The following is a 65,197-nucleotide window of genomic DNA, read 5'->3' on the forward strand; positions in this document are numbered from 1 at the left end:
TTGGGATTACAGGCAAGAACTGCCATTCCTGACCCAGTTCTCAGTTTTTGGGGTTTTTTTTTTGTTTTTTTGAGACGTCGTCTTGTTCTGTCGCCCAGGCTGGAGTGCAGTGGCGCTATCTCAGCTCACTGCAAGCTCCGCCTCCTGGGTTCACACCATTCTGCCTCAGCTTCCCGACTAGCTGGGACTACAGGTGCCCGCCACCACGCCTGGCTAGTTTTTTGTATTTTAGTAGAGACGGTGTTTCACCATGTTAGCCAGGATAGTCTCGATCTCATGACCTTGTGACCCGCCCGCCTCGGCTTCCCAAAATGCTGGGATTACCGGCGTGAGCTAGGATGCCTGGCCCAGTTCTCAGTTTTGAACCTGAGGCCGTGACATCACTCTCGGTCTGCAGTCAGTGCTGTGCCTCTTAAGAAGGGCAAGCCTTGGTGTTTTCCCCTTAAGGTCACCCAGGGTGGAGTGCAGTGGTGTGGTCATGGCTCCCTGTACCCCGGAACTCAGGCTCGGGTGATCCTCTCTCTTTTGCCTCCCAAGTAGCCAGGACTACAGGTGTGCACACCACCACATTCAGATAATTTGGTGTTTTTAAACTTTGTAATGATTAGTAGGCTGAAGCGGGCAAATCATAAGGTCAGGAGTTTCTTAGATGTGTTGGGGTGAGCAAAGACTTAATTCCTGTTGTATTATTTACTGATGTAAAATTTTGAGACAGTCTCACTGTCACCCAGGTTGGGGTGCAGTGGTACGATCATAGCTTGCTGCAGCCTTGATCTTCCAGGATCTTGCCTCAGCCTCCTGAGTAGCTGGGACTACATGCTTGTGCCACCACACTCGGTTAATATTTTGTAGAGATGGGGTCTTGCTATGTTGCCCAGGCTGGCTTCAAACTCCTCAACTTAAAAGCCTCTTATTTAGTTTTGTTTTTTTATCACCTTTTTTTTTTTTTTTTTTAAGATGCAGCCTTGTGCCCATTGTGCAGGCTGGAATGTGGTGGCACAATCTTGGCTCACTGCAGCTTCCACCTCGGATTCAAGCGATTCTCCTTTCTCAGCCTCTTGAGTAGCTGGAATTTATCGTGTACGCCACCATGCCTGGCTAATTTGTTTTCGTTTTTTTTTGAGATGGAGTCTCACTCTGTCGCCCAGGCTGGAGTGCAGTGACCAGATCTCAGCTCACTGCAAGCTCCGCCTCCCGGGTTCACGCCATTCTCCTGCCTCAGCCTCCCGAGTAGCTGGGATTACAGGCGCCCGCCACCTCGTCCAGCTAATTTTTTTTTTTTGTATTTTTAGCAGAGACGGGGTTTCACCACATTAGCCAGGATGGTCTTGATCTCCTGGCCTCGTGATCTGCCCGTCTTGGCCTCCCAAAGTGCTGGGATTACAGGCTGGAGCCACTGCGCCTGGCCTAATTTTTGTAGTTTTAGTAGAGATGGGGTTTTGCCATGTTGGCCAGACTGGTCTTGAACTCCTGACCTCTTGTGATTCACCTGCCTCGGCCTCCCAAAATGCTAGGATTACAAGCGTGAGCCACGGCACCTGGCCTTACTACGTTTTTTTTTTTTTTTTTTTTACAGACATGGTCTTGCTATGTTGCCCAGGATGGTTTTGCACTGATTCAAGCAGTTCTGCCTCAGCCTTCCAAAGTGCTGGGAATACAGGGGTGAGGCACCTTGCTGGCCCCTGTTTTCAGTGTCAGTGAAGCCAGTGCATGGGCAATGATGCATGCTAGTGAGGGGTGGAGTTGGTGGGACTTCCTGGGCCACTTTGGGGACTTTCACAAAAGACCCCGGTGACTCAGGGTTTTGAGTTTTTTGTTTTTTGTTTTTTTGAGACGGAGTCTCGCTCTGTCGCCCAGGCTGGAGTGCAGTGGCGCAATCTCAGCTCACTGCAAGCTCCGCCTCTTGGGTTCACGCCATTCTCCTACCTTAGCCTCCTGAGTAGCTGGGACTACAGGCGCCCGCCACTACGCCTGGCTAATTTCTCGATCTCCAGACCTTGTGATCCGCCCACCTCAGCCTCCCAGAGTGCTGGGATTACAGGCGTGAGCCACCGCGGCCGGCCCTGAGTTCTTTTTTTTTTTTTTTTTTTTTTTTGAGACGGAGTCTTGCTCTGTCGCCCAGGCTGGGGTGCAGTGGCCGGATCTCAGCTCACTGCAAGCTCCGCCTCCCAGGTTTACGCCATTCTCCTACCTCAGCCTCCCGAGCAGCTGGGACTACAGGCGCCCGCCAACCCGCCCGGCTAGTTTTTTTGCATTTTTTAGTAGAGACGGGGTTTCACCGTGTTAGCGAGGATGGTCTCGATCTCCTGACCTTGTGATCCGCCCGTCTCGGCCTCCCAAAGTGCTGGGATTACAGGCTTGAGCCACCGCGCCCAGCCGGCCCTGAGTTCTTTTTTTTTTTTTTTTGAGACGGAGTCTCGCTCTGTCGCCCAGGCTGGAGTGCAGTGGCGCGATCTCGGCTCACTGCAAGCTCCGCCTCCCGGGTTCACGCCATTCTCCTGCCTCAGCCTCCCGAGTAGCTGGGACTACAGGCGCCCACAACCGCGCCCGGCTAATTTTTTGTATTTTTAGTAGAGACGGGGTTTCACCGTGGTCTCGATCTCCTGACCGTGTGATCCGCCCGTCTCGGCCTCCCAAAGTGCTGGGATTACAGGCGTGAGCCACCGCGCCCGGCAGGCCCTGAGTTCTTAACCAATGGGGTGAAGGATTCAAAATTAACCACTCCAAGGGGGCACTGAAAGAAGAACCACTCTTGATGGACAGAAAGGGGAGGGAGTAACAGTGCCAATGAGCCCTAGCCACCCAAGCCAGCAATGGCAACCCTTCTGGGTCCCCTTCCAGCACGTGGAAGCTTTCGTTTTGTTCAATAAACTGAGCTGCTGCTCACTCTCCTGGTCCGTGGACTCTTTTTGAACTGTTAACACTCACTACGAAGGTCCTCTGCTTCGTTCTTCGAAGTTAGCGAGACCAGGAATCCATTGGCAGGAAAAACTGACTCATCGTGGGGGCTCACCTGGGATTTCCAAAGCAGTAACATTGGAACTCTTCCGCTTGCTACTCTGCTCTATTTTACTTTAGAATTGAGAACAAACGGCCGGGCGCGGTGGCTCAAGCCTGTAATCCCAGCACTTTGGGAGGCCGAGACGGGCGGATCACGAGGTCAGGAGATCGAGACCATCCTGGCTAATATGGTGAAACCGCGTCTCTACTAAAAATACAAAAAACTAGCCGGGCGAGGTGGTGGGCGCCTGTAGTCCCAGCTACTCGGGAGGCTGAGGCAGGAGAATGGCGTAAACCCGGGAGGTGGAGCTTGCAGTGAGCTGAGATCCTGCCACTGCACTCCAGCCTGGGCGACAAAGCGAGACTCCGTCTCAAAAAAAAAAAAAAAAAAAAAGAATTGAGAACAAACACCAGGCACCTGTCGGCCATTTAAAAACAAGCAGCACGGCCGCCGGACTAACGACACAGGTGTAAGGGTTTCTGAGAAAGGGCTAACAACTCCCGTTTTGCCTAGAAACCAGTTTCCACTTTCTCTGCATTTCCTGGGTTGAACCAAGGGCTGGCCAAGGGTGGAAAACCGTATCCCTGAGCTCCCAGTACCGCCCGGTCAAGATGATGGTGCTGTGTGAAACCTTTGTTAAACAGCCGCCCACACGTGCTTCACCCACCCTTCTAGAGGCATGCCTCCTGGATCCAAAAGTCTGTAGGGAAGACTCTTGAGACCCTGTCTCCAGGATTCTCTCTAGCCCTGGGATGAAAACCCTCTAGATTAGGAATCTAAAACAATTAGGATGGCAACCCTCAGATCCATGTTCCTGATGTCCCATGGCTTATTGATTTATTTTGAGATGGAGTCTCGTTCTGACGCCCAGGCTGGAGTGCAGTGGTGCAATCTCGGCTCACTGCAACCTCCACCTCCAGGATTCAAGCAATTCTCCTGCCTCAGCCTCCTAAGTAGCTGAGATTACAGGCACGTGCCACCACGCCCGGCCAATTTTTGTATTTTTTGTAGAGACGGGGTTTCACATGTTGGTCAGACTGGTCTCTGTCTCCTGACCTCATGATCCACCCACCTCGATCTCTCAAAGTGCTGGGATTACAAGCATGAGCCACCGCGCCCGGCCCCCATGGCTTATTCTAATGTAGATGGGCAACAATACAAATATACAGGACCTGTTCCCCATATTGGATACCCAAGGCAACACCCAGGACAATATAGTGTGTGCCAATGGCTACTGGAAGGCTTAGGCCATTTTCTGTCGTCCCCACCTCACTGGGAACCATATCACCTATCATCTCTCTTGTTTGGGATCAGCAATTCGAACTGTGGAGCTCTTCCATTTGGGGTACCACTCGCATTTGTGGGAGTTAAGTAATATAATAGACCATCGACAGGGAGATCAAAAGTCGTATTCTTATGATGGAAGGTTGGGACAAAAGGCCTTAGTACATGAGATGCCATTTCAGCCTTGGCCCAATGCCCCATTGCCCTCCCCACCTTAAAATTGCTATGTCTATGTACAATCTTTAAGGAGTTCATCTTACTGGGAAGATGAGGGAAGTATAAACTATAATACCATCCTGCAACTACATCTGTTTTGTAAACGAGAAGGCAAGTGGAGCGAGGTACCGTATGTTCAGACCTTCTTCTCATTAAGGGATGATAACCCACGATTGTGTAAGACATGTAACCTGCACCCCACAGGGAGTCCTGGGGCAGTTTCAAGCTCAGAAATATGCTAATTGGAGCCTTGTTAACCACCTAAGAATACACCCTGAACTTAGAACCCACAAACTGGAACAAAAACTTTTCCGTTGTACTGGTAAGAGGCCACTAAACCCAGCAGCCTGGCCTCGTTTGTGGCTAAGAAGGGAGGGAAAAGAGTGTGGTTGAAACTGCTACGTCGCGGCCGGGCGCGGTGCCTCAAGCCTGTAATCCCAGCACTTTGGGAGGCTGAGACGGCTGGATCACGAGGTCAGGAGATCGAGACCATCCTGGCTAACACGGTGAAACCCCATCTCTACTAAAAAATACAAAAATCTAGCCGGGCGAGGTGGCGGACGCCTGTAGTTCCAGCTACTCGGGAGGCTGAGGCAGGAGAATGGCGTGAACCCGGGAGGCGGAGCTTGCAGTGAGCCGAGATCCGGCCACTGCACTCCAGCCTGGGCAACAGAGCCAGACTCCGTCTCAAAAAAAAAAAAAAAAGAAACTGCTATGTCGGTAGGCACAATTAAATCCGATAAGCAGGGTTCCATGGGTGGTTGTGCACCCTGGAAAAAGGACACTAAAACAATAGGGGACGCCCTAGAACCAGTGTCCACTGGGAATGACTAGGGGTGCGGGCATCCCTATGCTTTCCTTTCAGATGGGAGAGGTTCCCTCCAAAGCGAAGTCGCCCCTGAGGTGTATTCTGAATAACTGGGACCAATTTGATTCCCAGACATTGAAGAAGCAGCAGCTTATATTTTTCTGCAGCACTGCCTGGCCACAATATCCTCTTCCAGGAGGAGAAGAGTGGCCACCTGAGGGAAGCATAAACTATAATACCATCCTGCAACTAGATCTGTTTTGTAAACGAGAAGGCAAATGGAGCGAGGTACCATGTGTTCAGACCTTCTTCTCATTAAAGGATAACCCACGATTGTGTAAGACATGTAACCTGCACCCCACAGGGAGTCCTCAAAGTCTACCCCATACCCAGGCCTCCCCACAGCTCCTCCTACTAGTGCTGAACCTCTCTGGCTTCTACAGCCCAAAAGGGAACAAAGAGCCTTCAAAGAGCCAAGAGACCCCATTGGCCCCTGGCTATGTCCTCTTCAGGCTGTAAGAGGGGAATTTGGCCCAACCCGAGTACATGTTCCCTTTTCCCTCTCTGATCTAAAGCAAATTAAGACAGACTTAAGAAAGTTCTCAGATGACCCCGACAGATACATAGATGTCCTACAGGGTCTGGGACAATCTTTTGACCTTTCCTGGAGAGAGGTCATGTTACTGCTTGATCAGACCCTAACCTCTGATGAGAAGAATGCTGCTTTAACAGCAGCCTGAGAGTTTGGGGATACCTGGTACCTCAGTCAAATAAGTGATAGAATGACATCAGAAGAGAGCGGTTTCCTACTGGCCAGCAAGCAGTTTCCAGTATGGATCCCCACTGAGACCCTGACTCAGATCATGGGGACTGGAATCGCAAACATTTACTGACCTGTTCCCTAGAAGGGTTAAGGAGAACTAGGAAAAAGCCCATGAACTATTCAATAATGTCTACCGTAACCCAAGGGAAGGAAGAAAACCCTATTGCCTTCCTTGAAAGGCTGAGGGAGGCCTTGAGAAAGTATACTCCCCTGTCACCAGATTCCCTCAAAGGCCAGTTAATTTTAAAGGACAAATTTATTACTCAGTCAGCTGCAGACATTAGGAAAAAGCTCCAAAAGTTAGCCTTGGGCCCCGAGCAAAATTTGGAGGCATCATTAAACCTGGCAACCTCGGTGTTCTATAACAGGGACCAAGAGGAACAGGCCAAAAAGGAAAAGCGGGATAAAAGAAAGGCTGCAGCTTTAGTCGTGGCCCTCAGACAGACAAACCTTGGCAGTTCAGAGAGGAGAAAAAAATGGAGCAGGCCGATCGCCCAGCAGGGCTTGTTATCAGTGCAGTTTACAAGGACACTTTAAAAAAGATTGTCCAGGCCGGGCGCGGTGGCTCAAGCCTGTAATCCCAGCACTTTGGGAAGCCGAGACGGGTGGATCACAAGGTCAGGAGATCGAGACCATCCTGGCTAACCCGGTGAAACCCCGTCTCTACTAAAAAATACAAAAAACTAGCCGGGTGAGGTGGTGGACGCCTGTAATCCCAGCTACTTGGAGGCTGAGGCAGGAGAATGGCGTAAACCCGGGAGGCGGAGCTTGCAGTGAGCTGAGATCCGGCCATTGCACTCCAGCCTGGGCAACAGAGCGAGACTACCTCTCAAAAAAAAGAAAAAAAAAAAAAAAAGATTGTCCAGTGAGAAATAAGCTGCCACCTCACCCATGTCCACTATGCCAAGGTGATCACTGGAAGGCACACTGTCTCAGAGGACGAAGGTTCTCTGGGCCAGAAGTCCCCAACCAGATGATCCAGCAACAGGACAGAGGGTGACCGCGGCAAGCACCAGCTTGTGTCATCACACTCACAGAGCCCTGGGTAAGTTTAACCATTGAGGGCCAGGAAATCGACTTTCTCCTGGACACTGGTGTGGCCTTCTCAGTTCTACTGTCCTGCCCTGGATGGCTGTCCTCAAGGTCTGTTACCATCCGAGGGATCCTGGAACAACCTGTAACCAGGTGTTTCTCCCACCCCCTTAGCTGTAACTGGGAAACCTTAATTTTCTTGCATGCCTTTCTCGTTATGCCCGAGAATCTCACACCTTTACTGTGAGGAACATACTAGCCAAAGCAGGAACTATCATCTGTATGAATACAGGGAACAAAACATCTATCTGTTGTCCCCTACTTGAGGAAGGAATCAACCCTGAGGTTTGGGCATTAGAAGGACAATTTGGAAGGGCAAAGAACGCCTGTCCAGTCCAAATCAAACTAAAAGACCCCACCTCTTTCCCTTACCAAAGACAATACCCCCTAAGACCTGAAGCTCAAAAGGGATTACAAGGTATTGTTAAAAATTTAAAAGCCAGGCCGGGCGCGGTGGCTCAAGCCTGTAATCCCAGCACTTTGGGAGGCCGAGGCGGGCGGATCACGAGGTCAGAAGATCGAGACCATCCTGGCTGACACGGTGAAACCCCGTCTCTACTAAAAAATACAAAAAACTAGCCGGGCGAGGTGGCGGGCGCCTGTAGTCCCAGCTACTGGGGAGGCTGAGGCAGGAGAATTGCGTGAACCCGGGAGGCGGAGCCTGCAGTGAGCTGAGATCCGGCCACTGCACTCCAGCCTGGGCGGCAGAGCGAGACTCCGTCTCAAAAAAAAAAAAAAAAAAAAAATTTAAAAGCCCAAGGCCCAGTAAGATGTTGTAACAGCCCCTGTAACAACCCCAATTCTAGGGTTACAAAAACCAAACAGTCAATGGAGGTTGGTGCAGGACCTCAGGCTCATGAATGAGGCCGTAATTCCTTTATACCCAGCTGTACTCAACCCTTAGACATAACTCTCTCAAATACCAGAAGCAGCAGAGTGGTTTACAGTCCTGAATCTTAAAGATGCCTTTTTCTGTATCCCTCTACACCCTGACTCTCAATTCCTATTTGCCTTTGAGGATCCCTCAGATCAAACATCTCAGCTCATCTGGACCGTCTTGCACCAGAGATTGAGAGATAGCCCTCACCTCTTTGGCCAAGCAGTCGCCCAAGATTTAAGTCACTTCTCGCACCCAGGGACCCTAATTCTTCAATATATGGATGACTTATGTCTAGCTACCTGTTCGGAGACCCTGTGCCATCAGGCTACCCAAGATCTTTTAAACCTTCTAGCTGATCGAGGTTACAAAGTATCTAAATCAAAGGCCCAGCTTTGTTTACAGCAGGTCAAATACCTAGGGCTGGTTTGGGCTAAAAGAACCAGGGCTCTCAGCAAAGAACGTATCCAGTCTATACTGGCTTATCCTCACGCTAAGACATTAAAACAGTCGTGAGAGTTTCTTGGAATAACCGGCTTTTGCTGACTGTGGATCCCCAGATGTGGCGAAATGGCCAGGCCACTTTACGCTCTAATTAAGGAGACCCAAAAAGCTAACACTCATTTGATAGAATGGGGACCAGAGGCAGAGGCAGCCTTCAGAACCCTAAGACAGGCCCTAACACAAGCCCCAGTTTTTTTTTGTTTTTTTTGTTTGTTTGTTTGTTTGTTTTTTTTTTGAGACGGAGTCTTGCTCTGTCGCCCAGGCTGGAGTGCAGTGGCCGGATCTCAGCTCACTGCAAGCTCCACCTCCCGGGTTTACACCATTCTCCTGCCTCAGCCTCCCAAGTAGCTGGGATTACAGGCGCCCGCCATGTCGCCCGGCTAGTTTTTTGTATTTTTTTTTAGTAGAGACGGGGTTTCACTGTGTTAGCCAGGATGGTCTCGATCTCCTGACCTTGTGATCCGCCCATCTCGGCCTCCCAAAGTGCTGGGATTACAGGCTTGAGCCACCGCGCCCGGCCAAGCCCCAGTTTTGAGTCCAGCTATTTCTCTTTATATGTCACAGAAAGAATCGGAATAACTCTTGGAGTCCTTACCTAGACTCGAGGGACTACCATACAGCCAGCAGCATATTTGAGAAAAGAAATTGATGTGGTAGCAAAGGGTTGGTCTCATTGTCTACGGGTGGTAGCTGCAGTGGCCATTTTAGTATCAGAGGCCGTCAAAATAATACAAGGGAGAGACCTCACTGTATGGACTACTCACGATGTAAACGGCACGCTAACTGCTAAAGGAGATTTGTGGCTGTCAGACAATCGCCTACTTAGGTACCAGGCCTTATTACTTGAGGGACCAGTGCTTCAGATGCGCACTTGTGCAGCTCTTAACCTGGCTTTCTCCCAGAAAAAGAAGGACCAATAGAACATGACTGTCAACAGGTCATAGCCCAAACTTAGGCTGCCCGGGAGGATCTTTTAGAGGTCCCCTTAACCAACCCTGACCTCAACCTATATACTGATGGAAGTTCATTTGTAGAAAAGGGATTACGAAGGGCAGGATATGCCATAGTTAGTGATAAAGCAGTAGTTGAAAGTGGGCCCCTTCCCCCAGGGACCAGCGCCCAGTTAGCAGAACTGGTGGCGCTTACCCAAGCTTTAGAGCTGGGAAAGGGAAAAAGAATAAATGTATATATGGACGGCAAATGTGCTTATCTAGTTCTACATGCCCATGCTGCCATATGGAAAGAAAGGGAGTTCCTAACCTCCAGAGGAACACCCATTAAATACCATGAAGAAATTATGAAATTATTACAAAAACCCGGCTGGGCGCAGTGGCTCATGCCTGTAATCCCAGCACTTTGGGAGGCTGAGATGGACAGATCACAAGGTCAGGAGATCGAGACCATACTGGCTCACATGGTGAAACCCCGTCTCTACTAAAAATATAAAAAATTAGCCAGGTGTGGTGGCGGGCACCTATAGTCCCAGCTAGTTGGGAGGCTGAGGCAGGAGAATGGCGTGAACCCAGGAGGTGGAGCTTGCAGTGAGCTGAGATCGCACCACTGCATTCCAGCCTGGACGACAGAGCGAGACTCCGTATCAAAAAAAAGAAAAAAGAAAAAGAAATTATTACAAAAACCCAAGGAAGTGGCAGTCTTGCACTGCCGAGGCCATCGGAAAGGCGAAGGAATGGAGGCAGAAGGAAATTGCTGGGCAGACGCCAAGGCCAAAGTTGCCACAAGACGGGATCGCCCATTAGAAACACCTATGGAGGGACCCTTGGTATGGGATAACCCCCTTCAGGAGACCAGGCCCCAGTATTCCCCTGCGGAAACAGAATGGGGACTTTCACGGGGACATAGTTTTCTCCCCTAAGGATGGCTAGCTACTGAGGAGGAAAAGGTGCTCACACCCGCAGCTAATCAATGGAAAATACTTAAAACCCTTCACCAAACATTCCATATGGGTATTGAGTATGCCCATCAAATGGCCAAATCTCTGTTCACTGGATGAGACCTCCTTAAAACTATCCGGCAGATAGTCAAGGCCTGCGAAGTGTGCCAAAGGAATGACCCCCTTGGTCCATCACCAACCCCCTCAGGGAGAACAAAGGACAGGCCGCTACCCTGGAGAGGAATGGAGGTTAGATTTCACTCATATGCCTAAGTCACGAGGACTTCAATACTTACTAGTTTGTGTTGATACCTTCACGAATTGGGTTGAAGCCTTCCCCTGTAAGACAGAAAAGGCCCAGGAGGTAATCAAAGCCTGGTCCGTGAAATAATTCCTAGGTTTAGACTTCCCAGTAGTTTACAAAATGATAATGGCCTGGCTTTCAGAACTACGGTGACTCAGGGAATTTCCAAGGCGCTAGGAATACAATATCACCTTCATTGTGCCTGGGGACAACAATCCTCAGGGAAAGTCAAGAAGATGAATGAAATACTCAAAAGGCACTTAAGGAAATTAACACATGAGGGGGCAGGGGGGAGGGACTGCATTGGGAGTTATACCTGATGTAAATGACGAGTTGATGGATGCTGACTAGTTGATGAGTTGATGGGTGCAGCACATCAACATGGCACAAGTATACATATGTAACAAACCTGCACGTTATGCACATGTACCCTAGAACTTAAAGTATAATAATAATAAAAAAGAAAAAGAAAAAGAAAAAAGAAATTAACACATGAAACTCACCTCCCATGGCCTGCCTACCTTCTTGCCCATAGCATTATTAAGGATCCGAAATTCTCCCTACAAGATAGGACTCAGTCCTTATGAAATGCTATATGGACGGCCTTTTCTCACAAACGACCTCTTACTTGATTGAGAAACTGCCAACTTAGTCAAGGACATAACTTCTTTGGCTAGGTACCAACAAATCCTTAAGACATTACCCGAGAGGCCGGGCGCGGTGGCTCAAGCCTGTAATCCCAGCACTTTGGGAGGCCGAGACGGGCGGATCAGGAGGTCGGGAGATCGAGACCATCCTGGCTAACACGGTGAAACCCCGTCTCTACTAAAAAGTACAAAAAACTAGCCGGGCGAGGTGGCGGGCGCCTGTAGTCCCAGCTACTCGGGAGGCTGAGGCAGGAGAATGGCGTGAACCCGGGAGGCGGAGCTTGCAGTGAGCTGAGATCCGGCCACTGCACTCCAGCCTGGGCGACAGAGTGAGACTCCGTCTCAAAAAAAAAAAAAAAAAAAAAAAAAAAAAAAGACATTACCCGAGGGATGCCACTGAGAAAAGGGAAAAGCATTGTTCCATCCCGGGCATCTAGTATTAGTCAAGTCCCTCTCCTCTACCTCCCCATCCCTAAATCTATCCTGGGAAGGAAGATATTCAGTTACCCTCTCCACTCCAACTGCAGTCAAGTCAAGTGGAGTCTTGGATCCATCACACCCAAATCAAACCTTGGACGCAGCCTGAAAAACCCACAGAATCATTAGTTTGAGAATCTAAGAGTCAGCCAGACAAACCTTCTTATACCTGCGAGTCATTGGAAGACCTACGTATCCTCTTTCAGAAGGAAAAACCACAGGAAATTAATCAGTGCTCCTAAGTTCTACCTCAGTTCTTGTTTTAAAATCAGAATGTACTCTAACATTCTATTTTTCTTTGCCTTTGCCCAAGTCTTAACCTTTTCCCGTTCAACCTCTTCCCCTGATCTTGAGGGAATTATAAACATGTCCTCCAGGTTTTTTTTGTTTTTGTTTTTGTTTTGAGAGGGAGTCTCGCTCTGTCGCGCAGGCTGGAGTGCAATGGCCGGATCTCAGCTCACTGCAAGCTCCGCTTCCTGGGTTTACGCCATTCTCCTGCTTCAGCCTCCGAAGTATCTGGGACTACAGGCGCCCGCCACCTCGCCCGGCTAGTGTTTTGTATTTTTTAGTAGAGACGGGGTTTCACCGGGTTAGGCAGGATGGTCTCAATCTCCTGACCGCGTGATCCGCCCGTCTCGGCCTCCCAAAGTGCTGGGATTACAGGCTTGAGCCACCGTGCCCAGCCGTCCTCCAGGTTTTTATTTGAAGCACATCCCAGCCAGAGTAACTCATCCTGTTGGGTTTTCATGAACGCTCATTCCCCCTTATATATAGCAGTTCCGGCCCCCCTCAACATATGGGTGGAAAGCTCTACAGCCTTATACATAGCTAACACTTCTAAGGGCCCAGGATTTTTTCATCCTAGTGATAGGTCCAATTTCCCTGACAGGGCTCAAGCAGCCTTAAAAGCAGCTGCTGCCATTCTCTGACAATTCACTATATCAGTCATCCCAATCATAGGTTCTGTGGGCACAATAACCTCCTTCTCTTCGCCTCCACTCCTTTGTATCTCCCGTCAAGTGTTCCCAGGATCACAAGATGTGGGACACATGGCTGGCTGCAACTATACGCTTCCCTTGGATCTAGAGTTCAAATATTCTAATTCCTACAGTATCACTACTGGCACCCCTACGTTTTGTGGAAATAAACATGAGCTCCTTGGAAACCCTATTTCAGTCACCTGTCCCTTAAGATTTACCAACCCAAGCCAAATAATTTCCCCACCAGAGACCAAAACAAGCAATTACTGCTGGGGCAGACTTCCCTTTGCCCAGGATATTCCCCTCCTGGGACTTTGTTCCTCTCTCACAGGCGAAGGGTTAAAAAAACCCATTGCCCCCTGCTTCCTGTCTGTGGAGCATGAGTTTTTCTTATTGCTGCTAGCCACTGGTTTGCCTTAGAGGAACCCCGTAATACGTCCTCGGCAAATTATACTCACCTCCGACCGCTAGGAGTCGTCCATTTGTCCCAAACTCTCAAATCATGGGAACGAGAAATGAATTTAGACCAACCCCAGCCCTTATGAGATTTTCAGCTACAGGGGTGTATAGAACCCCGACAAGGAGTTTTCTTTGTGTGTGGAAGATCCTTCTATATTTGCCTCCCACCAACTGGACAGGAACTTGTACTTTAGCCTACATAGTACCTCCTGTGACTTATTCCTTTTCAGAAGAGGCAGTAGCTGTGCCCATTCATGGTAAGCTTCAGCGGAGAGCAATCTCACTACTTCCTCTATTGGCTGGTTTAGGATTTACTACCACCCTAGAAACTGGAACCGCTGGGCTCACAGTATCCTTAACTCTCTCTAAAGAACTAAGAGAAAGCCTAGATGAAATCTCTCTCCAACTTACTCAAATCCAGGACCAAACAGACTCATTAGCAGCCGTGGTTCTCCAGAACGGGCGAGCACTAGATGTCCTCACTGCTGAAAGGGGAGGAACGTGCCTTTTTCTGAGCCAGGAATGTTGTTTTTTTGTCAGTAAATCAGGCATAGTCAGAGATGGAATTAAATGACTTCAGAATAGAGCCAGCAGACTACACAGTGGGACAACCGAAGCTACCTCAGGGTTCTCACAGCGTGTTCTCTCCTGGCTTCTTCCATTTTTAGGTCCCCTCCTTATTCTGGGAGTAACCTTTGGCCCATGTCTTTTCAATTCCCTCATCTGCTTCGTTTCTTCCTGAATAGAATCAATGAAACTAGAAATGGTACTGTAGATGGAACCTTGGATAACTTCAACCAGCACCTATTATCAGCACCCTAGACGGCCAGCCCATACCTGGACGTTGACACCCAAACCACCGCTCACGAGGAAACCTCAGCTACAGGACCCGTTCTATGCCCCTATTTAGCAGGAAGCAATTAGAGCCGTCATTGTCCCACACCCCAACAGCAGTTGGGGTCTTCTGTTGAGAGAGGGGACTGAGGGGTGGAGTTGGTGGGACTTTCTGGGCCAGTTCAGGGATTTTCACAGAAGACCCCTGTGACTCAGGGTTTTGAGTTCTTAACCAATGGAGTGAAGGATTCAAAATTAACGGCTCCAGGCCGGGTGCGGTGGCTCACGCCTGTAATCCCAGCACTTGGGAGCCCAAGGCGGGTGGATCACGAGGTCAGGAGATTGAGACGATCCTGGTCAACACAGTGAAACCCCGTCTCTACTAAAAATACAAAAAATTAGCTGGGCGTGGTGGCGCCCTGTAGTCCCAGCTACTCGGGAGGCTGAGGCAGGAGAATGGCGTGAACCCCGGAGGCAGAGCTTGCAGTGAGCCGAGATGGCGCCACTGCACTCCAGCCTGGGTGACAGAGCGAGACTCTGTCTCAAAAAAAATAAAAAATAATAATAATAATAAAAACCACTCCAAGGCAGGATTGAAAAAAGAACCACTCTCAATGGATAAAAAGAAAGGGAAGGGGGTAACACCGGGATATAAGCCCTAGCGAGCCAGTAACTGCAACCCTTCTGGGTCCCCTTCCAGCTTGTGGAAGCTTTCCTTTCGCTTTGTTCAATAAACTGCGCTGCTGCTCACTCTCCCGGTCTGTGGACTCTTTTTGAGCTGTAACACACACCGCGAAGGTCCACAGCTTCATTCTTCAAAGTTAGTGAGACCACGAACCCATCGGCAGGAAAAACTCCCGACTCACTAACAGCCTAGTCCCTTCCCCCTTGAAGGCTGGTGTCTGTCACCCCATACCTGAGCTGGTCCCTCTTCACTAGGTTAGGCTACCAGCATCTTCCTACTCCTCCGGCTGGGTCCCTGGAGGAGGAAGCTTTCCAAAGCTCAATCTAGCCCGTGGATCCCTCCAGCAGGAAGCTCCAAGGCCTCCTCTGTACTTTGAGGTCGTACTGGCCCCTGCTATGCCCCAGGCTCAGGGCTATTACATAAGACACCCAATTCAATTCGGAGGGCCGTTGACACTGTCCCTGTCACTGAATCTTGTCTTCACCCCTGTGATTCTCTGGACAGCCAGCGAATCTCTGTTAATGTCGGTGGAGTTCCAGCCACTGCACTTTTTTTTTTTTGAGACGGAGTCTTGCTCTGTCACCCAGGCTGGAGTGCAGTGGCCGGGTCTCAGCTCACTGCAAGCTCCGCCTCCCGGGTTTACGCCATTCTCCTGCCTCAGCCTCCCGAGTAGCTGGGACTACAGGCGCCCGCCACCGCGCCCGGCTAGTTTTTTGTATTTTTAGTAGAGACGGGGTTTCACCGTGTTAGCCAGGATGGTCTTGATCTCCTGACCTCGTGATCCGCCCGCCTCGGCCTCCCAAAGTGCTGGGATTACAGGCTTGAGCCACCGCGCCCGGCCCAAGCCACTGCACTTTTATTGAGGCAGTCTCACTGTGGCTCCGGCTGGAGTGCAGTGGCACGGTCATAGCTCATGGCAGCCCCCAACTCCCAGGCTCAAGCAATCCTCCCACCTCAGCCTCCCGAGTAACTGGGACTATAGGCGGGAGCCACCATGTCGGGCTGTTTTTTTCTGTAGAGAGCGGGCCTCCCTAGGTTGCCCAGGCTTACTTAACGCTCTTGAATGTCAAAATCCACGCTCAATACCCGCTTCATGTGGAAGTCGGTGTTGAGATACAAGCATAGAAACGAACTCAAGGCTAACAGCTGTTCTGTATTCAGAGCCGCACATTCAAGGAAAAACGCGGTCGCTGGACCGGAACAAGAAGAGTGGGTGGATGGCCGGGCGCGGTGGCTCAAGCCTGTAATCCCAGCACTTTGGGAGGCCGAGACGGGCGGATCACGAGGTCAGGAGATCGAGACCATCCTGGCTAACACGGTGAAACCCCGTCTCTACTAAAAAATACAAAAAACTAGCCGGGCGCGGTGGCAGGCGCCTGTAGTCCCAACTGCTCGGGAGGCTGAGGCAGGAGAATGGCGTAAACCCGGGAGGCGGAGCTTGCAGTGAGCTGAGATCCGGCCACTGCACTCCAGTCTGGGCGGTAGAGCGAGACTCCCTCTCAAAAAAAAAAAAAAAAAAAAAAAAAAAAGAAGAGTGGGTGGAGGATGGAGGGCTTGCTTGGGCGGCCCGCGGTCTTGGCTCGCCTTTCTTCCCCGAGGTCTCGTGGCTGGCCAGCAGCAGGGTGGGGGTCCGTGGACCTCCCGGCCTGTAGGGGGCGTCGGACGCAGTGGAAGGACCTGCTCCGGAGCCTGGCCAGGCTGCGCAGTCATGATCACCCAGACCGCGGCGGAGCCCACGGTCCCCGCAGTGCCCGCTCCTGGGGAGACCACCGAAGCTCCGGGACGCAAGGAGCTGGCGTGGCCCTGGGTGAGTCCAGGCCCGAGCGGGAACGGGCGCGGGGCGGGCGGCGCAGACCCAGGGGCGCCGGTTACATACCCCAGCCGTGCCCCCCGCCCCACAGAAAGACGCCCCGATCCGGACGCTGGTGCAGCGCATCCACCAGCTGCAGGCTGAGCGCGCGCAGGGCTTCCGCCGACTGGAGGAGTGAGTGGGGGTGCGCAGGGGTTCAGGGTTCAGTTTCCCGCCCGCTCTGGGCGTGGGCGTGCTTTCGGCGGGCGTGCCTGGAGGAGGAGCTGGGTCCTCACGCGGCTGCAGAGTCAGATGCGGCGGGGATTTCGGGGCACCGAGTCCTCACCTTCACGAGAAAGGCCCCACAGCACGTCCTCACTACCCGACGACCCACTCCTGGTGGCTTCTCTCTCCTCCCCAAGAGCAGGGGTGGGCCTGTCTCGGGTTCCCCTGCAGGAGTCAGGAAGTGTCCTTCCTACCTACCAGTCCTCCCCTCTGGGGGCCGGGGACACTTCCTGGGGGCCTTTTAGGTGGTCGGCGCGGGTGCAGAGCCTGAGAACCTAGGGGCGCGGCCTCAGGGTCCCCACCTGCCGCAGAGGCCACCGCCAGTACCTGCGCAGCGGCCCGGACTACGACTTCGCGCGCTACCGGAGCACAGTGCACGAGGTGACTCAGGCCTTCGCCGCCGCCTCGCGGGAGGTGCTGGCGGTGGAAGCAGAGCTGGCCGGGCCTCGCAGGCAGCCGCTGCTCGCCAGCCACGTGCGCAGCCTGCAGGAGCTGGAGCAGACGCGGCTGGGCACGGTGAGGCCACCACCCATTCCCCGCCGCGTCCCTAGGACCCTGGCCGGTTCCTCTCGTGGCGCACCCCTGGTTGATGGACTGGGGGGTGGTCCCAGTATCCCATACACAGACCTCACCCCTTACAGTCCCACATCAATCCTCTATTAAGTCTTCACTTGAGGATTCTTGGACCTTGCCCTTGCTGTTTATACCCAATTTTTTTTCCAAGTTTTGTCCTTATTCCTAGAGCATTCCCACTTTCTCCCAGCCCCGCCTAAATGCTATTCCAGCACGCCCAGGTCCCGCCCCAACAATGCTCCACCCACACTCTTCCACTTCTCCTGTCCCACCCCCAACCTCCCGTAGATACAGGCGAGGGGGTTCCCAGGCTACGCCTCCTCCGTATTCCTCCATCACAGCTTTAGTTTTTTTGCCTATTTCTCTCCTGGGATCCGCCTACTAGGCCCTGCAACCATGCGTGTGTGTGTGTGTGTGTGTGTGTGTGTGTGGCCGGTCACATCTACGTGAGGCCACGCCCACACCGAGATCTGCTCTGGAATTCCTAGGACACGCCCCCCATGAGCTACCCGTCTCAGCCTCTTTTTGGCCTTTTTTCTTTTCCTTTTTTAAAGACAGGGTCTCGCTCTTGTCACCCAGGTTAGAGTGCAATGGCGTGATCTCCGCTAACTGCAACCTCTGCCTCCCGGGTTCAAGCAATTCTCCTGCCTCAGCCCCCTGCGTAGCTGGGATTAGAGGCGTGCCCCCCCACGCCCGGCTAATTTTTGTATTTTTTTTTTTTTAGTAGAGACGGGGTTTTGCCATATGGGCAAGGCTGGTCTCGAACTCTTGGTTTCAAGCGATCCGCCCTCCTCGGCTTTCCAGAGTGCTGGGATTTCAGGCGTGAGCCACCGCCTCCAGCCTTTAGCCTACTTTTATCCTGGGACCATGAGGCGCAGTCTAACCCACCGCTAGGGCCACTGCCTGGCTAAGACAAGAGGTCACTTTTCTTCCCAGGCCACGCCCACATCGCGCTCTGCACTGCCTCTGGCATGCTCGCTGTCTGCCTTCTGAGAGCCCCTCTAAACTGAATTTCGGACTCTTCCTACACAAAGCACTGCCCCTTGTGGTTCTACCCGGGCACTGCCTTTCTGGGTGCCTCTGTCTTTTCCTGAACATCCTGGGAGGGCAGGGGGTGGCTTCTGCCGGTGGAGACATCCTTTGCGTTGCTCATTCCCCCACCAGGTGGCCCTGCTGCAGCTGATGGAGACGCCAGAGTTGGCGGGGCAGGAGGACGCTGTACAGATGCACCAGCTGAAAATGAAGTGAGCGCTGCTGCCCAAGCCGCCTGGCTATGCTTAATTTGCACCAGGGTTGGCACGGTCAGACCCAGCAGAGGAACCCTCTGCCTCTGTACAATGGTGTTCTCATCTGGTGGCCCTCAGATATACACTTCCCCAGAGGGCATAGTCGTGAAACTTCACATCAATTTCGCTGTGCATTGCTGGGACACTGCTGTGTACCTCGACTCATGCCAATCCTGCACACGTGGCTGTCCGTGGAGCTTGGATATTGTCACCCATGCCCCACTGAGCACAAATCTTCAGATGCCTGTTCTCAGCCCCCAAGCATACACACTCATGTACATACACATTTGACAGTCATGCTTCATAACCTCCTGATGCTACACATCCCACCAAGATGGCCTTTTTTTTTTTTTTTTTTTTTTTGCTGAGATGGAGTCACTCTGTCGCTAGGCTGAAGTGCAGTGGCGCGATCTCAGCTCCCTGCAACCTTCACCTCCTGGGTTCAAATGAATCCCCTGCTTCAGCCTCCCAAGTAGCTGGGACTACAGGCATGTGCCCCACGCCCAGCTAATGTTTTGTATTTTAGTAGAGACGAGGTTTCTCCATGTTGGCCAGGATGGTCTCCATCTCCTGACCTCGTGATCTGTCTGCCTCAGCCTCCCAAAGTGCTGGGATTACAGGCATAAGCCAGCACTCCCGGTCCTTTTTTTTTTTTTTTTTTTTTTTCCGTTTTTTTCTATTTTTTGAGACAGAGTCTTGCTCTGTCACCCAGGCTGGAGTGCAGTGGCGCGATCTTGGCTCACCTCAACCTCTGCCTCCCAGGTTCAAGCGATTCTTCTGCCTCAGCCTCCCAAGTAGCTTGAATTACAGATGCCTCCCCCCACGCTTGGCTAGTTCTTGTATTTTTAGTAGAGACGGGGTTTCGCCATATTGGCCAGACTGGTTTTGAACTCCTGACCTCAGGTGATCCGCCTGCCTCTTCCCAAAATGCTGGATTACACGCGTAAGCCACTGTGCCCAGAGCCCAGATGGCCTTTTCTCTCAGCCCACTGTGACCTATGGGGCCACCCCTTCTCCCAGGCACCTAATTGGTCCCTCCTGCTGCTAGTGCTGCCTGGAGGTTTGGCGGCGGGCAGGAGGGCCCGGGGCTCACCACAGCCACAGCCCTCTTGCAGCTTCGCGGCAGCAGCTAATTCACCCCATCTGGGTTTTATTTATAGTTCCCATCCGCTCTTGTAGGGTAATTAAAACCATGGAGGCGATCAGCGAGGTTCTCCAGGACCTCAGGTTTGATGCGGAATCTGCCGAGTGATGGCGGCTCCCCAGGGATGCGCCGAGGGAGATGGGAAAAGGGGCGGATGGCGTCCAGCCCAGCCCTAACCGCCAGCTGGCTGGGGTCTCGCCCCACTGCGCTGCTGACCTTCGTGCAGTTCGAGACACCTCCCACAATAAAAAGCCCTTCCTCTGTAGCCGCTCTGCCATCTCTGTGTCCTAGGGTACTGCAGCCAGTGTGCCTGGGGAGGGGGGGACCCCCACAGGGCCAGGGATTATGGGTAGAAGACTCCCACCCTCCCTAGAAACTCTGAGGTTTATTTGCTTGAGACAGGGCTTTGCTCTGTCACCAAGACTGGAGTGCAGTGGTGAGATCATGGCTCACTGCAGCCTCGGCTTCACCCCGCTCAAACGATCCTCCTGCCTCAGCCTCCCAAGTAGCTGGGACTATAGGCACATGCCACCATGAGCCCAATTTTTTTTTTTTTTTTTTGAGATAGAGTTTTGCTCTTGTTGCCCAGGCTGGAGTACAGTGGTACCATCTCGGCTCACTGCAACCTGCACCTCCTGGGTTCAAGTGATTCTCCTGCCTCAGCCTCCTGAGTAGTTGGAATTACAGGCATGCACCACCATGCCCAGTTATTTTGTATTTTTAGTAGAGATGGGGTTTCTCCATGTTGGTCAGGGTGGTCTCCAACTCCTGACCTCATTTGGTCCACCTGCCTTAGCCTCCCAAAGTGCTGGGATTAGAGGTGTGAGCCACCGCGCCCAGCCGATTTTTTACTTTTAGTAAAGATGAGGTCCCCCTTTGTTGCCCAGGCTGGTCTCCAACTCCTGGCCTCGAGCAATGCTCCCAGCTTGGCCTCCCAAAGTTCTGGGATTATACGAATGAGCCTTAGGGACCAGCCGACTCAGGTATTTTGAATCACATTCTCCAAGGAGTTCAGAATCAGACCTTGCAAATACTGGAGAGACAGTCTGAAGTCCTGGGAGGTGAAAATTCTCATCTCAAAGGGTCATTAAGATGCCTCACATTCCCCTAAAATCTTACAGCCCCCACCCCAGGCCAGGTAGGCCCCAAACTCACCTTCACAATCACAGCACCTAAATAGCTCATTTATTTAAAAGGACTCTTGGAGGGGCCCTAGGTAGCGGGGAGTAATGACTCCCCTTCTCAACCCCAGCCCTGGCAGGGGTTCTAGGCAACTCAACCAACCCTCACACACACACACCCCCCCACTGGGGTGCACCCAAAGGTGGCCTCACGTGGGAGTCAGAGCTGTTATGGCCGTTGGAGCTCAGTGGCCACCCCAGCTCCTGCTGAGGGTGGCTCAGGTGCCCTGAAGTGAGGGTACAGAGGTGGCCCCAGTTTGGGTTCGGCCTCTGCGTCTCCATGTGGCAGGGAGGGTGGCCTGCGCCCCTAGAGCTTATCTGGCAGGACCTGCAGGCAGAGGGGAAGCCGAGCTAAGCAGGGAGCCCGGGAGAGGGCTGCACCACAGAGCCACTGAAGGAGCCCTCATTCGGGTCCTGTTCCCACCGCTTCTGGCTGGCTGACTTTGGGCAGGATCCTGCCCCTCTCTGGGCCTTGGCGAGGCTATCTGAGCTGCAGGTAAAGCACTTGGTGCGGGGCCAGTATGCAGTAGGTGCCCATACATGCTAACTAGGGTGAGTATGTTCATTCATTTCGGAGGAGATTCCACTTCGGACATTTTCAGGGCATTGAATGTTCTTAGGCTAAAGCAGACAATACCAGTTATACAGTAAGTGCTAAATAAATGCTGATAAATAACAAAGGAAGAGGACGGATTCCATCTCGGCGACTCTAAGGCTGGGGTTGGGAGGCGTGGGGGTGTGAACAAGACCTGCAGCCACCGGAAGGGGCCCTCCCCTTGCTCCCTCCCGCGCACCCATTCAGGCCCACCTTACCTCTCGCCGTGCCCCGTCTGCCCGAGGGCAGGATCCCCTCGTCCTGTGCTTGGAAGGAAGGCAGAGGTGTCGTGGGGGCTGCAGACCTGCGTCCACAGCCTGCTTTCTTCCCCCTCCCCTGTTTCCTGGGCCCCCCAGCTCCCTGTCCCCACCCACGCCCGCGGGTCTCTCCTTCCTACCTGGTTGCGGGTTTTGTGCGACTTCTGCATCCAGGCACGCCACTGGTCGTAGAGGCGGAAGCTGAGGTTGGAGCAGTACGCGTGCTTCTTGAGCCAGCCCAGGAACTGCTTGAGCTCGCGCCGCACCGGCCCCGAGCTCGGCTCTCCGCCCCGCGGCTCGCACGCCCCGCCGCCCGGGCCCGAGCGCTCTGGTGGTGGGCGGAGCGGCAGTGTCAGGGCGCGCCCGGCAGGGGGTGCGCGCGAGCAGGAGAGGGAAGACCCCGGCGCGGCAGGACGATGTTCCCCTCGGGGAACCTCCCTCCCGGTTTCTCAGGGACCGAGTCCTCCCCGAGGCCCTGCACAGCAGCCCAGCTGCGCCCCTGGCCCGGTTGCGCCCCTGGGGAGGTGGGGTGGGGGGCGGGGGAAGGAAGGGGCTCCTCCTCCACATCTCCTCCAGGAACCCGATTCCTGTGGCCTGAGCCAGGTGCGAGTGGAGTGGGGGGAGGGGAGAATGAGAGAGGCCAGAGCTGGGGGGGATGAGACACAGAGACAGACAGAGCAGGGGGCTGAAAAAGAAAGGAAGAAAGACGCACGGATGAGAGAGCCGAGGCCAGGGATGGAGAGATGGAGACGCAGGGTAGGTGAAAGCGAAGGGGGTCAGCCCAGGAGGAAAGGGCCTGATCAGGGTAGGACAGAAACCCTGGGGACATAGGGACAAAGAGATCGAGACAGAGACACAGAGGAAGAGTGACAGATGAAGGGAGACCGAGTGCAAGATGACCCCATGGGACAGTCCCCAGCATGGGCCCATGGGACAGGGAGTGGGCCGGGAGGACCAGGTGGGAGGCCTGCCTGTCGGTCCAGCTGCCGGCTGCAGCCAGCCCCCCAGCAGGCCGGCGGATAAGGACATCGGCCTCACGTCATAAATAAAGCCGGGGACCCGCTGACAGCCCCTGGCACGGCCCCGGCCCCCGCCGCCCCTGCTGGCCTTCCCCGGCCTCCCTAGCCTCCCCTGCGGACGCAGCGGCCTGCTGGCTCCTGTGCAAGAATCGCAGGTGCCGGGCACGAGCAGGGGCCAAGGCTCAGGCCCCTCCCGGCTGCGCTTGCTCCCGCCCACCCCCGAACCTGGAGGGGCCCGGGATAGGGGCTGGGGAGCTGACTGGAGCCTGACTCTAACCCTCCCTAGCTCTGGGACCCTCTCAGGGCCTCAGTTTCCCTATCATCTCTCATGCCAGAGTGAGCTTGGACTTCCTTGTGAACTAAGTTCAGACCCATGTGACCTCCTAGAGCCTCAGTGTCCTCACCTGAGAAAAAGCGGTCTCCCTTGCAGTGAAACCCTGGAGGGACGGGACAATAAGTACCTCCATGCCAACTGCCTGCAAGCACTTAGGTGGCACCCACCATGTGGGCATTTGCCACAAATTATGTCATCCAACCCTCACGACAGCCCAAGGCAAGTGGGATTCTTGACCCTACCTTCCAGATGGGGAAACGGAGGCCAGACATTCCAAGTAACAGCTTTTGTTTCATTTCACAAAAGAGAGAGTAGAGGCCTGTGGACCCGGAGAAACCCCAGACAGCAAGAGGAGGCAGATCTAGGCACCTAATCATTCCCATCCCCTTGCCTTAATCAGAAGGGGAAACTGAGGCCCATCAAAGTGGGAGTTGGCAGCCCATTGGCCTTAGAAGCAAGGGTCTCAAACTCGCTGGCCCTCTTTTTTTTTTTTTTTTTCTTTTTTGAGACGGAGTCTCTCGCTCTGTTGGCCAGGTTGGAGTGTAGAGGCGTGATCTCGGCTTACTGCAAGCTCTGCCTCCCAGGTTCCTGCCTTTCTCCTGCCTCAGCCTCCCAAGTAGCTGGGACTACAGGCGCCCGCCACCATACCCGGCTAATTTTTTGTATTTTTAATAGAGACGGGGTTTCACTGTGTTAGCCAGGATGGTCTCTATCTCCTGACCTCATGATCCGCTAGCCTCAGTCTCCCAAAGTGCTGGGATTACAGGCATGAGCCACCGTGCCTGGCCTCGCTGGCCCTCTTAGGAGGGAGTCTGAGTGTCCAAAACAGGCCAGGTGGGGATGGGCAAATGGAGAGTGAGGGTCCTGGGAAGGGGTGACCACTGCTGATGGGGGCTGTGGGCCATGCTGTTACATTTTCTGGAGAATTTATTTTTCTAAGGAATCTAGGATATTTGTGTAAAAACTTCCTGGTTTTAAATTTCTACTAGTTGGTCAAACTTTTTTTTTTTTTTTTCCCAAACAACAGGCCAAAGAAAATAGATCCAAGGGCCACATTCAGCTCTGGGGGGGCCACCAGTTTGAGACCTCTACTCTCTTGGAGACAACCAGGAAACAGGCTGGGCACGGTGGCTCACACATGTCATCCCAGCACTTTGGGAGGCCGAAATGGGCAGATCACCCGAGGTCTGGAGTTCGAGGCCAGCCTGCACAACATGGTGAAACCCCGTCTTTACTAAAAAATACAGAAATTAGCTGTGTATGTTGGTGCGTGCCTGTAGTCCCAGCTACTCGGGAGGCTGAGGTAGGAGAATCCCTTGAAACCGGGAGGCAGAGGTTGCAGTGAGTGCAGATTACGCCACTGCGCAACAGAATGAGACTGCATCTCAAAAGAACAAAAAAAGAAAAGAAAAGAAAAGAAAACAAGGAAACAGAGGCTCTAGCTGGTTTTGGACTGGCCGCTGGATCACCCGGCCCTAGGGGGGTGCTCACCACTGCGGGGGGTGGAGGCGGCTGTGGGGTGGCTCCACTCACTCCAGATCCCGGCTTTCTTGGAGCCGTAGATGCCAAAGGGGTTGCAGCGCACTTGCACGAAGTACACGGTGCCGGGTTTCAGGCCGGCCAGGCGGCAGGAGGTCTGGTTGCTCACATCGTCCACCACCTGGACAGCCAGGACAGGGTCAGAGTAGAGGGCGGGGCCTAGCAGGAGCGGGAGCGGGGCCTGGCAGGAACCGGGGCGGAGTCAGGGAATGGGCGGGTCACCTTCCAGTCCACACTGTCCTCCACTCGGTAGCGGATCTGGTATTTGGCTTGAAAGAGGAAATCCTTGAGGGCGGGTGGCGACACCCAGCGCACGCTCAGCTGGTCCTCCAGGCCCCCAACGCGGCTCACGTGCACATCGGGCGGGGGGTCCGTGGTCACTGCGGGGCGGAGGAGGGCCCCTTTCAGCCTGGAACTGTTTGCGTTTAACTCCCCCCAGCAGTGTGGCCCAGGGCACTTGGCCCAGATGGCACCTGCCTCTGTTTTCCTCCTCCTCCCTCTGCCCCCACCCCCAGGATTAGTGGATTACACCATATATAATATTGGAGAAACACTCAGCACCTAATTAATGTTAGCTGTTATCACCATTATTATCTGTGACGGGCGAAACATAATCCTATCTTCAACTGACTATGGGAAAGCAGACATTGCCGGGTTGATGATATTATTATCATGCTTAGGAGGTCAGGGGGCTGTCAGGCCGTCAGCCTTCTGGGAACTCCCCTGCCACCCCCTCCCCACTCTCACCTCCCTTCCACTCTTACTGAAATCTTTGATGTGACATTTTGCTGGGTGCAGAGAAGCAACTGAGGCTTAGAACTTTCCCACTGTAGCTTTAGGATGTGGGGAAGAGTGAGGCTGCGGGGGTAGGGATGGGGGCTACAACCCCGGAGTATGTGTGTGTTGGGGGGGCTGAGGATCCTTCTGGGGGCCCCTGAGGGCAGCAGGGTGAGCTGGCCTCTCCCCCTGAGGCCTTGGTGAGGGGCCTAAAGGGTTAAGGCACAGGCCTGCTTGGGGCTGAGAAACACCCTAATTAGATTAGGCTCAATTCTGCTCACAGATCATCCATTTCCTGCCTCCCGCCCTGCGCCCCCCAGCTCCAGGCCTCGGCTTCCTGGGGCGCCTGCCGACCTGGGCGTCCCCTCCCCTCTCCCCAGGGCCCCCTCCTGCACACCTGGGCTGCCGAGGGGGAGGTGGCCAGGCCAGGTGTTCTCCGTGGAGTGGGGGTATCCTGGCTGTTTCTGGGGGCTGCGGACTGATGAGCGGATGCTCAGCTACTTACCTACCTTCCCTCTAACCAGTAGGGACAGTCCAGGAGTTACCGGGCTGGGGAGGGGCAGGCGGGATCCCAGGAAAAATGAGAAGGCGCAGGGACCTCTCGGGATGCCCGGTGGGCTGGGCTGGTGCCAAGGGAGGGGCCTAGCGGACACTGGGGGCTCACCCACATCCAGGATATCCAGCGTGAGCACATCCGAACGGGCAGAGCCCAGGCGGTTGGTGGCCTCCACCCAGATCTCATAGGGCGTAAAGAGAGCCAGGTCCTTGGGGATGTGGCAGGAGTGGGGCCCCACTGTGTGGTACTCCTCACACGTGTTGTCCTGCCCATACCACCTGCAGGGATGGGAGGGGGACAGGACGTATGAGGGTTCCTTCTGGCCCCCAGACCTCACCATGGCAGTCTCAGGGTGCAGACAGCGCATGGGGGCTCAGAGAGGGTCCACATTGGTCAAGGTCACACAGCCAGTCTGGGACACACACATCGCCCTTGGGCCACCACTAACCTAAGCTTGTACTTGAGGGAGTAGTTGGTGTGGAGGAACGTCTCCCCGTGGGCCCCTGGTGTCCAGCGGCAGGTCAAGTCCTTCATGTTCTTGGACCAGCAGCTGATGTTGACGGGTTTCTCTGGGGGCACTGGGAGAGGGGGAGGGTGCAGGAAGCAGGCTGAGGGTCTGGACCAGCTGAGCCTGGGCCAAGGGGTTGCTGCCCACCCGCCAGGCCCCCACCTTGGAGTGGAAGGAGGGCAGATACGACAGTCTCAGCCCTGTGCTGAGAAGTGCCAGCACGGTTGGTGTGACACCTGCACGGGCTCTTAACAGGCTGGTGACCCGATCTCCAGGTTCTTTTCTTTTTTCAAGGCAAAGTCTCGCTCTGTCCCCCAGGCTGGAGTGCAATGGTGCCATCTCAGCTCACTGCAACCTCCGCCCCCCGGGTTAAAGCGATTCTCCTGTCTCAGCCTCCCAAGTAGCTGGGATTACAGGTGCCTGTCAGCATGCCCGGCTAACTTTTGTATTTTCAGTAGAGACGGGGTTTCGCCATGTTGGCCAGGCTGGCCTTGAACTCCTGGCTTCAAGTGATCTGCCCACCTCAGCCTCCCAAAGTGCTGGGCTTACAGGCATGAGCCACCTCGCCTGACTGGGTCTCCAGGTTCTCATTCCCACCTCAAAGACCTGCATAGCCGTGCCAGTGTGCCCACCACTCATCCCCTGGCCAGAAGGCCCACGATTCATGCCTCTCTCCAGAGGGAGATGCTGCTCCCAAGGGCTACCCCTGGGGTATTCTGGGTGCCAACTTACGGCCAACATAGAGGCAGGAGCCAGCCAGGATGCTGCCGTCGCGGGCGTGGCACACAAGGTTGTCCCCCGACTGCTGCCTGGACCCGTTGAGGTTGGCCAGGGCCAGAGCCAAGGTGGAGGCGTTGAGCACACGGGAGAGCTCGGGGGGCAGGCGGCGTCCGTTGAGGGTCCAGTAGAGGCCCTCGGCAGTGGCTCCTGGCGGGTCTCCGTGCACTGAGCAGGTGGCCAGCAGGGAGGAGCCGATGAGAAGCGTGGGATCCTGGGGGCTGATTACAGCTGTGTCTGGGGTCAAAGAGGAGCACGTGTCAGGCCAGGGCGGGGACCCTCTGAGCCCTCGACCATGCCAGGACCTCCAGGGTTCATGGCGGTCCCGAGAAGGCACTGTTAATGATTGTCCCCCATTTTACAGATAGGGGAGGTAAAGATCAGTTGGGTTAAATGCCCAGGGCAACAATGGTGGACAAACTGACAGACCTAGAGTTGTCCAAGTCTGTCTGACTCCAACACTGGAGCCTTCCAAAACTCTTCATCACTGATGTGCTTAAGGTTCTCTGAGGGGTCACACAACTCGGGCATACAGGCTCATTCGGGTCCAAGTGACTCTTGCTTAGCACATCGTTATGATAAACACCATGCTTTGCTTTTTTTTTTTTTGAGATGGAGTCTCGCTCTGTCACCCAGGCTGGAGTGCAGTGGCGCGATCTCGGCTCACTGCAACCTCTGCCTCCCGGGTTCAAGCAATTCTTCTGCCTCAGCCTCCAGAGTAGCTGGGACTAGAGGTGTGCACCATCACGCCTGACTAACTTTTGTATTTTTAGTAGAGATGGGGTTTTACCATACTGGCCAGGCTGATCTCAAACTCCTGACCTCATGATCCACCTCCCTCGGCCTCTCAAAGTGCTGGGATTAGAGAAGTGAGCCAACACACCCAGGCATGCTTTGCTTTTTATTTTTATTTTATTTTATTTTTTTATTTTTTTTTTTTTTGAGACGGAGTCTCGCTCTGTCGCCCAGGCTGGAGTGCAGTGGCCGGATCTCAGCTCACTGCAAGCTCCGCCTCCCGGGTTCCCGCCATTCTCCTGTCTCAGCCTCCTGAGTAGCTGGGACTACAGGCGCCCGCCACCTCGCCCGGCTAGTTTTTTGTATTTTTTAGTAGACAGGGTCTCACTCTGTCGGCCAGGCTGGAGTGCAGTGGCATGATCACAGCTCACTGCAGCCTCGATCTCCTGGGTTCAAGCGATTCTCCCTCATCTCAGCTCCCGAGTAGCTAGGACTACAGGTGTGCACCACCACACCTGGCTGATTTTTAAATATTTTTTTAGACATGAGGTCTTGCTAGTTTGCTCAGGCTGGTCTTGAACTCCAGGCCTCAAGCGATCCTCCCACTTTGGCCTCCCAAAGTCCTGGGATCACAGGCATGAGCTACTGTGCCTAACCTTCTTTTTTTTTTTTTTTTTTTTTTTGAGACGGAGTCTCGCTCTGTCGCCCAGGCTGGAGTGCAGTGGCCGGATCTCAGCTCACTGCAAGCTCCGCCTCCCGGGTTTACGCCATTCTCCTGCCTCAGCCTCCCGAGTAGCTGGGACTACAGGCGCCCGCCGCCTCGCCCAGCTAGTTTTTTATATTTTTTAGTAGAGACGGGGTTTCACCGTGTTCGCCAGGATGGTCTCGATCTCTTGACCTTGTGATCCGCCCGTCTCGGCCTCCCAAAGTGCTGGGATTACAGGCTTGAGCCACCGCGCCCGGCCTCCTAACCTTCTTTATTTTTCGTTCTCATTTCATTTTTCTTTTTTGGCAACTAGAAACAAAAGATTGTGCGTTCTTCCTGTGATACTCCCAGAGCCTCACACACAGTAGGTGTTTCTGTGGGGGAAGGGCACTGCTTAAAATGAAAGCCTTACTTGAATCATTAAGAGCACCATTTATTATTATTATTATTTTTTTTTTTTTTGAGACAGAGTCTCCCTCTGTCATCCAGGCTGGAGTGCAATGGCACTATCTTGGCTCACTGCAACCTCCACCTCCCAGTTTCAAGTGATTCTCCTGCCTCAGCCTCCCAAGTAGCTGGGATTACAGGCGCATGCCACCATGACTGGTTAATTTTTGTATTTTTAGTAGAGATGTGGTTTCACCGTGCTGGTCAGGCTGGTCTCGAACTCCTGACCTCGTGATCTGCCTGCCTCAGCCTCCCAAAGTGCTGGGATTACAGGGGTGAACCACCGCACCCAGCCTGTATTTTTAGTAGAGTCGGGGTTTCGCCGTGTTGGCCAGGCTGGTCTCGAACGCCTGACCTCAAGTGATCTACCCGCCTCAGCCTCCCAAAGTGCTGAGATGACAGGCGTGAGTCATCGCACCCGGCCTAAGAGCACCATTTATTGGGCACTTGTGTTCTGAATACAGGGCTAAGACTTTACCTACATTTTCTCGGCCAATCCTGCTCATGTTAAGGATGAAAAAACTCTGGCTCTAAAAGATTCAATTTCCTCCCTGGAATGAGGGAAGGCCATACTAGTTAGGCCCAGATTTTCTGGTCTCCAAAGTTCTGCTCCACACTGCCTACCTCTGGGACTAAAGGCAGCCCTGGCAAACTGCACGTCCCCAACTTCCATCCAAAGGGACTTGACATCATTGCTCTTTCCCTCCACTCAGTTTTCCTCATCTGCAAAGTGGGAACGAGAAAGCTCTTTGTCTCCTGGGCTACTGTGAAAGTCAGAGGGGAAAGGACTTCCTGAACCAGATTGTGTGTGAGTTGGGTGCTAGGCACAGGAGCCTTGGGGATGCCCATGGGTGGTTGATGCCTCCTTTCCTGCTGGCCATCAGGGCAGCCCAGGAGTTCCCCCTCTGGAGACCAGAACCTAAGAAGAACCTATTTTGTCCATAGGGAAACCAAGGCTCAGAGAAGGAGGAGGGGGTGCACAGGCCAACCTCCCGATGCCTCTGAGTCTCAGTTTCCCCATCTGGGAAGTGGGCATCAATGTCATGGGGTTGGCTGGACGTGGTGGCTCACACCTGTAATGCCAGCACTTTGGGAGGCTGAGGTGGGAGTAATATGTGAGGTCAGGAGTTTGAGACCAGCCTGGGCAACATGGTAAAACCCTGTCTCTACCAAAAATACAAAAATTAGCCAGGTGGGGAGGGGGTGGTGGCCCATGCCTGTGGTCTTAGCTACTTGGGAGGTTGACGCAGGAGCCTGGGGAGTTGAGGCTGCAGTGAGCCATGACTGCACCACTGCACTCCAGCCTAGGTGACAGTGAGACCGTGTCTCAAAAAAGAAAAAAAATTTAAATTTAAATTTATAAAAACCAACAAAACAAACCTCATGGGGTTGTTTGAGTGGAGTGAAAATACTGTTGGAGACAACATTTTCCCATGAGATCTTTAAACCAAGTTGACCGGGACTCGAATGCCCACAGCCTGACTCAGTGTTTTACTTTTTTTTTTTTTTTTTGAGACAGAGTCTAACTCTGTCACCCAGGCTGGAGTGCAGTGGCACAATCTCGGCTCACCGTAACCTTCATGCCCAGCTAGCTAATTTTTGTATTTTTAGGAGAGACAGAGTTTCGCCATTTTGGCCAGGCTGGTCTCGAACTCTTGACCTCCAGTGATCCACCCGCCTTGGCTTCCCAAAGTGCTGGGATGACAGGCATGAGCCAGGGCACCCGGCCTCAGTGTTTACTTCTCTGAGCCTCTGGAAAGGGGCTTCTCCTTCCACCCAGAGTGGTTGTAAAGACTCATCCACTCCTTTGTTGGCTCATGCGTTCATCTGTTCTTTCACAGGGTACCTACAGTGTGTCAGGATCTGTGGGCACTGGGATGATGACCAAGACACACAAAAGTCCTGCCCTTGTGGGCATCAAATCCAAGGAAGCAGCAGGAAAAATAAATAAATAAATAAATATCTAAGACAATAAATAGGGGAGAAAGTAAAGCAGGAGCTGGAGGAAGACAGAGCAGCGGCAGGAGCTCCGGAGGCCTGTCTGGGGAGGTGACCTTTGAGTAGACACCTGAATAAAGTAAGAGAAGTAGCTGTGACATTATCTAACAGAGCATGTCCAGGCAGTGGGAGCTGCAAGTGCCAAGGTCCTGGGGCAGAAGCGGTGGGAAATGAAGTTTGAGAGGTCCGAGATCCTGACCTGCAGGGAGGAGGGATTCCAGGGTTCTCAGCCGGGGAGGGAGGGATGCGGTGAGATTTGCATTAAAAGGACTCCCCATGCGGCTGGAAGAAGGGACTGCAGGAGGCAAGGGCAGCCCAGCTTCGCAGAGATGGCAGCCAAGGACAGGGTGATCCCGGCCCCCCAGGAGGCCCCCTGAATGCCAGCGCTGCCCGGCACTTGCCCTCACTGCCCTAGATGGGCGAGGTGGGGTGGACACGGTTCTTGGGACGGCCCTGATGATATTCCGGGGCAAACTTGGCTCGAGGGCTCTGTCTTGCTGGAGCCTGGAATCGCAGTTGCGCTTGGGGCTTGGCCCAGGGCTCGCCGGAGGTCTCCGCGTCCGTGCGAAGGAGCCGGCTGAGCGGGCCAGAGTCGAGGAGGCGGGGGCGGCCGAGGGGGGCGGGGGGCTGGGGGCCAGGGGGCCGCCCTGGAGGTCCCAGGCAGCCAGCCGCCCGCTAATTCGGAATTCCTTCTGCATGAACTCGGGCGTGCCAGCGTCTCTGCCCTGGCCCACCCACCGCTTCCTGCCTGGGCCCCCCCAACAGAGTGGGAGGCACGGCCAGGCCTGCCCAGACCCCAGGCCCCTCTCAGCCCTCATAGAGTGGGACTCGCCCCTCCGGCCTCCACACCCGCCACCATGGCCTGGCCAGGAACGGGCTCTCTGGGGGGTCCTGGCTGGGGGGCACTGCCCCTCTGCCACACCCGCCTGGCCTGGGCTGGCGTGGCTCACTTGCCAGCAGCTGCAGCTGCCCTCCCGGGGCTGGGCGGGGGACACGGAGCGGTGACGGGTTGTGGGGGGGAAGGCAAGGCCAGGCGGGCCTGGACAGGCCAGTCTCCCACCCTCTTAGCCCCAGCCGGTAAGGTCAGAAGGACACTTTCTCCTCCCAGGATATGGGTGCAACCCCAGTGGGAGAACCTGGGCAATTGACTTCCCCTCTCCAGTTCTCAATTTTCTCCTCCATGAAATGGGAGGAGAAATACATTCTACTTGCTGGGGAGATCAATGAGATGTGATTGCAATCGAATGTCCAGAGGGCTTAGAAGCCTGCAGCCCCCAGGAACCACAAAGATGACAGCCCCTCCCAGCTCTGGGGTCCCGGCAGACTAGGCACTCCCTCCAGGCCTCCACAAACAATGGGCTAAGGCACTGGGGACAGGGACGCACGCATTCCAGGCCAGGCGGGGGAGCAGCTGGGAACAGCCCACTGAGCTGGAGTTGGTGGGGGCTTGGCTTGGTTTGGAGGGCCTCCTAGAGGGCTCCCCAAAGCAGATCCCTAGGTTGGCTTTTCAACAGTCCCCTTTTCACTCCCTGCCTCCCCTCCTTTCCCGCAGAGCTGGGGCCTTTAAAAGTTTTTTCTCTCCTCTTTTCCCAATCTGGAGCCACTGCCGTTATTAAAAAGGAACACCATGTGTTTTAAAAGGGAAAAGTGTGAGATTCTCTGCAACCAGGGAGGAAGGGTGGCCTCCATCCCAGGGTCCCCACGGGGGTCCCCATCTCCCGTCCTGCTGGTACCTGCAGACACTTTACGACCCACCCGCCTGCTGGTCAGGTGCTAAGACACACCGTAAGTAGAAACATATTGCTGAGGTGTGAGAATCTTTTATTTAATTTCTTTTCCCCTTAAAGGAAAAAACACACTTACAACACCCCCACCCCCACCCCCACACACCTTTGCCTGCTGCTCTACTGGCTGAAAACAAAGCTTGGCGCTCACAGTGGCACTCACAGGCGCTGCCCACCGCCTGGCAGAGCCGTCAGGGGCCCTGGGAGGGCCCGAGGTAGCCCCTCACCTGCTCAGATGCCAGGGGAGAGCTAGGCTTTCAGCAAGTGCTCCTAGAGGATGCCCGCACTCTGCCCCTTCCTGGAGGAGCCCTACAGGCAGCCCGCAAACAGCCCAGCACAGGGTGGGTGAGCCTGGGAGCCGTGTGTGCCCGGCGACCCCCGGGGTGGCCCGTGCGCCTGGATGGGGTGCGTGGAGTGACTGAACGTCTGGGGCGAGTGGTGCCTGCCTCTGTGCCCCTGGGTCGCCTCCCCTGTGGGATGTGTGTGACCATGAAAGTGTGTGTCGGGGATGGAATGTGTGCGTCCGCGATGGTGTGCGAATGTGCATCTGGGATGCAGTGTGCGCGAGTTTGAGGGCGAGGGTGACGGGCCACAAGCCAGTGTGATTCTTTGTGTGTCTCTGGGTGTGTCCCAGAGCGGGTCTGGATATGGAGACGTATCCTTGCGGGGGTGTTCCTTGGATGGGGGGCCCCAGAGTGCCTGAGGCCAGAAGTCCCTCCAGGGCGGGGATCTTGGCCCGTAGGGCAGCGGATTCCCAGTGGGCCCCCTCAAAGTTTGGGCCCGCCGGTGCCCGGACTCACTGGCTCCCGCTCCCTCTCCCTCTCACCCACTCTCTCACAAAGATTCCTCTCGCTGGAGGTTCTCTGCCCGATACAGCCTGGCCGAAAACAGTTCTAAGCGCCGCCGGTGGCGGGGGCTCCGCGGACCCCCGTGCACCGGGTCCCGCAGGGGGAGGGCGGTGGCGCCGGCCCGTGGAGAGGCGAGTCCCCGGGGACCCCGGGCTGCGCGCCAGGCGGCCAGAGCGGCCCCCCTGCAGCCCCGCCCTCCCGTGGGGCTCATCCCTCCGCCTGGGGGGGCCCGCTGGGGGCCCGCACCCAGCGCGCCAACCGCGTGCGCCCCCGCCTGGGAGCGGTGCCCTGCAGTCCCAGCGGCTCAGAGTCTACCGAAGCAGACGCGTGCGCCCGCCACGTCCTGGCGTGCAGAGGGTCTCAGGCCGCGATCTTCCCAGCCCCCGGGGGCCTGGCCTGGAGCCCTCGGCCCAGTTGCTCAGGTAACAGGGCCTCGGGCGCGGAAGCAGGACTCTCTGGGCAGTGGGCTTCGGCGCCGTGTGCCCCGCAGGTGAGGGCGCCCCGAGGGCTGCGCCGGGGGCGCCTTCCTTTGTTCCCCGGCCGTCCAGGTGGCGCCCGCGCCCCCTCCCCCCGCGGCTGCCCCCGGGGCGCCCGCCCTCTGCTCTGGCAGGGGGGAAGGAGCGGGGCGCAGGGTACTCACGGGCTCCTGATCCGGCTTGCGGCGCCCCGAGGACGCAGAGCAGCAGCAGGGGCAGCAACGGCGGCGGCCGCCGCGCGGATTGGGCGGCGGGGCCCCGGCGGCCGGCGGGCATGGGGCCGGCGCTGCCGGGGGCGCGCGGTGGGCGGCGGCTCGGCGGCGGCGGCGCAGGGCGCGGGACGCAGGCCGGGCGCGGGAGGGCGCGGGCCAGGCCGCCCGCACGTCGCTGGGCGCGGACGCGGAGGCCGGAGCAAGTCTGAGCAGCCGAATTGACAAGGCGCTAATGCGCCGCTGGCCCCGCCCGGCCCCGCCCCCGGCCCGGCCCGGCCCCGGGGGGGCGGCGGGCCCCGCACCGGCCTCCCCGCCGCCCGCCAGCCCGCGGGCACCGCGCGCCCCGCCCGTCCGGCCTCCGCCCCTCTGCGAACCGCGCGCGCCCTATCCCGCGGCCCAGAGCCCACTTACTCAACCCCTACCGACCCAGGACCTCCCTCTCCAACCCTGCCAGCTCCAGGCTTCCCACCCCCAGTCTGGGACCCGGCACCCGCAATCCCGTCTCCATAACCCTGCCCACTTCCCTGCACCCTCCTCTCAGCCCAGTGCCTCTTTAGTGGCCCCTTTGGTCCCCAGCTCCTCCATTCCCCCCTCCACCGCCCAATCTTCTGTCTCGGCCCCCACCCCAGCTCTGGCCCCGCCCCCCCACCGAGCGGTCCCTGAGTCCCGCCTACCCCCATCTCCAGCCCCTCTGCCTTCCCAGGGGCCTAAAAGTCACCCCCAGCCCCACGCCCTCGGCGCGCGGGTCCCAGCCCTCCCACCTCATCCTTCCTCTTTTCGATTCTCCGCGAGTAGCCTCGGCCCCAGGCTTTGCTGGAAGAAAGGAGAAAAAGCAGGAAGGCACGGAGTCCTTCGCCTTCTCCCTGGCTGCGCTGTCCCCCTCGCGCGCGGGATGGGTTTGAGGTTGCTCTGGGCGCCCCGGGGGCCTCGGGAGGGAGCTCCTGCGTGGGCAGACGGGGAGATGTAGTCCCCTGTGGGTGCGGGGACCCAGGCCTGCGCGGGAACTGGGTCCCGCACCGCAGTAGTAGGGATTCCCGGGAGGAGAGCGGTAAGAAGCTCTCCCCCCGGGACCTATTCACACCCCGCCACGGAAAAATCCACTCAGCGGCCCGCGGGTGGGGTGCGCCACGCGGTGAGTAATCGCTCCGGCGGCCGCCGCCCGCCGACTCCAGGTAACGCCGGCTGCCCGGAGCGACGCAGTTTGTCTTCCTTCTTTTGCGCAAAGAGCCTTCTCCGTGTTATTATTTTTGGCCATTGCTCGAGTTTCGGGACCCCTCCCGGCCCGGGCGTCTCATCTCCCTCCTCCCGGTCCCCACCCCATGCGGGCGCCCAGGAATAAAGGGTTCCTGGCCTCCAAGGCTGCTGCGGATGGGGGTGCCTGAAATGAGAGTTGGAGGGTGCAATTACCCACTTTGGGTCGCAGCCCCGCCCCCAGCTGCAGCGCCCAGGGAACCGAACGGCTCCAAGTCCCCTTTTCCAGGAGTCCCTTAGAGGCCTGGATTCTTTCCCCAGGTCCCCAACCAGTCAAGGGGGCAAAAGTGTCTCGGGGAGCTCAGGAGCCCCCATTGTTCTGCCCAATACTGAAGCCCCACCCTCTTCTACTTAAATCTCCAGTTCAGACTCCAGACTATCAAAAAACAAGATTGGGGGAGGGGAGCCCATACGGGCCCAGGGCGCCCCTGCCCCATCTGAACTCTGGATGGAGAAGAGAGACAAGGTGAGGCGCTGCCATTTACTTTGGAAAACCAGGCCTTTTGTGCCTCAGTTTCTTCCTCTGCACAATGGGCACCACCCAGCCTAAGAGCTTCCGTGGGAAGACGCAAGGCAGCAGAAGTCTGTACAATCCAAGCCCTTAGCACAGCACTGGAGGATCTCCTGGAGCAGAGGTGACCCCCAGGCCTGCTTGTCCGCTCTGAAACATGGAGCCATAGTCCTACCTGCCAGGGGACCTAGAGGGTTAAGTGGAGGTGGCAGTTGTTGGCTGGAATTGAGTTTTTAGGATACTCACCACTACTCCCCCATGGCTCGTGTTTGCAGATGCTCTCACCCCCTTCCCGGAAGAGACGCCTCACCCCCTTCTGGGAGGATTTCAGGCTTCTGGAGCAAAACCTTGATTTTATTCCCCCCTCCATTTCTACTTCTCTTCCAGTCATTTTGGTTTTGGGAAAGGGCTCCCCCATCCATCCAGGTGCTCAGGCCAGAGACCTGGAAGTGCACGTGACAGCTCTCTCCTTCGCTCATCCCTCACGTCCAATTCATCAGCAAATCCTGTTGGCTCTGATTCCAAAACACATCTCCATTCTGAGACTCCGACCCCTTCTCCCCACCCCATTCAGATCCAGGCCCCACGGTCTCCCTCAGGGATGCTTCCCGGCCCCCTCCGGGGCTTCTCTGATAACCCTTCTGCCTTTCTCTGCACACCAGGCAAAGGGAGCTTTGAAAAGCAGAAAAAGCAGATCTTTGCCCTGCCACCCTCTCGCCATTCTCTCCCCTCCTCTTCTTTCCTCTCCTCTTCCCCCTCCTCTCCCTCATTCTGCCCCAGCCATTGGAGCCCTGTTTCCCCAAACATACCAGGCTTGTTACTATCGAACGGCTTCTGCGTATTGGCTGTTCCCTCTGCTGGAATGCTGTTCCCCACAGGTTCCCCAGTTAGCTCCTTCTGCTCCATCAGGTCACAGGTCCAGTACCACCTCCTCAGAGAGGCCCTCCACCCTTCCCCCAGCACTCTCCCTCTCCTTCACTTTGTTTTATTGTTTTTGAAACACAACTCTTCCAACCATTTCATTTCTTGTGCAACTGATTTTCTTTAGACTGTGGGCAGCCTCAGCCCCTTTGGACCCCATGGTGGGCCCAGTGGGGGCTGAAAGCAAAGCACTCACTAAATATTTGCAAAAGCAGAGGATGGAGAACTTAGTCCCTCCAAGTAGCAAGAAAACTCAGTCCCAGCAAGTCATGCTGCCTGGGGTCCAAGCCTGGAACACACTCTCTGTCTTGCTGTGTGACCCTAGCCAGTAGACATCCCTCTCTTGTTCTTACCCATAGAAAGGGAGGGACCATTTTCCAATCCTGCCCAGCCCCACCCTGGAGTGTGACCTTTGTCCTTGGGTGAACTTTACCCCACACCTTTGACTTCAGGGAAAGGGAGTTGACCCCAGAGTGCCCTTAGGGCCCCCAGAAGTTTAACCCATTCCTCCCCAGTTCCATCATCTCCTTGACGACAAAAGGGAGCTAGCGTCAACGGAACTTCTGACAAATATTGACCCAAGTCCTTGAAGTTGGCTGGGAACGTATAAAGGGCAGATGGAGGGAGGGCCTCCCCTCGGGCAGAGGGAGGGCCTCCCCTTGGGGTGGGGGAGGGACCCCTCCTTAGTCCTGCACGCTCCACTCAAAAACGTCACTTCTGGATTAGAGGTATCAGGTTGGGGGGGCCTCCATCCCCAGCTCCCTCGTGATTCCAGGGCACTGAGGGTGCACCAGGGAGGGGGCAGTGGAAGCGGCACCTTCAGGGTCCTGTGGGGACCCACAAGCACTGGGAGGGAGCAAGGCTGAGAGCTGCCTCTCCCGTTCTGAGAGCCCCGTGCTCAGGACCCCCCTGCCCCCCCAGTATGGGACTAGCTGCCTGGTGTTCCAGGCAGGTGCTTTCAGGAATTAAGGAGCAGTGAGGGTCTGGACACCTGGTTCAGGGTCTGTGGCATAGGAAAGTAGGGCCTGTGTGTACCCTAGGCTTTATAATTTCTGCCCTGGAGGCTGAGCCTGGAGAGAAGGGAAGCCTGGGTCCTCAGTTTAATGCACTCTGGACTTCAGGAACTGAAGGCGGGGCCTGGGGAGTTGCAGACCTGCCTAGGGGATCTGCCTGGAAAGTTGCAGACCTGCCCCAGGGAGGCCAGGTTCCCTGCCCATCTGTACCCTGAGAAGCCTCTGAAGTCTGGATCCCAGGAGGCACCAGCTGCTTTAGGGGGGCAGCCACATCCCTCCTTCCTCCCCCAACAACCCTCAGCAACAACCACCGGCGCCATGGTACCCTGCCTCCTCCCCAGCCTGTACCCTGCTTGGAGGTGGGGGTCAGCAGGGTCGTGGTGAGGGCGGCAAGGGACAAAGGGCGCTTGTCCGCTGCCTGCCTTGACCTCGGCTGCTGTGGCTTCCCGGACGCCTGGCCTGCCGCTGATTCACGCCCAGGCCGGCTTCAGCGCCCCCCGCCTGCCGCCCCCGGCCAGGCCGCCCCGGGGGGTAGGAAGTGGGGGGGGGCGAGGGCGGCGCCGAGTCAACTTTCCCTCTTAAGCCCCGAAGGAATGTCGGCGGATTTCCTGAAACCCGACCCTGGCCGCCCGCCGGCCCGCCCGCCCCTCACCTGGACCGGCTCCCCCGGGAACAGCAGGAGGGGCGCGGGGGCTCACCTTGGGGGCCGGGGTCAAGTCCTCTTTCCGCTCAACCCCCCCAGCGGCCTAGTGCAGCGGAAAGGGGGCTGGGTGGGCGGCAATCAGCCTCTTTCCCTTCTCCCCTCGGGCGACCTGGGTGATCGACCCACTCCTCCAGCCTCAGTTTCTCCTTCTGCAAAAGGGCGCGGGGGTGTCCCTCCTCCCTGATGCGCTTTAAGCAATGCCTCTTGTGCCCAAAGGTCCCCTCCCATCATTGGCAGGGCTCTGCTGGCTTTTCTTTGCTTCTCTCCCTGTCACCTGGACAGAACCACTTTGCAGTCTGAGCGTGTTTCCTCACCCGTATAAAAGGGCAACGCTGCTGGTACCTATCTTATAAGGTTGTTGCAGGAAAAAGTGTTTTGTTGGAATGAATGAAGGACAGTAATTGTGGAGGGGTTAGGCGCACGCGGGCCTCTGGAATTAACATGTGTGGGCTTGAATGCTGTCTTTGCCAACGCGTCCCGGAGCCTAAGTTTCCCACCTGTGAAATGGGGGACAGTATTGGTCACAACACACAGGGCTGTTTCCCAAGGTGCGGACCTGGCGCGCGGGTGGGTTAGAAGCGGAATTCTGCTGGATTCTGGCGCAAACTGCGGGCTGGAGGCCCTAGCCGCCTGGTCGCAGCGGCCTAGCATGGGAGGGGAGGGGCGGGGAGGGGCGGGGAGGGGCGGGGCGGGGCGGGGGAGGGGCCGCACCGGGATCCAGATGTTCGGGGTCCGCCAGGCACAGCCGCGCCTGATTAAGCCACGTGGGGGCCGGCCCGGGGCAGCTGAGATGAAAGCTCGGCCGCAGGCCGGGGGAGGGGGTGCGCCAGGCCCCCACCAGGGACACCCTCCTCCGGGGCCGGAACCTGAGCCGCCCTCTGACCCGCCGACCCTACGAGGCTGTCGCCCGGTCTGCAGGGGCGGAGCGTAGGTGGGGGACCCGCAGGCGGCTGCGCGGCTCTACAGGCACCTGCGCCAGGCATGCCAGCGAAAGCGGCGGCATCTTTGCAGAGGATCCGGGTTTAGAGGGGCGTCCCCCCTCCCATGCCTGGCGGAAAGGAAGCTGGGGGTACCCCCTAACCCGAGATTCGGCTCCTGGGGCTACAGTCCATCGCCCTGGGGTGTGGTGGTTATGGAAGTCAGAAGTGTCGCTATTTGCCCCGTTTTCCCACGAGAATTAGAAATGTTAGCATCTCCCCCTCCCCTTGCTCCTGAGCGTACCTCTGTGTCCCCTCCCACTAAGCCCCAGCCCAGGGGTCTCCAGCCTTGGGGAGATGGGGACAGATCCCCTTGGTCAGTGGATCAGGGCTGGGCCAGAGGCAGGCGAGGCTGAAGGAGCAAGGGAGGGGCTCAGAGGGCTTCCCAGAGGAGTCAAACTGCGCACAAGTTGTCTCCTTTCTAACCTGGGTGTCAAAGGAGAAGATGCCAGGCCTCAGCTGCCGGGTCCTGCGACCCTCACCTTTCTCCCTCTCCGTTCCCTGGTTGGACTCCAGCCCCATCGCCCTCCCTCCTCCTGCAACAAGCTCTTCGCCTCAGGACCCTCGCTGACCCTTGTAGCCCGGACACCCCTTTCTCCTCTTTCCCGCGTGGTAGGCGCACACATCTCCTTCTCCTCCGGGCTTTCCGCTCTCCTCGACATCCCTGGCGAATAGCCCCCTCAGTCCCATCCCCCTATATATTTCCTTTTGGCACCAAGCGCCAGCAGAGATCCCCCGCCCGTGGGCACCAGGGAGGTGTCCTGGGATCCCCGCGATCGGATAGACGGTGGGGGCCGTGATGCACCTGTCCTGCCCGATCCGCACGCCGCGGGTGCCGCAGCTCAGCTCCCCCGCCCGCTCTCCGCATCTCCCACCCCCCCCCTAGTTCCCAGGCTGCCTCGCTCGGGTGACGTCAGCGTCCCGGTCCCCGCCGCAGCCGCTGCATCCTCCGTGCCCGGCCTGAGCCGGAGTCCCCCGCACCCCCCGCGTTCCGCCCGGCCATGGCTGCGGTGGCACTGATGCCACTGCCGCTGCTGCTGCTGCTGCTGTTAGCATCGCCGCCCGCCGCCTCCGCGCCGTCCGCCCGCGATCCCTTCGCCCCCCAGCTCGGGGACACGCAGAACTGCCAGCTGCGGTGCCGCGACCGCGACCTCGGCCCGCGGCCCTCGCAGGTGAGGCGCGTGCGGTGCCAGGTGCCAGCGGGGGACGCGTGATCTCTCCGAAGGGGGAGGCGTTGGGATGGGCTTATCTTGGATGACAGCAGGAGACTTTGGTGGTGGTGGGGTATCCCTGGGGAGGTAGGGGTCGGGAATGCGGAGATTCCTCCAGTGGAGGACGGGATGGGGTGCCCTCTGATGGGGAAGGGCTTGGGGATGCAGGTCCTTGCGATAAGGGGCTGATACCACCTCCTGGGCTCCCTCCGCACTCTGCTGCGTAAGGACCCTCCAGCACCCAACCCCCAGCTCCCTCAGGCCTGACGGTCCCCCCACCTCACTCCTCCCCCACATCGTCTTCCCTCCACACTCAGAGCTACAGCCCCTGCTCATACCCCCACTCCCTAGGATTCAAGCCTGATCTGAGTGTGACCAAAACCCCCTCCTCTGAGCCTCCCCCTCCTCCTCCAGGTCTGAGAATCCTTCTCCATCTCTCCCCTCCTCCCTGGAGCCTAGTTGGGGGAAGGCTCATTTCTATCCACCTTCACTGTCCAGTTCTCTTCTCAAGCTCCCTCCCCATCTCCCTCCTCAGAGCTAAGAGCCCCCACTAATATTTGTAGCCTCTCCCAACTTCATCTCCATCTGGCTAGATTTGGTGGGGAGCGGGAAAGCCTTCGCCTGCCTCCCCTGAATGCTCCGGTCCCCCCACCCTCCTCCCGCCCCTCCCCATGACTTGAGCTCCGTGTCCCACCCTCCCCCAGGCGGGGCTGGAGGGCGCCTCCGAGTCTCCCTATGACAGAGCTGTTCTGATCAGCGCTTGCGAGCGTGGCTGCCGCCTCTTCTCCATCTGCCGATTCGTGGCCAGGAGCTCCAAGCCTAATGCCACCCAAACTGAGTGTGAAGCAGGTGAGGGCCCGCCGGCAGGGTGTACCAGGGTGGGAAGAGGTGACCTGGGAAGGGCCGTCCCCAGTCACCCCCTCCCACTTCCCACAGCCTGCGTGGAAGCCTATGTGAAGGAGGCAGAGCAGCAGGCCTGTAGCCATGGCTGCTGGAGCCAGCCTGCGGAGCCTGAGCCGGAGCAGAAGGTGGGCCTCCGACTGCACCTGGGTCCCCTTTCCCAATACTTCCCCCGCTTGACCCCATGGGAAATCTTCATTCGAATGCAGAGACTCTGCCAGACTCTGCCATACTCTGCGTTCTTTGCCAGGCCTGCCGGGCAACCCCCATCCAGCCCCGTCATGTCTCCAGCCTTAGTTGTCATCTCTGTGACATGCAACAGTGCCCCCCATGCCCCACCACCTTTTGAGGAATAAGTGGCAGAAAACAGCCACCGTTTATCAAATATCTGTCCTGGTTTGAGCCTGACTTCAACCTGTCCCAAATGTCTTTGTGTCACTCGGAGGCACCAGGGACAATGTCACCCCCATTTAGTGTCCAGGGGGCAACCTCCCAGGTCATACACAGGGCTGTGCAAGGGGCGAGATTTGAAGCCACCAGGGCTGTGGCCACTCCTCACCTCACTCATCTTAGGCACCCCCTTCCCCTGTGATTAGCTGGTGGTCACTGTCACCTGGAGGGGCTCAGAACTGCGATTCAGAGTGGAGCAGCCTTGCTTTGCGAGCACGCACACGCTGCCTTGTGGGAGAAGTAAAAACAGCTCGTCTATGTAGTCCAAGCAATGCTGCATCAGGGGAAACTGAGGCACAGAAAGTCATGTAGCATAGCCAGAGACCTGGGGGCTGGGACTCTGCAGAAAGCCCTTTCACCACTTCTCCCATTTTTCCTCCACCCCTTCCCAGCTTTCACTGCTGTTCAGAAAAGCTCACTGCACTGTCAGCCCTTCCGATTCAGAGCTCCCTCTTTTTCATTTTGTTTTGTTTTGTTTTGTGTTTCGTTTCGAGATGAAGTCTTGCTCTGTTGCCCAGCCTGGAGTGCAGTGGCACAATCTCGGCTCACTGCAGCCTCCGCCTCCCTGGTTCATGTGGTTCTCCTGACTCAGCCTCCTTTGCAGCTGAGATTACAGGCACCCACCACTACAATCGGCTACTTTTTGTATTTTTAGTAGAGACAGGGTTTCATCATGTTGGCCAGGCTGATCTTGAACTCCTGACCTCAAGTGATCTTCCCACAATCTCCCAAAGTGCTGGGATTACAGGCGTGAGCCACCATGCCTGGCTATTAGAGCTCTGTCTTGATTCTGTCAAAATAAGAATAATGAGGATGATGATATTTTTAGTAATAGGGACTACTACGCATTAAGTGCCTGTGCTGTGCCAGGCACTTGGCAGGCATCCTCTAGTTGAAATTTCATGGCTACTCCATGAGGGAAGAGAATGGTACACATTTTAGGGCTCAGAGAGCACAATCCACTTCCCTAAGGGTACACAGGAAGCCAACTGCCACGCTGAGATCTGTGTTCACTGTAAGAAGTCCAATTGGCTCAAATCACTTAGCCACATCCAATCCAAGTGAATTCTCCCAGCTCCCCTCCTATTAGTTTATTTATTCATTTATTTATTTGAGATGGAGTCTCACTGTTTCACCCAGGCTAGGGTTCAGTGGTATGATCTTGGCTTACTGCAACCTCTGCCTCCCGGATTCAAGTAAATCTCATGCCTCAGCCTCCCGGGTAGCTGAGATTTCAGGTGTGCACCATCATGCCTGGCTAATTTTTGTACTTTTAGTAGAGACAGGGTTTCGCCATGTTGTCCAGGCTGGTCTCGAACTTCTGGCCTCAGGTGATCTGCCTGCCTTGGCCTTCCAAAGTGCTGGGAATTATAGGCGTGAGCCACCACACCCTGCCCCCTCCCATTCATTATTTAATACCCTATTTTGGTGCCATCTTTGTGTCTTGGACCTTTTTTCATCAGAGAACGGTCCTGGAGGCTCCAAGTGGGGCCCTCTCCCTCTTGGACTTGTTTTCCACCCTCTGCAATGACCTCGTCAACTCAGCCCAGGGATTTGTCTCCTCCACCTGGACATACTACTTGCAGACTGACAATGGGAAGGTGGTGGTGTTTCAGGTGAGACCCCTGACAGGGGCCATGCCACAGTGGCAGATGGGTGGGCAGGATAAGAAGCTGGGATGCATTTACTCTTGGCTCATGAGATGCAAAGTCCACAGTGGGCAAGCTTCAGGCACAGCTGGATCCAGGGGCTCAGTGTCTCACTCCATGCCTTGACACTGCTTTCTTCTGTGGTGGCTTCATTCCCAGGCATTTACTTCCTCTTGGCAGTAAGGTGGATGCCAGAGGCTCTAGGTCATAAACACTTTGGGTTTTTTTTTTTTTTTTTTGAAATGGAGTCTCATTCTTGTTGCCCAGGCTGGAGTGCAATGGCATGATTTCAGCTCACTGCAACCTCTGCCTCCCAAGTTCAAGTGATTCTCCTGCCTCAGCCTCCTGCCTCAGCCTCCCGAGTAGCTGGGATTACCGGTGGCCACCACTACACCTGCCTAATTTTTGTATTTTTAATAGAGATGGGTTTCTGCCGTGTCGGTCAGGCTGGTCTCGAACTCCTGACCTCAGGTGATTCATCCGCCTCAGCCTCCCAAAGCACTGGGATTACAGGTGTGAGCCACTGTGCCCAGCCCCATCTGGGGTTTTAACTGAGCTGGGATTTACTCTGATTGGCCCTGGATGGATCATATGACCATCTCTCAGGCAATCCACTGGCTTGGTCTGGATCATGTTCCTACTTCCAGAGCTAAAGGATGGGGTTAAGGCAAATGGAGGAGTCCATGAAAGCAGAAAACAACATTCCTGACATCAAGCCCACAGCGCATGGGATGGTGTCCTGCCTACTGTCTCCCCAGGAGAACTGGGTATCAGCTGGGCGTGGGACATGGCAGTCACAGAGGGCCTGCCTGGGCCCAGGAATGCTGTTCTCACAGGCCTCTCTGTGCTGTCTTGTTCCTGGCCCAGACCCAGCCCGTAGTGGAGAGCCTCGGCTTCCAGGGGGGCCGTCTGCAGCGCGTGGAGGTGACCTGGCGAGGCTCCCACCCTGAAGCCCTGGAGGTGCACGTGGGTAAGGTGCAACCCAGACCAGTGTTCCTTCCATGGGTGACCCCACTGCCACAAGGAGTCTGCCTGGCAAACAGACCCTCTAGGATTGGGATCTCCATCTCTCAAGTCCTGGGTTCTATGGCTCATCCCCCAGGGCTCCACAGCCCATCTCCCAGGGTTCCATGGTCTATCTCCCAGGGTTCTGTGGTCCACCTCCCAGGATTCCATGGTCCACCTCCCAAAGTTCCGTGGCCCATCTCCCCAGGTTCCATGGCCCATTTCCCTGGGTTCCGTGGTCCATCTACCAGGGATCCATGGTCCACCTCCCAGGGTTCCATGGTCCACCTCCCAGGGTTCCATGGTCCACCTCCCAGGGTTCCATGGTCCATCTCCCAGGGATCCATGGTCCACCTCCCAGGGTTCCATGGATTCATCTCCTAGGGTCATCTCTTAGGGTCCATATCCCAGGGTTTCATGGGTTCATCTCTCAGGGTTCCATGGTTCATCCCCTAGGATTCTGCAGTTCATCTCCCAGGGTTCTGCAGTCCATCTCCCAGGGTTCCATGGTCCCTCTCTCAGCATTCTGTGGTCCATCTCCCAGGGCTCTGATCTCTATTCCAGGACTCCATGACCCAGGTCCTGACCTCCTCCCTCCTGGTCATGGTTATTGTGGCTGCTTGGCAAAGACCTGGTGGTCGCTGAGTGGTAGCTAATCTCTCAGACCCTGTAGGCCCCCTGGACAAGGTGAGGAAGGCCAAGATCCGAGTCAAGACCAGCAGCAAGGCCAAGGTGGAGTCTGAAGAGCCGCAGGACAATGACTTCCTCAGTTGCATGTCCCGGTGGGTGGCAGGACCCTGGGGGTGGGAGGGGGGTGGGACTGGAGGTGCGGGTCTCCCTGGCCCCAGCCCGGGCAGCTGAGTGGTGCCTGCCGGGCGGGGCAGGCGCTCGGGTCTGCCTCGCTGGATCCTGGCCTGCTGCCTCTTCCTCTCCGTGCTGGTTATGCTGTGGCTGAGCTGCTCCACCCTGGTGACCGCGCCTGGCCAGCACCTCAAGTTCCAGGTGGGTGGGATCTGTGAATGGCACTGGGCTGAGGGAGGGGATGGAGGCAGAGAGAGCTGCTTGCTGGCCCTGGCTTTAGCCACCTGCTCCCACAGACACCAGGACCTCAGACTGTTTTTTTCTTTTTTTCTCATATATATGTACATTTTGAGACAGAGTCTAGCTCTGTCGCCCAGACTGGAGTGCAATGGCACCATCTCGGCTCACTGCAACCCCCACCTCCCGGGTTCAAGCAATTCTGCTGCCTCAGCCTCCCCAGTAGCTGGGATTACAGGTGTGGGCCACCATGCCCAGCTAATTTTTGTATTTTTAGTAGAGATGGGGTTTCGCCATGTTGGCCAGGCTGGTCTTGGGCTCCTGACCTCAGGTGATCCATCCGCCTCAGCCTCCCAAAGTGCTGGGATTACAGATGTGAGCCACCATGCCCAGCCTACATATATATATACACATATACATATATATACACACACACACATATACATATACATATATATACACACACACACACATATATATATATTTAAGACAGGATCTTACTCTTTCACCCAGGATAGAGTGCAGTGGTGCAATCACAGCTCACTGCAGCCTCGGCCTCCCTGGCTCAAGAGATTCTCCTGCCTCAGCCTCCCGAGTAGCTGGGACCATAGGCACTTGCCACCATACCCCACTAATTTTTGTATTTTTTGTAGAGATCGGGACTGTGTTGCCCAGGCTGGTCTCGAACTCCTGGGCTCAAGCGATCCACTCGCCTTGCCCTTCCAAAGTGCCAGGATGACAGGCATGAGCCAACTCACCCAGCCAGGACCTCAGACTTGCTGCATGACCTGGAGCCACTTTCTTCACTGCCCTTTGAATTGGCGGAAGAACATCCACTCTTCTTCTCTTTTTTTTTTTTTTTTTGAGATGGAGTCTCTGTCACCAGGCTAGAGTGCGGTGGCACAATCTCGGCTTACTGCAACCTCTGCCTCCTGGGTTCAAGCAATTCTCCTGTCTCAGCCTCCCGAGGACTAGAGGCGCAAGCCACCATGCCTGGCTAATTTTTGTATTTTTAGTAGAGATGGGGTTTCACCATGTTGGCCAGGATGGTCTCGATCTCTTGACCTTGTGATCCTCCCACCTCGGCCTCCCAAAGTGCTGGGATTACAGGCATGAGCCACCGCACCCAGCAGAACATCCACTCTTAGTTGGGGAGACAGGAAGTCAGAGGTGGCCACACTTCTGTGGTGCGGGCCTCACCTCTGTGGTGCCCAGGTATGTTGGTGACACCTCTGTGGTGCCCAGAGCCTGGGCAACATAGTGAAACCTAGTCACTACAAATAATTTAAAAATTAGCTAGACGTGGCCAGGCACAGTGGCTCAAGCCTGTAATCCCAGCACTTTGGGAGGCTGAGGCAGGCGAATCACCTGAGGTCAGGAGATTGAGACCATCCTGGCTAACACGGTGAAACCCCGTCTCTACTAAAAGTACAAAAAAATTAGCCGGGCGTGGTCATGGGCGCCTGTAGTCCCAGTTACTTGGGAGGCTGAGGCAGGAGAATGGTGTGAACCTGGGAGGCGGAGCTTGCAGTGAGCCGAGATCGCGCCACTGCACTCCACCCTGGGCGACAGAGCGAGACTCCGTCTCAAAAAAAAAAAAAAAAAAAAAAGAGAGAAAGAAAGAAAGAAAAGAAAAGAAAAAATTAGCTAGACGTGAAGGTGCATGTTTGTGATCCCAGCTACTTGGGAAGCTGAGATGGGAGGATCACTTGAGCCTGAGAGTTTGAAGCTGCAGTGAGCTGTGATGGCACCACTGCACTCCAGCCTGGACAACATAGCAAGACCCCATCGCACACACACATACACACACACACACACACACACACACACACACAGAGTCCAGGTGGCTCACACCTGTAATCTCGGCACTTTGGGAGGCTGAGGTGGGCAGATCACTTCAGGTCAGGAGTTCGAGACCAGCCTGGCCAACATGGTGAAACCCTGTCTCTACTAATAATACAAAAATTAGCTGGGCGTGGTGACGTGCACCTATAGTCCCAGTTACTCAGGAGGCTGAGAAAGGAGAATCCCTTGAACCCGGGAGGCGGAGGTTGCGCCACTGCACTCCAGCCTGGGCAACAGAGAGAGGCTCTCAAAAAATAAAAATAAAAAAAATCAGAGGTGGGAAGGAGACTTGTCAGGGTCGGGGGCTTGGCTACTCTGCTTCTCTCCACTTCCCTTCTCCCCTCTCTTCCTGCAGCCTCTGACCCTGGAGCAGCACAAGGGCTTCATGATTGAGCCTGATTGGCCCCTGTACCCTCCGCCGTCGCACGCTTATGAGGACAGCCCGCCACCCTACAAGCTGAAGCTGGACCTGACCAAGCTGTAGGCCTCCGCTGGCCCCATCATTGCCAACTGCAGGGGCCCCTTGGGCCTCACTTGCCCTGAGCCCAGGAGTCCAAGGGTAGGGTGGGTCCAGCCTTGAGCCCCTCCACCCCCAAATCTTTCCTCTCTTCCCAGTCCCACCCCTTGCCCCACAGAGTCCTGGGGACGCAGTGTCCCAGCTGGGAGGAGGGTGGGATTGGGCGCTGGTTCTTCCTTGTCCCCGCTTTCTCCGGGGCTTGCTACTTTTTGTCTTCTATTGTGTGGCTTTCTCAGTATTTGAACCCCAGTCCTGTGTCGCCATCCTTTTTCCTTCTCTGTCCCCTCTCTGGGGGGGCTGAGGCCAAGGGGGAGCTACATCTTGCTAAGGTTTCTCCCTTCTCCCCATCCCGATCTCCAGAGACCCAGCTTCCGAGAGATGGGGTGTGGGCATCTCCATGCCCTGACAGTGTGTGCCTGGGGCTTGTCTGGGGCTGGGGAGGAATAAACCATGTGTATAAAAGAGTCTCAGGCTGAGCCTGCTTCTGTTCAGTTGTCTGTCTGCCCTTGGGGTGTGGCCCATGCATAGCTGTGACCCCTGCCGAGCAGGACCTTTCTGACATGGGAAAGTCCTGGAAACCCAGGTAGCACCAGGGACTGAAAGTAGCTGTCTCTCGGAAGGGCACTCCCTCTGCTCTAACTTCCCTGTGCTGAGAGTCACCCTCTCAGCTACAGATGTACCTGGAAAACTGGCTTGTGGCCAGGCGCAGCGGCTCATGCCTGTAATCCCAGCACTTTAGGAGACCGAGGCAGGAGAATCATTGGAGCCCAGAAGTTCCAGACTGTCCTGGGCAACATAGCAAGTCCCCATCTCTACCAAAAAAAAAAAAAAAAAAAAAAGCATATATGTATATAATTAACTGGGTGTGGTGACTTGAGCCTGTGGTCCCAGCAACTCGGGAGGCTGAGGCGGGAGGATTGCTTGAGGCGGGGAGGTGGAGGCTGCAGTGAACTATGATTGCGCCACTGAACTCCAGCCTGGGTGACAGAGCATGACTCTGTCTCAAAAAAAAAAAAAAAAAAAGTGGCTTGTGCCACCCATCTGACAGGGGCAGTTCAGCGTCCCTTCCTGTGCCTGATGTCCCTCCCATGAAGGGACAAGTTGCATGTTGAAGAGGACTTGATTTTGTAGCCACCTGGCTTCCAGTCTACTTTTTTTGGAGACAGAATCTAGCTCTGTCGCCCAGGTTGGAGTGTGGTGGCACGATCTCAGCTCATTGCAACCTCTGCCTCCTGGTGGCATGATCTCAGCTCACTGCAACCTCCGCCTCCCGGGTTCCAGTGATTCTCCTGCCTCAGTCTCCAAGTAGGTGGGATTACAGGCGCACGCCACCACGCCCAGCTAATTTTGGTATTTTCAGTAGAGACGCAGTTTCACCATGTTGGCCAGGCTGGTCTTGAGCTCCTGACCTTAGATGATCTGCCCGCCTCAGCCTCCCAAAGTGCTGGGATTACAGGCATGAGCCTCTGCACCCAGCCAGCTTGATTTATTTATTTTTCAAAAAATGAGACAGGGTCGGCCGGGTGCAGTGACTCACACCTATGATCCCAGCACTTTGGGAGGCCAAGGCAGGCGGATCATGAGGTCAGGAGATCCAGACCATCTTGGCTAACACGGTGAAACCCCGTCTCTACTAAAAATACAAAAAAATTAGCTGGGCACAGTGGCGGGCGCCTGTAGTCCCAGGTACTCCGGAGGCTGAGGCAGGAGAATGGCGTGAACCCAGGAGGCGGAGCTTGCAGTGAGCCAAGATGGCACCACTGCACTCCAGCCTGGGTGACAGAGCGAGACTCCGTCTCAAAAACAAAACAAAACAAAACAAAAAATAAGACAGGGTCTCACTCTGTCCCTCATTCCTGTCTGTTCTGCAGACTCCTCCAGATTCTTCTCGTAATTCCGCTTTGAGATTCAGTTAACTTGAGTTGGTTCCTGTTGCTCGAAACCAGAGATTCCTGACTGATATAGGGCCTCATCCCCTGGGCAGAGCTGGGGATGAGGAGCATTACGGCCCCAGCCCACAGGCAATGGGGTGGAGATTCCCAGCGATTCCAGGCTGTTGGAGTGACAGTGGGTTGGCAGGTTGGAGCAGCAAATTAGATGATGCCTACTGGGGCTGCGTGTAAGACTCTCCACCCTTCACCCTACCCTGATCCTGGAAGGTTGATCCACTTGGGCCCTCTTCTTTCCACTGGAGTCAGTCAGAGGGACCACTGGCAGGAGATGAGAGGAGGGCGGAGTCAAGGTCTTTCCTGGTGTCCTTCCCAGCATCCCCTGACCCAAGACCACAGCTTGACCAAATGGCCTCCCCTGGAGATATTCAAGATCTCTGGAGGGGATGGGCGTGGTGACTCACGCCTGTAATTCCAGTACTTTAGGAGGCAGAGGAGGGTGGATCAACTGAAGTCAGGGGTTCAAGACCAGCCTGGCCAACGTGGTGAAACCTCCATCTCTACAAAAATACAAAAATTAGCTGGGCGAGGTGGCGCAAGCCTGTGTAATCCCAGCTACTTGGGAGGCTGAGGCAGGAGAATCGCTTGAACCCTGGAGGGAGAGGTTGCAGTGAGCCGAGACTGGACCATTGTACTCCAGGTTGGGCAACAAGGGTGAAACCCTGTCTCAAAAAAAAAAAAAAAAAAAAAAAAAAAAACCCTTGGCCTGGCACGGTGGCTCATGCCTGTAATCCCAGGACTTCGGAAGTCTGAGGCGGGAGGATCACTTGAGTGTAGGAGTTTGAGACCAGCCTGGGAAATATAGCAAGACTCATCTCGACAAGAAGTTTAAAAATTTAGCCAGGCCTAGAGGTGGGCACCAGTAATCTCAGCTGCTGAGCTCAAGCGGAGGCGGAGGTGTCACTTGAGCCCAGGAGGACAAGGCTGCAGTGACTCATGATTGCACCAATGCACTCCAGCCTGGGTAAGAAGAGTGACCAAAAAAAAAAAAAGATAAATAAAAATAAAAGGCTGGGTGCGGTGGCTCATGCTTGTAATCCCAGCACTTTGGGAGGGTGCAGCAGAAGGATTAGTTGATGCCAGGAGCTCAAGACCAGCCTGGCCAACATGGTGAAAACCCATTTCTACTAAAAATACAAAAAATTAGCCGGGCGAGGTGGCCCATGTCTATAATCCCGGTTACTTGGGAGGCTAAGGTATGAGAATTGCTTCGACCTGGGAGGCGGAGGTTGGAGTGAGCCGAGATCATGCTACTTTACTCTAGCCTGGGCGAAAGTGAGACGCTTTCTCAAATAATAACAATAATAGGCTGGGCGTGGCGGCTCCCGCCTGTAATCCCAGCACTTTGGGAGGCTGAGGCGGGCAAATTGCCTGAGCTCAGGAGTTCAAGACCAGCCTGGGCAACATGGTGAGGGACCTGTCTTTTTTTTTTTTTTTTTGAGACCGAGTTTCACTCTGTCTCCCAGGTTGGAGGGCAGTGGCGTGATCTCAGCTCACATCAACCTTCACTTCCCAGGTTCAAGCGATTCTCCTGCCTCAGCCTCCCGAGTAGCTGGAATTATAGGCACATGCCACCATGCCCAGCTAATTTTTGCGTTTTTAACATTTTTTATTTATTTATTTATTTTGAGACAGAGTCTCGCTCTGTTGCCCAGGCTGAAGTGCAGTGGCGCGATCTCGTCTCAGTGCAAGCTCCGCCTCCCAGGTTCACACCATTCTCCTGCCTCAGCCTCCCGAGTAGCTGGGACTACAGGCATTCACCATCATACCCGGCTAATTTTTTGTATTTTTAGTAGAGACGGAGTTTCACCTGTTAGCCAGGATGGTCTCGATCTCCTGACCTCGTGATCTGCCCTCCTCGGCCTCCCAAAGTGCTGGGATTACAGGCGTGAGCCACCGCGCCCGGTCAGCATTTTTTTTATTAGAGATGGGGTTCCGCCATGTTGGCCAGGCTGGTCTTGAACTCCTGACCTCAGGTGATACGCCTGCCTCGGCCTCCCAAAGTGCTGCGATTACAGTGTGAGCCACTGCACCCAGCTGAGGTACCCGTCTTCATTAAAAAAAAAAAAAAACTGACCAGTTGTGGGGGCATGTGCCTCTAGTCCCAGCTACTAATGTGGCTGAGGTGAGAGGATTGCTTGAGACTAAGAGTTTCACATTAGCTCGGGCAACATAGCAAGACCCTTTCTCTAAAACAATTTTTTAGGCCAGATGCAGGCAACAAAGCGAAGCCCTGTCTCTACAAAAAATATACATATATACAAAATTAGCCAGGTATTATGGCAGCTGCCTGTAGTCCCAACTACTCCCAGATACTTGGAAGGTTAAGGCAGAAGGATTGCTTGAGCCTGGGGAGGTTGAGGCTGCAGTGAGCTGTGTTTGCATCACTGCACGCCAGCCTGGGTGATAGAGTAAGATCCTGTCTCTGACATGACATCATGCCAGGCTAATTTTTTAATTTTTTTTGAGACACAGTCTTTTTTTTTTTTTTTTTTGAGACGGAGTCTGGCTCTGTTGCCCAGGCTGGAGTGCAGTGGCGCGATCTCGGCTCACTGCAAGCTCCGCCTCCCGGGTTCACGCCATTCTCCTGCCTCAGCCTCCCGAGTAGCTGGGACTACAGGCGCCCACAACCGCGCCCGGCTAATTTTTTGTATTTTTAGTAGAGACGGGGTTTCACCGTGGTCTCGATCTCCTGACCTTGTGATCCGCCCGCCTCGGCCTCCCAAAGTGCTGGGATTACAGGCGTGAGCCACCGCGCCCGGCAGAGACACGGTCTTTCTGTTGCCCAGGCTGGAGTGCAGTGGCACGATCTCGGCTCACTGCAGTCTCTGCCTCTTGGTTTCAAGCGATTCTTGTGCCTCAGTCTCCCAAGTAGCTGGTATTACAGACACCCACTATCATGCCTGGCTAATTTTTTGTGTTTCTAGTAGAGACGGGTTTTCACCATGTTTTCCAGTCTGGTCTTGAACTCCCGACCTCAAGTCATCCACCTGTCTCAGTCTTCCAAAGTGCTGGGATTACAGGCATGAGCCACTGCGGCCAGCCCCACTGTGGATTTAAATGGCTACTGTCACTGGTCAGCCCAGTTTGAAAGGGACTTCATTTGGACTCACTCTGTCTCCTTGCCTGGCCCCGTTTCTCATCTGAGTGGCTCTAGACATCTGGGCTGCATCTTGATTCTTAACTGTTCTCACCTCACTTCATTCCATCAGCACGGCTTGTCCCCTAGGCCTGCAAAGCATACCTCTAGCCCACAAGCATCTCTTTGTCTCCATGGCAACCACCAAGGTCCAAGCTGCCCCAGCTTCTCACTCAGCAATGGTGCCCACCTCCTTCTCTTGGGGCTTCCGGCCTCTCCAGCCACCCTCTGGTTCCATCTTGGATAAAGCAAAAATCTGATCCCAGAGTTCACACCTTTCTGGGGTTTACCATTGTCTTGAGGAGCCCAAATATCACCAGACAGCAAAGATTCCCACAATTGGGTCTCACTAACACCTCCAAGCGCTTCTGTGAGACTCTGCCCCTCACTCCTTCTGCTCCAGCGGCTGCGTGAGGTTCTATCTGGATTTCTTGAGCCTATCTTTTTCCTTCCAGCCCCAGGGCCTTTGCACATGCAGTCCCCTCTGCCAGGAGCACACTCCTGGTCCTGCTTCACCAAGTTCTCAGCCACGTCAGCATCCCCTAGGATCCCCATGTTTCACTTCCTGTCCATCTTCCCTGCTCTGATGACATTCATCGTTGATTAAGAATTAATTGTTGGCTGGGCGCAGTGGCACATGCCTGTAATTCCAGCACTTTAGGAGGCCGAGGTGGGCAGATCACCTGAGGTCAGGAGTTAGAGACTAGCCTGGCCAACATGGTGAAACCCCGTCTCTACTAAAAATACAAAAATTAGCCGGGCGTGGTGGTGCGTGCCTGTCGTCTCAGCTACTCAGGAGGCTGAGGCAGGAGAATTGCTTGAACTGGGGAGGCAGAGCTTGCAGTGAGCCGAGATCATGCCCCTGCACTCCAGCCTGGGCAACAGAGCAAGACTCCATCTTTTTTTTTTTTTTTTTTGAGACGGAGTCTCGCTCTGTCGCCCAGGCTGGGGTGCAGTGGCGCGATCTCGGCTCACTGCAAGCTCCGCCTCCCGGGTTCCCGCCATTCTCCTGCCTCAGCCTCCTGAGTAGCTGGGACTACAGGCGCCCGCCACTTCGCCCGGCTAGTTTTTTGTACTTTTTAGTAGAGACGGGGTTTCACCGTGTTAGCCAGGATAGTCTCGATCTCCTGACCTCGTGATCCGCCCGTCTCGGCCTCCCAAAGTGCTGGGATTACAGGCTTGAGCCACCGCGCCCGGCCTCCATCTTAAAATAAATACAGGCCGGGCGCAGTGGCTCAAGCCTGTAATCCCAGCACTTTGGGAGGCCGAGGCGGGCGGATCACGAGGTCAGGAGATCGAGACTATCCCTGGCTAACACGGTGAAACCCCGTCTCTACTAAAAATACAAAAAACTAGCCGGGCGTGGTGTCGGGCGCCTGTAGTCCCAGCTACTCGGAGGCTGAGGCAGGAGAATGGCGTGAACCCGGGAGGCGGAGCTTGCAGTGAGCCGAGATCGCGCCACTGCACCCCAGCCTGGGTGACACAGCGAGACTCCGTCTCAAAAAAAAAAAAAAAAAAAAAAACCCATAAATAAAAATAAAAATAATAGAGGCCAGGCAAGGTGGCTTACACCTATAGTCCCAGCACTTTGGGAGGCTGAGGCAGGTGGATGGCTTGAGGTCAGGAGTTCGAGACCAGCCTGGCCAACATGACAAAATCCTGTCTCTACTAAAAATACAAAAATTAGCTGGGCGTGGTGGCTTAGGCCTATAATCCCAGCTACTCAGGAGGTTGAGGGGGGAGAACCTAATTATCCTGCTCACCTATGAAGAGCTTTTGATCTTTGCCAGCCTGGCAGCCACCTCTTCTGTGCCATCCCTCCTGCCTTTTGGTCTTGGAGACCAAAATGCGCTTGTCCTCATTTTGAATCAATGGTCCGGCCTCGGAGTCTTTTCCACAGCTCCCCTTTGCTTTGCAATGCTGTTACGGACTTGGTAGGCATCTGCCCGGCACCTGCAGTCTTCCTCCTTCCTTTGTTTGTTTGATTTTTGTTCTTTCACCTGTTGTCCAGGCTGGAGTGCCGTGGTGCAATCATGGCTCACTGCAGCCTCGACCTCTCAGGCTCAAGTGATCCTCCCACCTCAGCCTCCCAAGCAGCTAGGATGACATGTGAGTGCCACCACAAGGGCTAATTTTTTAAGTATTTTGTATAGACAGGATCTCCCTATGTTGCTCAGGTTGGCCTTGGTCTTGAACTCCTGGGTTCAAGCGATCTACCCGCTGTGGCCTCACAAAGTACTGGAATTCCAGGTATGAGCCACCGAGTTGGGCTGGCAGTGTTTTTGTTGGCTCTTTTCACAGCCTTGTGTAGTTGATCCCTTTTTTTTTTTTGAGACAGAGTCTTGCTCTGTCGCTCAGGCTGGAGTGCAGTGACGTGATCTTAGCTCACTGCAAGCCCCGTCTCCTGGGTTCAAGTGATTCTCCTGCCTGCCTCAGCCTCCCGAGTAGCTGAGGCTACAGGAGTGTGCCACCATGCCTGGCTAATTTTTGTATTTTTAGTAGAGATGGGGTTTTGCCATGTTGGCCAGGCTGGTCTCAAACTCCCGACCTCAGGCGATCTGCCCTCCTTGGCCTCTCAAAGTGCTGGGATTATAGGTGTGAGCCACTGGGCCTGGCCTTGATCACTTCTTGAATCCCGTGACCAGCCTAGGATTAGGTCCAGAGTGGATGCCTCACAAATGTAGAATGAGTCATGCCAGGTGGTATGGGCACAAACAGTGAGCTCCATAGGTGCGTGGAAGTGGGAGGGCACTCCCTTCCAACCAGGTGGTGAGTGATGGCTGCCTGGAGGAGATGGCAGTCAAGTTGGGTTTTGAGGGGTGAATATGATCTGGGGAGAAGGGAGGGTGTCCCAGGTGGAAGGAAAAGCATTGTGTGGGTGTGTGCGTGTGTGTGTGTTAGATCTGTCTGTGCATGTAGGTGTGTCAGAGGCGTCCTGGGGTGTGTGTGTTTGCCTACAATGTCTTCAACCCTTTCTCTCTCTCTTTTTTTTTTTTGAGACCAAGTTTTGCTCTTGTTGCCCAGGTTGGAGTGCAGTGGCGCAATCTCGGCTCACCGCAACCTCCGCCTGTCAGATTCAAGTGATTCTTCTGCCTCAGCCTCCCAAGTAGCTGGAATTATAGGCGTCTGCCAGCACATCAGGCTAATTTTTTGTATTTTTAGTAGAGACAAGGTTTCACCATGTTGGCCAGACTGGTCTTGAACTCCTGACTTTGTGATCTACCTACCTCAGCCTCCCAAAGTGTTGGGATTACAGGCATGAGCCACTGTGCTCAGCCTATTTACTTCTTTACAGGTTCATTTTCTGCCTCCTACATCACTCAAGACTGGGCTCGGCCGGGCGCGGTGGCTCAAGCCTGTAATCCCAGCACTTTGGGAGGCCGAGGCGGGTGGATCACAAGGTCAGGAGATCAAGACCACGGTGAAACCCCGTCTCTACTAAAAATACAAAAAATTAGCCGGGCGCGGTGGCGGGCGCCTGTAGTCCCAGCTACTCAGGAGGCTGAGGCAGGAGAATGGCGGGAACCCGGGAGGCGGAGCTTGCAGTGAGCCGAGATCGCGCCACTGCACTCCAGCCTGGGCAACAGCGTGAGACTCCGTCTCAAAAAAAAAAAAAAAAAAAAAAAAGACTGGGCTCACTGGGAGGGCAGGGCTGGGTCAGCTGTGATCCCAGCACACATAAACGCAGATCGCAGAGGAATGACCCAACAAAGGTGTCTGGGAGAGAACCCTGCGTGCCATGCAGAGGCCTTGGGGCTGCTCTGCCCAGTAACCAACCCCTGACCCTATCCTGACTCCCAGGAGAGAAAGGCCCTTTTGACCATGTGGCTGAAGACCAGACTCACCGCAGCTCTGTCTCCCAGCTTCAATTTCCTCTTCTGTTCTAGAGCCCTGCCCCTCCCTCCATTTTCATCCTGAGCTGCACACAGACCTGGTGGTGGGTGGGTGGGTGGCTGGCGTCATGGCAACGGTAGCACAGGGTTGCCATGGCAACTTGGTTCCCTAGTGACAGCCCTGAGTTTCTTAGCCCAGGGGTGGCAATCCACCGGGAAGAGATGGGGAGAGGGTGTCCCCAGCATCCAGCTGGCACACAGGGGACATTCTGTAAACACTTGGAGGGTAGGATGGGGATGCATGGTGGCTGTCTTTTCCTGGGGCATGAAGAGGAGACTTCAGGTCCCTGCTGGGCTCCACACAACTCCTGGCACACTCTCCTTCCTCAGGGCCCCCATCCAGGCTGTTCCCTCTGCCTGGAGGCTGTGCCCTCTTTGCTCCTTCTGGCCAACTCTTCAGCCTGACCTCCTGGCTCAGCCCCAGCTTTTATCATGGTGACAATTAAGTGATGGCTTGTTTGCTTGTGTGATGATTGGTTTAATAAATGTTCCCTCTGCCAGATGCGACGCGCTAGGCGTCTCGGTCACAGCTGTGTCCCACACACCAAGGAGGCTGCTCTCAATACATCTTTGTCGACACTCTGCATCCTTGCTCTGCCTTGCCCACTTCTTCCGAGCCAATGCGGCCTCATCTCTATCCCTTGAGCTTTTTCTGGCACTGGGCTTAGGTCCTTCACATTATGTCCTCTCAGAATATTATGGAACTTTGCACAATGTTCTGGAATGTCCTGGAATATTCTAGAACATTCTGTCCTCTGCTTTTACTGAAGCTGGGACATCATCACCTCTTCAGGGAGGCTCTCCCTGATCTCCTGGCTGAAGCAGTGCTCCCCCACCCAACACACGCTTGATCACTCTCGGCTCATTGCCTTCAAGGCAGTTATTGCCATCTGAAATGGCCTTGGTCATTTATCAATTATATATCTCAGATTTGTCTTTCCCATCAGAATGTACCTTTCAGAATATCTTGGAACATGAGGTCAAGGTTTTTTTTTTTTTTTTTTAGATGGAGTATCTATTGCCCATGCTGGAGTGAAGTGGCGAGATCTTGGCTCACTGCAACCTCCACCGCCTGGGTTTAAGTGATTCTCCTGCCTCAGCCTCCTGAATAGCTGGGATTACAGGCATGCGTCACCACGCCTAGTTGATTTTTGTATTTTTAGTAGAGATGGGGTTTCACCATGTTGGCCAGGCTGATGTCGAACTCCTTACCTTAAGTGATCCGCCTGCCTCGGCCTCCCAAAGTGCTAGGATTATAGGCGCCCAGCTAAGGTCAAGATCTTGTCGGATGGGCTCACAGTTGAATCCCCAGCAGCCTCTCAGCACCCTAGTCCCCAGAGTTGGGGGATCCCAGTTGGTCACCCCCCAAGAGGTAGTCCTAGTTCTGTCACATTCGGTGGATTTCACCTTTTTTTGTTTTTCTATTGGGATGGGATCTCTCTATGTTGCCACGGCAGGTCTCAAACGCCTAGACTCAAGTGATCTTCCTGCCTCGGCCTCCCAAAGTGCTGGGATTACAGTCTTGAGCCACCGCAACTGCCCTGAGTTTTTTTTTTTTAGTAAATCAGCTTTAATAAGACATAATTTACATCCAATGGCACACCCATTTTAAATGCCCAGTTCAATGAGTTTTGGCAAATGTAATCCTCTTAAGATACCCCTATAATCAAGATATACACTAGGTGTGGTGGCTCACACCTGTGATCACAGTACTTTGGGAGGTTGAGGTGGGAGAATCACTTGAGGCCTGGAGTTCGAGACCAGCCTGAACAATATAGTGAGACCGTCTCTACCAAATTTTTTTTTTTTTTTTTTTTTTTTTAGACGGAGTCTCGCTCTATCGCCCAGGCTGGAGTGCAGTGGCCGGATCTCAGCTCACTGCAAGCTCCGCCTCCTGGGTTTACGCCATTCTCCTGCCTCAGTCTCCCGAGTAGCTGGGACTACAGGCGCCCACCCCCTCGCCTGGCTAGTTTTTTTTGTATTTTTTAGTAGAGACAGGGTTTCACCAGGTTAGCCAGGATGGTCTCCATCTCCTGACCTCGTGATCCGCCTGACTCGGCCTCCCAAAGTGCTGGGATTACAGGCTTGAACCACTGAGCCCGGCCCAAAAATTTTTTTTTACAAAATTAGCCAGGTGTACTGGCACACACCTGTGGTCCCAGCTACTCCGGAGGCTGAGGTACGAGGCTCATTTGACCCAGGAGGTCGAGGCTGCAGTGAGTTATGATTGTGCCACTGAACTCCAGCCTGGGCGACAGAGCGAGACCTTATCTCTAAAATAAATAAATAAATAAATAAATAAAAAGGCCCAGCGTGGTGGCTCATGCTTGTAATTCCACCACTTTAGGAGGCTGAGGTGGACAGATTGCTTGAGCTCAGAAGCTCAAGAACAGCCTGGGCAACATGGTGAAACCCCAACTCTACAAAAAAAAAAAAAAAAAAAAGCAAAAATTAGCTGGGCGTGGTGGCCCATGCCTGTGGTCTCAGCTACTTGGGAGAGTGAGGTGGGAGGATCACTGGAGCCCAGGAAGTCAAGGCTGTAGTGAACTGAGATTGCACCACTGCACTCCAGCCTGGGTGACAGAGTGAGACCCTGTCTCAAAATAAATAAATAAATAAATAAAAATAATAAAATTAGAAAGGCATGGTGGCATGTGCCTTATAGTTTCAGCTACTCAGGAATCTGAAGAGGGAGCATGACTTGAGCCCAGGAAGTGGAGGTTACAGTCAGCTATGATCGTGCCACTGCACTCAGCCTAGGTGACAGAGCAAGACGAAGACCCTGTCTTTTTTTTTTTTTTTTTGCGACAGTTTTGCTCTTGTTGCCCAAGCTGGAGTGCAATGGCGTGATCTTGGTTCACTGAAACCTGAAACCTCCGCCTCCTGGGTTCGAGAGATTCTCCTGCCTCAGCCTCCCGAATAGCTGGGATTACAGGCATGCGCCACCACCCCCGGCTAATTTTGTATTTTTATTTATTTTATTTTATTTTTACTTTTTTGAGATGGAGTCTTGCTCTGTCACCCAGGCTGGAGTGAAGTGGTGTGATCTCGGCTCACTGCAAGCTCCGCCTCCCGGGTTCACGCCATTCTCCTGCCTCAGCCTCCCAAGTATCTGGGACACCACCACACTCGGCTAATTTTTTGTATTTTTTAGTAGAGACGGGGTTTCACCACGTTAGCCAGGATGGTCTCCATCTCTCGACCTCGTGATCCGCCTGCCTCGGCCTCCCAAAGTGCTGGGATTACAGGCATGAGCCACCACGCCTGGCCAATTTTGTATTTTTATTAGAGACAGGGTTTCTCCATGTTGGTCAGGCTGGTCTCAAACTCCCGACCTCAGGTGATCCGCCCGCCTCAGCCTCCCAAAGTGCTGGGATCACAGGCGTAAGCCACCGCACCCTGCCAAGACCCTGTCTTTTAAGAAAACAGATAAATAAAACATAAAAAAGAAGGTAGCCAGGCAAGGTGGCTCATACCTCTAATCCCAGCACTTTGGGAGGCCGAGGTGGGCGGATCACCTGAGGTTGGGAGTTTGAGACAAGCCTGGCCAACATAATGAAACTCTGTCTCTACTAAAAACACAAAAATCAGCCAGGCCTGGTGGTGGGCAACTGTAATTCCAGCAACTTGGGAGGGCGAGGCAGGAGAATCACTTGAACCCAGGAGGTCAAGGTTGCAGTGATATGAGATTGCACCACAGAACTCCAGCCTGGGTGACAGAGTGAGACTCTGTCTCAAAAAAAACAAAAGAAAACAAAACCAATAAAAATTTAAATAAATAAATCAAACATAAAAAAAGAAGTTGGGGCCAGTGCAGACATGACTTCAAGGAGGTGCAGGAGGCTGCTGGCTGGGGTAACAGAAAGAGATTGTAGTGTTTTCAGCAAGCCCCACTCATGATCCTGAAAGGAGGTGCTGCCTCCATTAAAAATAATTTAGGGCCAGGCGCGGTGGCTCGCACCTGTAATCCCAACACCTTGGGAGGCTGAGGTGGGCGTATCACCTGAGGTCAGGAATCCAAGACCAGCCTGGCCAACATAGCGAAACCCCGTCTCTACTAAAAATACAAAAATTAGCCAGGCGTGGTAGTGCATGCCTGTAATCCCAGCTACTTGGGAGGCTGAGGCAGGAGAATTGCTTGAACCTGGGAGGCGGAGGTTGTGGTGAGCCCAGATTGTGCCACTGCACTCTAGCCTGGTGCCAGAGCAAGACTCCGTCTCAAAAAAAACAGAGTTTGTTAGGAGAAAAATCAAACAGGCCTGAGGACAGGGAGTTGGTGCCGGGGGACCTTGAGCTTGCCCCAGGACCACTCTGTGGTGACCGCCCGACAGGGTAGACACTGTCCCCAGCCTAAAACCACAGGAACTCGAAGCCTTCCCCCAAGACTTCATTTTCCTTCTCCATAACACCTGGGGATTATAAGGGAGGCCTCCAAGCTCTGACCTGGGAATGTGAGCCTTGCAGCTGGTCTGGAGTGGGAGAGCAGGTGGCGTGGCCCCTGCCTCCAGGAGAGCCATGTCAGCTGTGGGCCAGATGGTGGCCAGGCCTGTGGACGCTGCCTGCTGTGTTCCTGCCTGCCAGCTCTACCAGACCACAGGTCAGCATTATTGGATGAGGCGTGTGCAGTCACCGGCGTAGGCCCTCCAGGTCCCCCACTTGTCTCTGTTGCATCCCAGTGATAGTGGCCACTAGGGCTCAGGCCAACAGCTGTGGCAGAGGTCACTGGCCTCACTCTGCCTCGCTCGACATCCCATCTGTTCCATCTCTTTTTGGTCCCACCTGCAAAGTGCATCTCAGCTAGGACTACCTCCCACCCCTCCATGTCCACCACCCTGAGATGAGCCCTACCATTTTTCCCTGGATTATATGCCTCCTAACTCATGTCCCAAATTCAAGATATTGTCCCCCAATTGTCAGACACTGTTAAACAGTCAGACACTGTAACACTGTTAAATTGACACCATTAAAACCAGTGTCAGCTGGGTGCAGTGGTTCACTCTATAATCCTGGCACTTTGGGAGGCCGAGGTGGGCAGATCACTTGAGGTCAGGAGCTCAAGATCAGCCTGGCCAACATGGTGAAACCCTGTCTCTATTAAAAATACAAAAATTAGCTGGGCATAGTGGCGCATGCCTGTAGTCCCAGCTACTTGGGAGGCTGAGGCAGGAGAATCACTTGAACCTAGGAGGCAGAGGTTGCAGTGAGCCGAGATTGTGCCACAGCACTCCAGCCTGGGCGACAAAGTAAGACTCTGACTCAAAAAAAAAAAAAAAAAAAAAAAAAAAAAAAAAAAAAATTAGCCAGGCGTGGTGGCACATGCCTGTAGTCCCAGCTACTTGGGAGGATGAGGCAGGAGAATGGCTTGAACCTGGGAGGTGGAGGTTGGGTTGCAGTGAGCCGAGATCGCACCACTGCACTCCAGGGTGGGCCACAGAGCGAGACTCCCTCTCAAAAACAAAACAAAAACCCACTGTCAATTACATTGCCACTGCTTACAAGCCCCCTCTCCCTTCTCATTTCATGCAGAGGACCCCAAAAATGATCCCCAAAGCCCTCTGTGACCTGAAGCACCTCGTGTTGCCTCCCACCCATTCTCCTCCCCACTCCTCTCCCTCTTCCTAATTTTTCTTTGTCAGGCCACCCTCTAGGCACGCTCCTGGCTCAGGGACATTGCACTGGCTGCCCTGTGCTATGTGATCTTGGAGGACAGATCACACAGTGTGTCTAAAGTGCAGTGAGTCTACAGCACACTATGTGTGTGCACACAGCCAGAAGCCCAGAGAACCTCTTTTTTCTTATCTTCAGCTGTGTGTCTGTGTGTCTGACATATGGGTCAAATCTGGATGTTTATGAAGTGTGTATGCATATGGACACCATTGACTTCAGATGTTATTTGTGGCGGGTGTGTCAGCTGTAGGTCGCTGCTGAGTGAGGTTTGATGCCTGCATGTGGTTCGTCTGGAACAAAGACTTCCGCGGTGGTGCCGACTTGGGGCAGGCGAGGGTGTGTGTGTGTGTGCAGAGCTTGCCGGAACGTGAGCTGCTCATGCACGCGTGCATTCAACATTTGCGGAGTGCTTACTGTGTATTGGAGATGCCAGCAGTTCCCTTCAGCACTTGGTATCTGTCAACTTGCACAGGGTCATCTGAGAGCATTTTGTGTAACAATTGGGCACCTACTATTGTATCACGCCCTCTGTTGGAGATGCTGGTTGAGTGTGGTCCAACTGCAAGAGTCCACCCAAGCAGGCCCCTTCCTTCTTTCTATGGAGTCTCCAGCCCCATAGCCACCACCTTCCAGCACTGACTGGAGAGAGGGCTTTGAGCTCCTTCTGGATCCCGGCTTCTCTGCCTGAGACTGCACAAGTCAGAGCTTTCTGACTTGGAGGGTAAAAGAATAAATGAGCTCCAAGCTACAGAGGGGATCCTGGGAGCTTGGACCCTACCAGAGTTGAGGGGGTGAGGGGTGCCCCCAAGAGCTCTAGATGCTTTAGACACCTATAGATGCAGGGCTTTGAGCCCTGGCTGAGGGTCAGTGTGTTGGGAGGGCTGGTGCTTGGGGATCTGAGGGTGTAAGGGTCCGGTGGAATGGACTTTAGGGGTGTAAGGTTTGAAGGATCTGTGGGTAGGAATTTTGGGGAGTGAGAGTTGAGATTTGAGTAGAGGATGGGAGATAATTGGATGTGGAGGGTTTTAGAGTATGAGAAGCCAGAAAGTATGAAGCATGAGGAGGTTTGGGAACCTAAGGGCAGATGATTGGGGTCTGAGGGTGGAGGCTCTGAAGAGAGTATGTCAGGGGAGGGTGGGGCCCATGAGGGGCTGGAAGTCTGAGGCCTGGGCATGGGTGAGTTTCGCCCCTGAAAGAGGCCTGGGAAGGAGGTAAGACTGGAGTCGGGTGTGCAGGGTGGGGAGAGGGAGGGTGTGGTTCTCAGAGCTCAGAGACCCATTTCTCCATGCTCCATCTCACGCTCCCGCCCACCCTACCCATAGCTCTCTTCCCTGTGGCTCTCGCGCCTCAAAGTATAACCACGCCCAGCCAACGCCCCGGGCACGCCTGACAGCGCCCCAGGTCACTCACAGACACTCCTTAACACCTGCATGTGCCCGCCCCTCCTCAGATCCGCCGCTCACTTAGCCCGGCCCCACCACCATCAGATTAGGCTCCGCCCCCAGGCCCCGCCCTTCCGCAGACCAGGCCCTCTCTTCGCTTGACCACACCTATCCTCACATTCCTCCCCTCTCCTGCCCAGACCCGTCCCATCCTCAGACCCATCTTCTCCTATCTACCTCCCCGACCACGCCCCCACTGCATTCCTAACCTCCACCTTGTCCCTTCTCAGACCTGGCCCCGCCCTTCATCCTGCGCCCCGCCTCCTCCGCAAGCCGGACCCTTGTCCCTCCTCCTCTTGCCCTGGGCCTGCCCCTTCTTCAGACCCCGCCCCGCTCCTCAGCCCAGGGACCAACCCCATCCCGCACCTACTTGTCCTGGCTCCGCCCCGGCCCCACCTATCCACAGAC

The 65,197-nt window shown here is 55.0% G+C and overlaps 3 protein-coding genes and 1 long non-coding RNA gene across 7 annotated transcripts; 3 read left to right on the top strand and 1 right to left on the bottom strand.

Moving 5' to 3' along the window:
• Positions 1-16,424: 16,424 nt before the first annotated feature.
• Positions 16,425-20,224, top strand: REX1BD (required for excision 1-B domain containing). Of its 2 annotated transcripts, none has more exons than XM_011748745.2 (5): positions 16,425-16,689; positions 16,784-16,866; positions 17,250-17,472; positions 18,694-18,773; positions 19,995-20,224. In XM_011748745.2, exons 1-5 carry the CDS (start codon positions 16,591-16,593, stop codon positions 20,065-20,067), a joined length of 558 nt encoding a protein of 185 aa, XP_011747047.1. In that variant the 5' UTR covers positions 16,425-16,590; the 3' UTR covers positions 20,068-20,224. The 2 variants fall into 2 exon arrangements, with proteins under 2 accessions (XP_011747047.1, XP_011747101.1); XM_011748799.2 differs by having other exon boundaries at positions 16,427-16,689; positions 17,268-17,472.
• A 123-nt stretch (positions 20,225-20,347) lies between these two features.
• On the bottom strand, positions 20,348-34,915 carry LOC105485980 (cytokine receptor like factor 1). 3 transcript variants are annotated; one of them, XM_011748640.2, is made up of 9 exons: positions 34,661-34,915; positions 27,458-27,739; positions 26,666-26,795; positions 26,326-26,495; positions 25,107-25,264; positions 24,837-25,005; positions 22,133-22,320; positions 21,954-21,996; positions 20,348-21,468 (listed from the first exon to the last, which is right to left on the bottom strand). In XM_011748640.2, exons 1-9 carry the CDS (start codon positions 34,770-34,772, stop codon positions 21,455-21,457), a joined length of 1,266 nt encoding a protein of 421 aa, XP_011746942.1. In that variant the 5' UTR covers positions 34,773-34,915; the 3' UTR covers positions 20,348-21,454. The 3 variants fall into 3 exon arrangements, with proteins under 3 accessions (XP_011746942.1, XP_070944320.1, XP_070944319.1); XM_071088219.1 differs by having other exon boundaries at positions 21,954-22,001; positions 24,879-25,005; positions 34,661-34,903; XM_071088218.1 differs by having other exon boundaries at positions 21,954-22,001; positions 34,661-34,903.
• On the top strand, positions 22,521-24,592 carry LOC139360555 (uncharacterized). Its single transcript, XR_011618031.1, has 3 exons — positions 22,521-22,595; positions 23,347-23,564; positions 24,373-24,592. It is a non-coding gene; the product is annotated as an uncharacterized lncRNA (long non-coding RNA).
• Positions 34,916-40,995: 6,080 nt separating the features above from the next.
• Positions 40,996-49,163, top strand: LOC105485862 (transmembrane protein 59 like). The gene is made up of 8 exons (XM_011748471.3): positions 40,996-41,256; positions 42,000-42,144; positions 42,232-42,323; positions 44,109-44,261; positions 45,162-45,264; positions 45,964-46,081; positions 46,184-46,301; positions 48,538-49,163. Exons 1-8 carry the CDS (start codon positions 41,086-41,088, stop codon positions 48,664-48,666), a joined length of 1,029 nt encoding a protein of 342 aa, XP_011746773.1. The 5' UTR covers positions 40,996-41,085; the 3' UTR covers positions 48,667-49,163.
• Positions 49,164-65,197: the final 16,034 nt, after the last annotated feature.

This window comes from Macaca nemestrina, chromosome 20 (assembly GCF_043159975.1).
Source record: "Macaca nemestrina isolate mMacNem1 chromosome 20, mMacNem.hap1, whole genome shotgun sequence".
NCBI classification, from domain to species: domain Eukaryota; kingdom Metazoa; phylum Chordata; class Mammalia; order Primates; family Cercopithecidae; genus Macaca; species Macaca nemestrina.

Bases quoted from the DNA above. Each gene is read 5' to 3' on its own strand.
- REX1BD (XM_011748745.2), top strand. From the start codon at position 16,591: ATGATCACCCAGACCGCGGCGGAGCCCACGGTCCCCGCAGTGCCCGCT. The intron at 17,473-18,693 runs GTGAGGCCACCA...TTCCCCCACCAG, and splicing joins AGCAGACGCGGCTGGGCACG to GTGGCCCTGCTGCAGCTGAT. The intron at 18,774-19,994 runs GTGAGCGCTGCT...CCGCTCTTGTAG, and splicing joins ATGCACCAGCTGAAAATGAA to GGTAATTAAAACCATGGAGG.
- LOC105485980 (XM_071088218.1), bottom strand. From the start codon at position 34,772: ATGCCCGCCGGCCGCCGGGGCCCCGCCGCCCAATCCGCGCGGCGGCCG. The intron at 27,740-34,660 runs GTGAGTACCCTG...CTTTGACCCCAG, and splicing joins GCAAGCCGGATCAGGAGCCC to ACACAGCTGTAATCAGCCCC. The intron at 26,796-27,457 runs GTAAGTTGGCAC...CCCCTCTCCCAG, and splicing joins CTCCTGCCTCTATGTTGGCC to TGCCCCCAGAGAAACCCGTC.
- LOC105485862 (XM_011748471.3), top strand. From the start codon at position 41,086: ATGGCTGCGGTGGCACTGATGCCACTGCCGCTGCTGCTGCTGCTGCTG. The intron at 42,145-42,231 runs GTGAGGGCCCGC...CACTTCCCACAG, and splicing joins CCAAACTGAGTGTGAAGCAG to CCTGCGTGGAAGCCTATGTG. The intron at 44,262-45,161 runs GTGAGACCCCTG...TTCCTGGCCCAG, and splicing joins GGAAGGTGGTGGTGTTTCAG to ACCCAGCCCGTAGTGGAGAG.